The sequence below is a fragment of the Zonotrichia leucophrys genome, chromosome 7, assembly GCF_028769735.1.
Source record: "Zonotrichia leucophrys gambelii isolate GWCS_2022_RI chromosome 7, RI_Zleu_2.0, whole genome shotgun sequence".
Lineage (NCBI taxonomy): Eukaryota > Metazoa > Chordata > Aves > Passeriformes > Passerellidae > Zonotrichia > Zonotrichia leucophrys.
In genome coordinates, this window is record NC_088177.1 from 30,724,198 (window position 1) to 30,796,286 (window position 72,089).

Sequence of the window (72,089 nt, forward strand, 5' to 3'; positions counted from 1 at the left end):
GTGATTTGACAGAAAGAAGGTCTCTCAGTCCCTTGGCCCAAGGGAGTCCCTTGCTCCCAAAGCAAGGAATTCTTTTAATTGTAGCCAGCACTGATAGAATTGGCTGCTCTTCAAGTCATTGGTACTTTAACTCTCCAGCTGTGCCAGTTACAGTCCAGTGTGACTTCAGGCATGCTGTCTAGCTCTGTGCCATCATTATACATGGTCAGCAATATCATATTCCCTAGTGGGCATTAAAATATGGCCTTAAATATGAATTCAGATGTGTTCACCTCACACCCTAATGTCTCATCTCTTAAGAGCAAAGCTTTGTGAGCTTCTAACATGTGAGTAAGAAAGAAGCCACCAGAGATGTAAGTGGAATAAGCTGGGTCTCAGGACTGGAAAGAGAGGATCAGAGATCTTCATTCAAGCCAGACACAAAGCCTTCTGAAGAAAGTATAGGGGTGTGTGGAAGCTGCAGGACAAGCCAGTAGACTGGGTGGGGTGGAGGACAGCTGGGAAAGGGATGATGAAGTAAAAATGGATAAAGATGCTGGGTGGATCAAAGTCTAAACAAGGATTTATGAGAGGCATACAAGAAATCTGTATGGTAAATACCATGAGCAGTGACACAATTCAACCATATTCTGAAGGTCTTAGAGTGGAGGATTAGACATATTTCCCAGGAGAAGATTGTCTGCCCTGCTCCTTTACCTCTGAATTTCTCAAGAGCACTACATTTGTTCCTGCACCAGATCCTCCATCTTCACTTTATTTTGCAGCTTTTTGCCTTTCAGTGCTTTTAGCTTTCTTACCTTGCTGCATGCTCCTACTGATGCCAAGATGGCTTAGCACTAATTCCTCAGTTCACTCTAGGCAGGTTCTCTCCCTCTTGTTCATTATTTGTTTGCTCAAAATCATCTGGCTGAGGGCCAAATGTCCTGAATTCCAAAAGGTCCTTTTTGTGTGTTACTTTTCTCTCCTTGGGAGATTAAATGATGCTGTGGGCTCTCCATCCTGGAACATATCAGTGTCGGAAGTGGAGAGAGATCTCTGTCATGTCCAAATCTCCATCATAGTCAGATGATTCTCCTGTTACTGAACAGCAGTACCTAGATTGACATTGATAAAGAAAGCAAATCACAAGAGACTTTGAATACCTTGGGTACACTTTAGCCATCTCTGGTAAACACAAAGTTCCTGCAACTTCAGGGTGCAAGGATTTCACTCTGCTAGTGCTTCTGCAATATCTCTTCACACCATCCCTTGTCCTCAGCAGGCTTGGAAGGCACAAGTTGTCTAATTGAAATGAAAGCAATTAATGGAGACATTTTTACTGCACTTATTAAAGGGAGCAGGAGGCTTTGATATAGCCCAATATCCACTAGATGATGCAATTAATTTATTTTGGCTGGCCAGTGCTCTTGCCTGGGTCTGTGTGCTATTAGAGGGTGGTGCAATGGTTGTTCTTCCCACTGCTTACAGGCCCTAGGGTCAGGTTCTGCTCCACCAATAATATGACTCATCTCTGCATACAACAATTCCTCAAGTGATACCAAAGTGACCGCAACATCAGTCAGCTTCCAACCCTCTGAATCCAGTAATGATGGCTACTTCCCCAGAATCCTCTTTAGAGCAGCTCACACACTTGTTCCTAACCACAGAATGAAAGTCAGCAGGGAACATGTTAGTTTGCACAAAATAACATGTGAGAAAGGCCCTAGGGTGGTTATCATTTACATTTCTGTCCTCATTAATATGCCATTTTAATAATGAATTAAGTTGAATGCCCTTGCAGAAAGACATACTTGTCCTAATGCAAAGGATACCAGTGTGGCAGGAGGCAACCCACTCAACTTTGGCCACACAATATAATTAAGCACCTCAGAATTTAAGGCAGACAAATGGTCATCTGGCAACCCTGATTCCAGTTGCCATTTGGGTAGCTCAGAGTGCAGCTATCAGCTATAAAAAGAATCAAAGCTAGCCTTAGATAAAGAGATAGGAAAAAAATTGATGATAAACCCTTCTGCTCCCCATGCTTCCATTCTTTCTTTGCTAGTTTCTCTTAAACAAGTGTCTTTTAAGTCAAATGTGCAAGAGAGCTAATTACAGAAGGTGGATATGTTAAGACAACCACACTTCATCTTGGAAGCCTGGAAGAATTAAAACAACACTCTCTGTTGATTTTCCACAAAGTTATTAAGAAATAAGGAGACCTCAGCCAACCCCACCCCAGGTAACGTGGTGCTGCTGTGGGGTCATCCCCACTGTGTTCTCTTGGTTAATGGGTGCTAGGGAAGGAAAAACAATGGGATGGAGAATTTGCATCCTCTGCGTTGAAGAAAGAAAGCTCTTTGGAGCAAGTCGTGCAACTTGACTTTTTAATTAAATCCTTATGGTCTGCATAATTAGAACTACTAGTTATACAGTAGTTTCAAAAGTTTTTAGGAAAGCCAGATTCCTTATGGCAAGGCAAATGGACCTTAAAAAGAAGTTCTGCTTTCAGAGGGTCATAAAAAAACTCAGAGCTAAAGAAACAGGGGTTTATTTTATAACATATCCTGTATCCATGTTATTTCTCTTCTCTGTTGGAAGATAATGCATAAAGATCTGTGAGTACATCCTAATACTTTCCCTCCAGTTTGACACTTGTTATGAACTCCTGTGTCAGGATATAAATGTATCACTTACAGGAATTAGGAACAACACTCCTCTTTCCCTTTAGGTAAAATCCTGGACCTGATTTGCTCATGAAGGCTGATGTTGTCCCCAGGGAATAAAATCTCAACCATGATACTAGAAAGAAATCTTGACAGTTCTTGGAAATCATTCCTCTTTCCTGGAGGTTTGGAACAAGATTTCCTGATGACCAGAGTGACAGATCAACTTGCAAGAGCACCTTTATGATTTCCTTGGATTTGACATTATTTTACAGTGATGAATTTAGTGTCTGCCTGTCCCACATAGAACAAGCAGTGAGAGCCAGTTAGGCAGATGAATGTGTTCTGACAATATTGTCTGTAGGATAGAGGCATATTTTTGCCAGGAAACATTCAGTACTTTTAAATATTTGATATTTTTAGTTTTTTTTTTTTTTCATTTACAAGAATTTGTTAATATTTATTCCACATGGCTGACAGATCTGAAAAAGCCACAAGATTCATGAAGATTCATTGACTTCATATACTATGGGCACTTTAAGGTCTTGGCCATGTTGCATTCAGGAGCAACTCTCCTGGGAATTACCATCTATTTATTTCACTGGAAACGGAACTGAAATCCTACCAAAATTACAGCATATTTGACCAAAAAAAAGGATGTCCAGGAATGTTTCCTGCTGAATAGGTACACGTGAATCCCTTTGCAGCAGCAGTGTATTGTATTTTGGACTCTGGAAATCAGTGCCACGTTTGCTGCAAACACACAAAACGTTTTGCAGTACCCCTGTTGTGTTTCAGAACTGATGCTAGAGAAAAGGGGGGACAGATATATTGCTACTTTGTTACAATGCTAGGTGAATCAGAGGAAAATCCCTATACACAAGAAAAAAAAAAAAAATCCCACCACTGACCTGAGACAGAAGGTTTTATTTCTGAATTGGCTCAAAATATTTTGAGTCAGATGAGTTCAATGCAATAATGAGTTACTTTCCAGTTACAGTGCAGGGTTACAGTCCAGGACATTTTCTCAGTAGATGGGACAGTCTTTGTTATCCTATAATGCAATGCAGATGTTTCTCTCTTTGCCCTGTTCAAGGATGATTATCTATATGGATTTTCAGAGTTTTCACACAATCCAGACATTTAGCCTGCAAAGAAAAAACTTCCAAACTACATGTCCCAGAAGGCTGTAACACAAGTGAAAAGCTCAAAAGTGACCTGAAATAGAGCATTTTGGGGTCATTTTGACACACCACAAGAAAACATTTTGATTTCAGGAATGGTGAAATATTTTGTTTTGCTTGAAAATGTCAGGCAAAATGCTGTAACTTTGCCAGAAAAAGAAAAAAGTTTTTGGGGTTTTTTTATTTTCCCAAAATTTCCACCCAGAGAAAAAGTCTTGACATTTCAGCTCTTTGTTCCAAAGTGGGATGAAAACAAACATTGAAATGTCAGGATTTGCTGCAGGATGAATTTTGCCAAATTTTTGGTGTAATGCCTTGGCCCCAGAATTTACATCTTACTTTGAAGTATGGGTGGATGCTCAGAGGGTGGAAGGGATTTTGTAAAAGAGTATCATATGTTCATCAGAACCTAGACACCTTGGTGTTCCTGTGATGTTTTAGACCATTTAAAGATTGCAGTTAACAGGTAGTAGATGCAAATAAACTGGAAGATAGCACAAATCAGCATAGAAAATCTTGTCTATTTACTTGGATTTCACTCCTTCTATAAGTGAGGAAACTGCCTTATGTCTGTATCTGATTTAAGCTTGATTAATGAAAATCAGGAACAATGGGCAGATCTTGTCTTGAAGTGATTGGGAGTGATGCCTGAGGGAGGAAGGAGGAAGAAAAGAAAAGCCAAGTCAACCTTGGATGGCTTGGCCCAATGCGAGCTTTGGAGATATCTCAGCAAGTATGGCAAATGTGTCATATGCCCTATTGGGTGTAAGTATTTAAACAGCATAATCTGGACTACAGTCACAATTCACTCTGTACAAATATCCTTGGAGGGATTTGGTTCTACCAGCATTGAACAATACATTAGTGGGAATCAGCTACAACAAGATTATGTGTGGATACTGCTTTATGGGGAATAGACTCATTGACAGAAGTATTTATACCTTTACTGCCTTCATGGATTTCTTAGAACACCACCCTTTACATAGCCAAACACAAACTGCAGACTAAAAATATAAAGAAATATAGAAGAATTGGAAAAGGCTTTCTGCTGTCTCTGGATAATCCAATCATTCCAGCAGCAGAACATCAATACCTATTTTGGAATGCCACCCATGAACACCTAGAGGTGGTAGTACATGTCACAGCCCCAAAGGCAGGCTGTGTTTAGGTGCAGAAAAGCACAAGGTTGGTGCACAAAAGAGAATTTTTCAGTCAGCCCAGTACCCTATCTACAAGACACCAAGGTAAATATTAGTTCAGGACTCCAGGAAATGTAACACATATAGAGAAACTCTTCCCTTTTCCTCTGGACATCCAGTCATCAGCACGGGGAAGCTCTGATCTGATTATCACACTTGGAAGCCACCAAGTCTGTGATAATCACCACTTGGAAGCTTCATCCTGAAGCAGATTCCTTCAGGATTATCCTCAGGATAACTCCTTCAGGAATTATCCTCACCCTTTTGGCCACAGGAATTGCTGGACTTTGCACACCTCCTGGCAGCCACTGTCCCTCCCAACCCACACAAAGGTGGGACACTGCATATACTCATCTCTACAATCTGGAACTGGCCAAGAGACACTCACTTGACCTTCCCTAAATTAAGAAATCCCTTTGTACCATCAGATAAATAAAGTTGTTTTGTCTTTCCATTGTACAGGATTCTTTAAATCAGCAAGTTCATGGCCCAGTGCCTTGGAGAGATGTTGAATTTTTGCTGAACAAGAAGGGAAAACTCTCACCTCCTATTCTAAATTTATGATGTTAGTAGGTTAACAGATCTGAAAAGATCTGAACAACGTAATAAAGGAGTTTCTAATATGTACAATCAAAAATGGTCAGAGGGATACAGACATTGCAGGCAGTCCAGAAAGATGGAATGAGGTATTTTCAAAATCCCAAGTGGATGTTTTTCACAAAATCTCTAACAGTGGGCTGCCAGAGGAGATCACTTTGAGTGCACAGGGAACATGCAATTATTTGAGTAATTTGTGAAGGGTATATTTCACAGTGCAATGAAGATGCTAGACAAGGTATGAGTGCTAAAAAATCATGTAAAGGCTGCTAGAAATACCTCTATTATTTATTTCACAATCTCATCTCTGGGATGAACTGAGTTAAATGCAGTACCTTTGCAGTATGAAAAGCATTTTTTTCCACAAAAAGGATTTTGTATTCATGTAACGCACAAATTTTTGCCATGAGACACTGGTTTCCTCAAGGAATAGGTGATTTATCTCAGCTGGGCATGGAAAAAGGCCAACATTCCTTCACCTCCACAATACTGTGCTTTGTCACCAAAAGATACCAGCAACTCAGACCAAAAGGTTGTTCTGGCTTCAGGTGTGTTGTAAAGAAAGAAACAAGGAGAGTTTTCTAGCTAAAAGATCATGAGCCCATTTGCACTCAAGGAAAAAGATGAAGGTGAGTGGGACTTTCAGAAACAGAGGAACCTGTCTTTTCCTTAACCTTGAGCTCATTGGGAAGCTGACCTTTTAAAGACGGTCCCTCAACTAAATCTATTTAACAGTATGTGGTCTGGACGACTATTTTATAAAAGCTATCACATTTCTCAGGAACGGCCTGACAAGCAAACTCTCTGTCATGAGACATTCTACAAGTTTTTATTACTTAGCATGAATGCCACTCTCACTCTGGGACAAAACCACGGCCTTTTCAGGCTCCTCAGCCCCTGAAGAGAGAAACTGGCCACAGTGCCTGTTCTGCTCTGAGTCCCTGGGCTGCCTGCAGATGCCTCCGTGGGCAGGCCGGCTCCTGTCCCACCCCGCTGGCAGAGCCAGACCTACCTGCAGGGATGCTCTCCAGCTGTGCAAGAGGCCATGGCCAAAGCCTGAGCATGCACGCAGGAGGCAAGCACAGTCTTGAGGCCACTGTTAGCAGATAGTAAGGACATGTCCAGAAAACCAAATTAAAAATTTAAGGAATGACAGCTCTGAAGAAATTGACCCAAGGTAGGAGGCCATCTCAGTATGGAAACCAAAAATAACATATGCTACTGAGCCTGTAAGGTCCCTTTCCAGTAGGCTAAGAAAAATACTCAGTGAAACATGGCTGAGTCACTACCTTGCATATGAAGAGAATCTGTCTTATATCCAAGATGTCAGTCCTTTGCCTAATCAAAAAAACCAGTTACATTCCCCTTTCCCATCTGGAACACAAATGACTTCCAAGGATGCAAATGATTTTCATATCTCATTACTAAGGCAACAATTAGAAGTCTGGGTCAGACTTTACCCTTTTCTTTTCCTAAGAGCTGTCGATTCTGACTCTGAAGGAGTTTGCATCTTCTAACACTTGTTGCTTCAACTCAGCACAATGCTGCCCAACACCCTTCATGACATTTTGCATCTCCCAGCGAGCCTTGTGCAGCTCCACTGCCAGACTGCACTGCAAGGTGCAAGCATCATCAGAACAAACCTGTCACTGCAATGGCTCAGGATCCATGGCATTGGGAGAGATGGATTCCAAACTGATGCTGATGAAGAGCAAACAACCAATTTTCCACTAAAAAAGCAAACACTGGGCAATTCGACGTCAGCAGAACTAACCAGCCTGAGGAGAAAGAAAACAACAAAAGGAAGAAAAAGAAAAAAAAGTCCGTGCAGTTCCCACTGCTTTTTTTTTTTTTTTTTTTTTTTTTTAGCTAGAATAACTGAATGTTCCCAGCCTCCTCACAAGGGAAATTATTTTATGTGCTAAGGTTAGAGGAGAGATTTGGAATCTGCCTCAGTGAATGGAGTCATGAAAGGCAGCATGGAAAAAATAAAGGATAACAGTGATGGAAGAACAGTGATAATAAAACATATCTTAAAAAGAAAAACAGAGAATTAACTAAAGGTGTTGGGAACTTAAATGTTTTCAAAGGGGAACTGTTGTCCCTTTTTGCCTTAAGTGAACCACAAGGCTGTTTTGATGGACAGTGGACAAGGTGCTGTATTCAAACTCAACTGGGCTCAGGGTTCTACTCCTGACTCAAATACCGAGTTACACTGTGTAACCCAAGGCAAGTTCCTCCCCTTTCCTGGAGCTCATCTTTCCTCCTACTGTTTGCCTGCCTTCTCCAGTGTACCCGTGACCTCTGGGGCAGGTAAGAAGACAATGTTCCAAAGCTGAGAACATTCTGGGAGTGTCTTACTTGAACAGAAGTCCTCTCAGCAGCCAGAAGACCTGCTGGAGAAAACACTTCTGATTCCCTGGCCTCATCAATGTTTTGCCAGGAAGCAGCTGAGCTCTTGGCAGCTCTGATGCTCCAGGCATCCTCAGTGGCACCAGGAAATGTCTTTGAAGTAGGGGATTTTCCTGAATGGAAAGGATTCCCCACATTTTCCCAATCCAACATCCATGACAGTAGCTCTGGAATTCCCAGAATTCAGAGCAGTTGGCTGATATTATTTTCCTTTGTTTTCCCATTTTTTCTTCAGAAAACAGACAAAATTCTTTGCATTCCTCCTGTCCTACCCTCTAAAAAACAAAAATAAAAGAAAATCAAACAGCAGAGTTGACTACATGCAAAATTATGATTGCCCTTTTCCTACAAAATTATAAAATAAACCCATTTTTTAATACATTGGAATTGATCAGGAAGTCATTCCTGCTAGGAGCTATGGAACAGAATCCTTATATTTCTCCCTAACCTTCCAGATATGAGCAAAGGAGTGTCTGGGTCAGAGCACAAGTTCAGCTGTGTTGGCATCCTTAACCAGCAGATTTCAAGGAACATTAAGGACACCACAAACATGTTTTGAACCTTCCTTAGAGCACCCTTCCTGACTCAAGTCCTCTGTGGCTCTTGCTGAGTCAGAGAGGGTGTTTCAGAAAAGGTTTGTTCTTCCAAAAATTTTCTTCCTAAATTCTTTCTAGTAAGGCTTTGAAGCCAGGTAAGCAACCTGTGGCAGTGAAGTTGGCTTAGCTAAGCATGGTGAAGAAATATCTATTTTCATTAGTGCTGAATAACCTGGCTTCACTGGCACTGCCCTTGAAGGCTGACTGTAGGATTCTAGACTCCATTTACTGTCTATAAAGATAGATATGTAGCCTGAGGGAGCAATTAATCTCATCCTGGGCTGCGTGTCTCAGACACAGGTGAAAGGCTGAAGACACCTATTTCTGTTGCCACCTTTCACCTCCTCCCTCCTCCCTGTAAAAGCAGGGTGTCTAGCTCAGCTTTTAGAAAACTAAATTTAATATTCAGGATGAGGTGAATTTCCCCTACAAGTACCAAGTATCTGTGACAGACATCACAGGATCACAGGTAACAGCACAGACCAAGAAATGTACCATGTTTTTACAACTGTGCTGTTACTCTTCTGGCTGATGGAAGAGATATCTGTGGAAAACAAGTGGTGTAGTCAGCAGTCTCAAGATGCAGCTCAGGAAATCCCTGAACTACCAGCTGTGGTATCTGAGAGGAGATCCCAAGGAACAGATCACTCAGATAGACTTTCTCACTCTCCTTTCCTTCCACTCTCTGAGACAGGAGGCAGGACCAGGGATTGAAGGTTGTTTGAACATCTGACTCTCTGATAGTTACCTTTTCATTTCTTCCTGTAACAGCTCACCTAGAGGCTAATGGGATATAAATATGTATTAATAATTATAGGCATGGAGAAGCAGAATTGTTCACCCACGTGAGAAATGTCCCTTTGGAGTCCTTACCACTATCAGACACTGAAGTCAGAGAATTGCATAGAAACAAATGTCTCAATCCCCACTTCAACATTTAAATCACTTCATCATCCTATATTCCCTTCACACAGGGAAGGAACAGAGACTTTCAACTTCTCTGCTCTTGGCCACCATGGGTCCTTCATCTCTCAGGTCAATAAATGTTGCACCATGCTAGGAGTACTGCACATGGGAGTCTTCACAGTGCAGGCATGTCCAGCAGCAGTTGATACATGGATTTGCATCTTAATAACATCTTGAATAACCAGCTCTTGGTTCAAAGAGGTTCAGCCATACATACAGCATAATACACAGCTTTTCTCCCTCTCTCCTGCTTTACTGTATCTAAATGCTATGTTCTCTTAGGAGTCCAGTTTTTGGAAGTCACCTGGTCACTGACACTGGTGAAACACTCTGAACATTTAATAAATTAAAAAGACTTAATGAAACAGAAATATTCATTACAAATAAAACCAATTTTCTACATTAAAATTCTCCCAATTGATGCACTTTTTACAACACTCTAGAGGTGGGGTTTGGAACTCGCAGCCAGCAACAAGAGGATTACATACCAGGGTCCAAAATCAACTAGAGGCTTTCTCTCAGAATTATCTCCTTTCCCTTCTCCTCAGGAGCTGCTTAAACTACCACTGCACTGCTTTAGAAAGACTCAGTCCTTGGATGAACCTCAAATTCACTCTTTTGGACTCTCCCCCCTCTCCATAGCTAACCAAGACTTCATTTCATAAGCACACAGCCCTTAATTTGATTTCCATCCCTGGGGATTTACATCTTTGATGTGATTCTGTTAACGTCAAAGACATTATGGCAAGGACTCATCTGGGATCTTGTGTACAGCTGTTGTGTTCCAGGCTGGAGGAATTCACATTCCTCCACCACACCCAAATCTGCCCTGGGTTATCAATACTCTGATAAGCAACTCAACTGACTTTAGACTGGTTAAGGAATTTATCTACTCATATTTTCTTCCTTCATTTTTCCTGGGCTCCCTCGCCTTTGATTTTTCACTTTTCAGGCCATGACATTCCTGCTGATTCCTAGATCTCTGGATTCCTACCTCCTCCTTCTGTTGTTGCTAACACACAGCTCTGTCTGGAGCCAGATTTAATTAGACCACAAGAAAAATGAACCACAATGAAGTTACATCAAGGGTGTGATTTCAAGACACAAGAGCACAAGAGCCAGGAAACATAGAACGCTGAAAAAAAAACCAAACCAAACCAAACCCAGAAAAGAAGAGGAAAAATTTACAACAAACTTTGTCCTAACCCTGTAGTGTCCCACCTCCAGCACAGCTATTATGTTCAAACACAGTTTACACAATAAGCAGTTGATGAGGAAAAGCCTTGGAAGGAGAAGGAAAGGCCTGGAGAGGATCTGCCAGAGCACTTTGGCCCTATAGCTTTATTGTGTGTGGGTTTGATGCTGTGCCAAGCTTTATGACACTTGCATCAAGGCTGGTCTCTGCAGCAATGCATCATTGAAGCTAAATCACCTACCCATCATGGAATGTACAATGATTTCAGTGTGCTTTGGTTGAGAACATGTTATCATTAACTTCCTTTTCTTAATATCCCGAATACCTTTCCAGATCACAGCATTCAGTGCTCCAGGAGCTTCTTTGCTGCCATGATTGTATGTCATTGTGTAAATTCAGCAATGAATACAATAAGACCTGGTCTATCCCAAGGCCTCCAGGCACTGATGTAATAGGAATAATAAAGCACAATCATAAGGAAGAAAATGGCATGTAGCTCTGCCGTGTGGAGCATGGAAATGGATGTGGGTGACTGACACTGATGTAATTCACTCCTACCAAATGGAGGCAAACAGCCCAGAAAAAGGCTCCTCCTGCACAGCACCAGCAGATTTATGCCAGTTTCAATAAATCCCTTCCTTGGTGGAAGGAACCATCCTAATTATTGTAACATGGTGGAGTTTGAGGCTGTGCCCTCTTAGGTTGGGGGTTTAATTTTTCCCTTCCATTGATTACTTGTAAAAAATATTTTATTTTACCTAAAGGAAAACAAATAGAGGAAAGAACATTGTCTGATAATTTGTATGCTGGGTAACACATTAGTGGAGATCTGTTCCTAGATCTATTTCTCCCCTCTTCATCCCTTGCCTTCCCCCTTCATGAATTAAAAGAGAGTAGAAAAGTTTACAAGCTCTGCACCTCTGTTGGGAATTCTAAGCTTAAAAGGATGTAGCTGGTTTGGAATACTAAATACTCAAGTGTTCAGTTAGAAATTGTGCTGTGCAAAATGCAGAGCACTAGTTAACTTTCTATTGATTTATAATGGAGCTTTTCACTTTGGTTCTCAGATTGAATTGGATCTCTGTGCCCGTGAATTACTCCACTGAGAGCTAGAACATGCAGTCATTGATCATGTCTCATTTCATCTAGGACAGAGGGTTTCTCCCACTTGGGAAAGTGCTGTTAACCCAAACCTCAGGCTCATAGTTTCCCAGGACAAGCAGTTCTGTAGCTGGAAGGACATTTGGTTGGAGCTTCAGTATTGTGATTTGGTAAGATGAAAACTGGAGATAGGGAACTTCTCTCTGTAATGAACTTTATAGTGGACTTTCCTGGTTAATTACATCACAGGTGATTTAAATGGCAGGCTGATTAAAGTCAGAGGGGAACAGAGAGGTGAGGCTAGGCAACTGCAGAATCTGTAAAAGCAGGCAAGGTTAGAAAGCAAGCTTTCCTTTCAGCTGGGCTCATCTGGCAGCTGGCTGCAGTTAGCAGGAGATGAGAGAAGCTTTGTTAGTGGTGTATACCACCTACTTTTAGATACAGCTCAGTGGGGAACTTTCTTTGTTGGGTATGGGAGGGACTTGGCTTCAGCTAGTCCTCTGCTCACAGATGGAGTCAGGCTCTTCAAAGCACAAATTTAGACTCCATATTATCTCCCCTTGGGCATTTCTGAATGGCTCACCGGTGTACTTAGTTGAATAGAGAACAGTTATCAAGCCAACCACAGGATTTTGCAAACCACCTCAGCATCGTTGTAGGTATCTCAGTTGGACACACCTACTCTTTCTGCAGGTATAAGGGAGGAAAATGCTAAAAAAAATTAAGTGAACTCCTGTGGCTCTACTTGCTGTCCTGGGCAGTGAATCAAGGAAAAACCCTTGAATCACATAATGGTTTGGGTTAGAAGGGACCTTAAAGATCATCTAGTTCCAACCCCCCAGCCACTGAGGCTGAGCAATATGCTACTAATATGCCTCCTCTCATGTTTTGAAAGACAGAGACTGGAAAAAGATGGCAATATGATCTGATCTGGAAGATCTGTTTGTGAGGAGAAACTGAAAAAAAAAAGTGGGAAATTGAATGTGCTGCTTGTTCCTTGACTCTGTTGACAGATGTACACACACAAGCAGCTTTTACAGCAATCAGAAGTAAGTGATGAGTTTTCTGCCATTAGATATTTTTTGCCAAGCACAACAAGCTTTGGAGAAAGCATGAATCTTTCAGCAAGTAACAGAAACATTTACAGTTAGGAATATGCATCGGGGAAAAATGAGATATTATGGAAGAGATGACCTCTGAGATAAATCACACTGAGAATCAAGGAAGCAAGCTGCTTTTTCTGCTTCTTTCCCTGACCTCGTGGAGGGCTCTGCATAAGACTTTTTCCTTCTGAACTTGTTTCCTATTTGGTTCTAACTTTCAAGAAGAAAGAAGGACTTTCAAGAAGGAAGAACCTTCTCCATTGGACCATGTGTGTCCAATGCTCACAACAAGTGACCTTTTGATTTGAAAGTCTCTGAAAGTCCCCCAAAATAAAAGACAACTCTTGTATTCTCCCTATTCCTTTGGACTGGAAATAAATTTCTTTCCTAGATGAGTTGTGGGTGTCTTCCTCTGAAGCATCTACTCTGGCTAGTGACCCTTCTGTCTCCTTCAGTACATACAAGACTAAGCCCATCCTCAGAGAAAGTAAAAGAACTGCAGACCTGGGAAAACCACATAGGTTGAGGAGCAGAAGAAACTTGAGGAGGAAGGGTCTCTGCAAGACCTCCCCCTTACACCGTTCCAGGAGAGTTCCTGACACACAGTGTGAGCTGCCTGCTGTGCTGCAGCTGAAGGCTGGCAGAGGAGGAGGCAGGAAGCAGATCACTGGGAACTTCCACTCCTTGGGCCTCCTGGGGCCACTGCTCATGGACCTCTCTCCCTGAACACCTTGCATCTGCCAGGAGAGCCAGTTTGTCAGATCCAAATCTTGATCTGTTAGCCACTAAGACACCCAGGTTTCTGTGCACCTCTGTGAGACACCAGATTATTACCTATTAGGGTAAGTGATATCTTTTTCTGTCCTGCTTTCCTAAGCAGTTGTCTTCAAGCAGAGAAAATTTGTCCGGGCAGAGGAGAAATTCCAGAAGCAACAGTGGGCAGAAAAAACAAGAAAGTTTCAAGAGTGGTGGTTCTAAAGACATGTCAGCAACAGGGATTAAGGGCACAGCTGAGCCTGTGGGCTCATTGATCATGCACACTGCCAGCAAAAGGCCCAGGAAAAGACAGCTCAAACTCAGGCTTATTGGCCTAGTGTGTGTCCTTGCGGCCCTATCCTGAGCAGTCCAAGCAGTGTGCTACTGCTGTATGTGGCAGGAGATGGGCAGAGCCCTTGTGCGGCCTGCAAGGGGCACAGAGCAGCCAAGTCAAACACGGTGACAATGCCCCAGCAGTGGCAGAGCAGGCCTGCATTTGCAGGCTGACTCTCCTGCTGCTTCTGGAAATGGTGCCTCAGCAGAAGCAACTGGGAGAGGTTCTGTAAATGAGGGATTGGGCTGCTTTCCGTTTCCCATACTACACATTTTTGGTGGCCTTAAAATACCTTTTGAAAGTGCAGGATATGCAGTCAGAACATTTTTCTGCTTCTGGAAATGTTGTTCCTGCAATGAGCTGCCCTCATTCTCCACTTTCTTCTCCCCTCTGAGATGGAAATGCACGAGTAAGCGTATGTATTATTTGCAGACTTGCACAGAGGCCAGATCTTCTCGTGGTTGAATTACTAGCCAGCCACTCATCCTGCCTCAAAGAAATGCTTTTTCTCGTGAAACTTTCCAAGCTGGTTTAATCCACCTTGGGTGGCAAACTCCATGAGCTCTTCGCCTGCTGGCACACACTTTGCATTCACCAGAGCTTAAATTAGCTCTGGGTAATTCCAGCAATGTCTCAGTCTGTGGAAAGGATTCTCCAGCTGAATGCATCAGGCTGCATGCTCTCCTCCCTCTACCTGGGTAGTCTCTTAAGTTCAAGGAAGCAAAGGGCCAAGAAGGAAAGAGGGAATGAGCCATTTATTTGGAAAAATTAGCCTATCCTCTCTCTCCAAGGCAGGAGACTGAGTGGTTTGAATAGGAGATGCCTCAACAGCCATTTCACAGAAGGCCATCACAGCTGGGGATTCTTGGCAGGATCAAATGGATCTGTCCTCTTTCCTTCTAGACAGGGGAGTCTCTACTTTTCTATGTTTCCCCCCATCTCCAAAGGGTGACCTACACTTATGGTCTTGCTCTGGGATGGTTTGCAGCAATATCCTGCTTTCCATCTATAGGGACAGGGATACTCTTGTGACAGGATTCACCAGAGGGTGCTATTACACATAGCCTTTTACATTTTTTCCTATCCTGGAATTATAATGTAGCCTTTTAAGGGGACACTGAAATGTTGCCAGTTCTAATATGTCAGCTCCTTTTCTGAGTGGGAAGCTGCAAAAAGTAACAGGTTTTTCCTCGTCTTCCCCTCTGTTTCTTTGAGGGGTTTAATTTTGGGGGGTTTATTTCATTTTGGCTTTTTTTTTTTTTTCCTTTTCTCCAACTGTCAACAGGAAATTATTCTTGTTGCAGTTTTTCTCCTGGTAAGAAGGAGTTTTCTGACTGCTTCTGTTCTGCTGTGAAAGCATAATTAATTGGTTTTACACTCCTAACCTGCCTGCTTTGGGCTGGGTTTCTCCTGTGGTAGAAAGCATCTACATTTGTTATGGGTCCATAGACAGAACGATGTCCCAGCTTCCCTTCACCACCACCATGAAGACCCCTGAAGTCTTACTTGAGCCCAGAGGATCAGCTTCATTCCTCTCTGGAAGGGAGGGAATTAGAGACAGGCTGCAAGAACTGTCCTTTCTGCAATATAGGGACTAGCAGTCCAAAGCAGGACACATTTATCTGTCCTGCCTTCCCTGAGAAGAAGAGGATGGCAGGGATCAGGCCAAGGGACTGCTGTTCCTGGGCAATTTGACAGCCACAGAACATGTTGCAAACAGCTTTCAGGCTTGCAACAGAGACCTGTTTGTTTCCCCTGTTTAATTTGGGAGCCATGCATCCAAGCAAACTTTGTACGTCTCCATGTATAAGCCTATACTACAGCCTATTGATTTCCTTCACCCTTGGCAAGAATATCATGGAGGATTTTGGCTTTGCCTGTAATCTCTTGACTGGATGAGACTAGAAATTTAAATGAGAGTTTAGCTTGCTGACTGTCAGCACTGCCCACGTGATGGCTGCTCCTTTGGCTCTGGTCTGGAGCTGTCTGTTTGGATTAGAAAACTTGGGCAGAGGGCAGGAAGGGCTGGTTCCCATCTGTGCTCTGCCCCTGCAGACACTGCAGATGAAACTGGTTCCAGGGACTTGGCTCTGCAAACCGGATCCAGAACATGAGCTCCTCCCCAAGAGGCTGCTCAGGTACAGGCTCTGTTATTTTTGACATATGTCTGGTTTTAATCGTGAAGCAAGGCCTGGATGCAGTCTCCTGGCACACCAACAGTGTGTTGCCTTGTGGTCCAAGTACAAGATACTGAATCCATTTCTGCCTCTCCCTGTGCAAGAAGCACTCGGAGGAAATATGAGTTTATGGTGAGAAGTTAACATCTCATTTCTGGGGTGGTCTTTTTATCTCCATATGGTTTTAGTGGGAGCCTGCATGGGTGACCACCCATGCAGTAGAAGGTTTGGTGATCCAGTCTACAGCTTCTGCAGAGAGCAATTTTTTGATCACACAACTTTGCTTGCAATGTGGTTTCCTCTAAGATTTTCAAGTCATAAGTTCTGTGAGTCATCTTGGATTTTCCTGCCTTGACTAAAACTAACTGTAACAAATGCAAATATAGTCAAATAATACATTTGTGTAAAGGTAAGAAGTCTTCTCTTAGTGAGTAAATATGAAGGCACCAATAATTTCCAGTCCATGGCCACTTTGCTAATCAGAACAGCTTTTTCCAAATTACTTTATAGCTTGAAAGCCAACAGAAAAAACAGCCCTGAGCCATTGGTAAGAGAAGGTAAGCAATAAACTTAGTAGTGGTGGGATGTGTATCAGTTTCTATGTGACTTTATTTTATTTCTTAGAAAAATAATGAGTCTAAAGGCAAGATTCCGCATAGCATCCCACCAGACAGATACCTTTCCAGCTTACTCCATCTGGGAAGTGATGGTCTCTTTGAGTATTGACATATATTCTCTTCTCCATTTTGATTTGCCTCCAAAAGTAATTCTGAGTTAATCCTTTCTGCATTTGTGAATTTGAAATAATCTTTCTATTTGTGCCAAGCGTTTACAAGAAATGTCAACTTCTCCATTGATTGCAGAGTGCTTAAGGTCACTGAAACAGTTTCCAGGATGCTAGCCGTGTTTTACTGAATGGAGAACTAGTGCTCCAGCAGTCAGTGCTTGAGGACCTGAATCACCACTGCCAGAGAGAGGTGGGGAAGGAAGAAGTTTTCCTCTTCCATGTGATTCATCTTATGATGCTCTCAGGCACTGAAGTAAAATCCTGACAATAACACATCCGTCCAGGAAATGGGTTAGAAAAGGCCCATTTCACTGCTTTCAGTGAAATTCATTTAATCCCCATTTGCCTACACTCTGACCCTGTAAATGTATTTAGGAAGTTGGGGAATTATATTCTTGAAGGGATTACAGTGTTTTATTTTAACAATATTGAAGTAAGCACCTTTGTCTATAACCGCCTAAGGAGTTTGAAAGGTTTCATTCAGTGGTGCCTATTGTGTGCTACACAGACAATTGAACTGGCCTCAGAGAGGCAAACTATCTTAATTTGTTCCATTGATACCCACATGGGGTAGGAAGAAACACAAGTAAAACCTAGATACTCCAACTGTTTTGGGGGAGGAGAAGTGAGTTTTCTAGAAGTTCTCCTTGAGATGTGACAATGATTAAATTTACTGTCCCTAAGAACTACTTTATCGGAAGGCCTAAAGCTGGTATCAGTTCTAATAATTTCTGCTTTAAGTCAGAATAACCAGCATGGATTTACCATACACAAACCAGGTTCAACCACCCTGATTGCCCTTTGTGATGAAATGACTGTGTGAACAAGGGGAGAACAGTGGACATAGCATTGACTTATTAAGGCTTTGGAGACAGTCTGACACAGCATTCATGTCATGAAGCTCATGAAATATGAGCTAGTTGGTCAAGCTGTTAGGATAAAAAAATATCTGGAGTGCTGAGTTCAAAGAAGAACATTCAATGACTTGGTGTCCTCTCGTTTTGTCTGGTAACTAAAGGAGCATCCCTGGAATCTGAACTGTGGTCAATATTTTCATCTGCATGCTTATACAGAATGTATCCCCATCATATTTGCACATGAAACTGAATTAGGATGAATGGTTGATGTTTCATAGCCGAGAAATTTTAGGTAAGAAGGAGAAATCTGAGGGCTGAACTGGCAGAAACCTTACAAGACTAAGGAAGGAGAAAGCAGAGTAACCCCACACACTGATACTCTCTGGAAAGCAGCTGCCTGAGCAGCAGCCTTCCCCAAAAGGACTTTGAGGGTTGGGATATGTACTAGGGTGAAGATGTGCCAGCAGTGCGCTCTCACCCCAAGTAAGGCCAATTGCCTGCTCAGCTACATTAGGAGGAAGGTGGCTTGAAGGAAGCTGGGGATAATTATGCATTGCTACAAGGCTGTAGCAGGCTACAGTAGTTTTCTCTTCAACATTCTCTGCTTCAGCCCACCTTATATGCTCAGTCATCTATCACCTGATACCAATATCACTTTGTTCATCTAGGGACTTAAGGCAGAAAGATCAAAGCTCCCTTGGGTTCCACTCTGTAGGTTCCAGTTACACCTATGGTTGAAGTGGAGACGTATTTACACCTTGATTTGCTTCTGGGAGTTCCCTCGTCTTCCTCTCTCACTCCTTCCCCGCACCTCCAAGCTTGCAGTTGACCTCAGTTGAATATCAAAAGACATCAGAAATATGAGACAGCTGTCCAGATGCTCAGAGAAATGACCTGAGAAGAAAGAGTCAGGTGATGCATCCCAGGAAATGGATCCTGTCCTAAGCGGAAAATGCATTCATCATTTAGATAACTTCTGCCACAGAAAAGCCATCTGGATAAACAAGGACAGAGTTACACAACCATTGTTCAGATCCTCATTCCTTCCTGGCCAGTTGTAAAAAGGCAGATGTGTAACACAGGGTTTTGTCTGCAGGTAGACAGAGAAGGAGACTATGAGGGAAGGCTGGGATTTCTGAGGCCAGTAGCAAAAAGAGGATTCAAAAACTTTGATTCTTTCACAAGACTTATAACTGGAAGTTGGTCAGTGGTGGACTCAGACCAACACAGTTATGTTACCAGGAGACATAAAACAAAGAGAAAAGGGGAAATGGGATTCTCAGAAGTCCATTTGTGGACTTCCACTTTCTCCAGCTTTGTCATGGCTAAACAAGCCAACATGAGGTGTTACTGCAGGACCCACCTCCTAACTACAGCTCAACCCTGCTGCTGCTCAGCTAAGAGCTGCTTTTGACCTGCTGAAATTATTGGCTGACCACCTTACATTACCTCTCCTCACACATCAGCCCCGTGTCCCCACATCTCTCCTGGCTGTCCCTTAACCTGCACCTCAGCCCTCCAGCAGGAGCTCCTTCATGTCTCTCCCATGGGGAAGAAAGAAGTCTGAGGTGTTTGTTGGCTCAAGGAAGCAAAGGAAGAATTTGATGGAAGAGTGAGAAACTGAAGTTCAGTAGAAATAATTGGAGCATTGTGATGATTTTCCACAAAGCCAGCATGGAGGAGGAATAAATTCTCACGTAAGATTCACAGGCTGGCTAGAGTCTGCATTTTCTGCAGTGTTCCCATTTATAACCCCAAGTAACAGCAGAAACATTAACCAAAGAAAGCCAAATGTTACCTGTCTCCAGTGGAGGAGCAGATCTCTGAAAAAAAGTCATGTTCAGTGCTGATTTCTCAGTTTGGAAAGGGTAAACACTGACATCTGACTCACATTCTCAAGAAGTGTATGAATCCTTTACACTGACCCCAAAAGTCAAGTAAGGCCCAAATACTGTATGAATATCACACCCCACTGCTCAAGAGGAAAGGCTGTAGGACAGGCTAAGAAGCCATAGCAAGCCACATGAATTCACAGATTGGCCCTCATAAATAGTGGGATATTGTCCGGAAGAAAGGCTGTTATGAGAGCAGGCTTGGAAGCTGGCTAGAATATGGCAAATCTATCGAGCAGCTGAGATAACAAGAACACACGCAGGAGAGTTAAGGGCAGAAGGAAATGGGTGTACAGTGTGTGTCATAAATTACAAAAAGAGAGTAAGCAGGGTGTGCATGGGAGACTGAATGCCATGAGCAAAGGTCAAAACCAGACACTAAAATGAAGAGGTACATGTGTGATGCAGCAGAAGCTGTAACTTAACCGACTTATGGGAAAATCCACAAAGAGATGGGAAAGGAAATATTTTTTTATTTACTTTTTTCCCCTCTTTTGCCAAATACTGCGGGTCATTAGCTGGGACAAGCTCTGTGGATAACAGAAAGGACTCTCCAGAGACCAAATTCTTAAATCCCTGCTCTGAGCCTGCCAGCTAAAGCTGAGATATCTCAGACAGTCACAGCATCTACAGAAATCAGAATTCCCTATAGGACAGGTCTGGGATGCCTGACTACGGTGCCTGCTTCTGTGAGAGTGGGTGGTTATAAAAATTAAGGCAGCAGGGTGCAAGTGAGATGAGATACTGGAGCTGGCCTAAGTGATCCACCCATTCCCTTCCAGTGTAAAGGGAGATGTTCTAGGTTATCCCACACTCTTAATTTCCTCCCACTTTCCCCAGGAGAGCTGAGCATTTCTGGAAAGAGATTTCAAGTCCTGCTCTTGGCTCCTCTACATTCACACTGCAAAAGCTGGGGGTCTTGACTCAGGGATGTCACTCCTGTGTCAGTACCATCCCTGCAGGTTCCTCATGCTCTGTCAAGTGGGAGAGCTGTGCTATATTTAGAGCAGTATCTTACACCACAGAAGATGTAGGCTACAGTCTTTATTTTTACTGTTCAAATCCTCTGTGTCCTGTGACATGGTTCCTCATCAATAAAGAGTGAAAAATATCACTCCCTTGTTCTGGAGAAGATGTACAGCAAGTACTATGGATGTCCCAATTGAACTGTGGAAACCACGGAGTACTTCAGCTGTGAAATATTTGTGTGTGCCACGTTCACACACAAAATACATTCATACAATGTTACTTGCACAAGGGATGTGAGAATCAGCCTTTCTATAGTTGGGTAAACCTCAGGATTCTGGTGTTCCCTGACTGAACGTCTGGCATTTAAAAGCATATATCCATATTTTAAAAAGAAAAGCCAGAGTTATGTTCCCAACCTTCCTGGCAGAAGAAAGAAAGTTGTGAACAATGATTGTGTATGACTGCTCCTCAAACTGGAAAGAAAATAAAAAGAAGCTTCAAATCTTTTTTTTCTTCCCCTTAAACACTTTGTCCTGCGATTTACTGTTTTGGTGGCTATTATACTCTATGGGTTTTGTGCTTTTCCAAAGTTTTTCCCTGAAGCACGATCTCTGTTTCAGAACTGCAAACAACAGAAAAAAACAGCAGGTTTTCAGTAGGCATTGTGATGGATGTAGCTGCTGGATGAATCTAGCCCACTCCCCTCCTCACTGCCACCCTGCTTGATGTATTTAAAATCTCCAAAGATCTTCCTTTAAGATACCAGGGCTTCCCATTGTGCTGGCTTTTATTGGATTTCAGGTGCCATTCAGTCAGCCCCCTCAGCTGCTTAAATTCTTGAAATGCTAGGATCATATTTCACCTGATCTGGCACTGAACCATGCTCGCTATCTCACCCCAAAATTAATTAAACCATAAATTTTCGGAATAAACATGAAGCATCCACTATCACTGAAACAGTCTGGGCTTTGTTGAGCAAACTGCTGCAAGAACAAAGCTGCCTCTTTCTCTTTCTTCCCACCCTGCACTTCTCTTCTCTTGATGTGTATCAGCAAATACAGTAAATACAGCACTCTCCCTCCCTCTTACAGAGAGATAATTCTTGTTCTGCCGTTGTCACCATTTCATAGACTCAGGAGAAACTGCAGCAGCTCACAGGGTGAAACCTTACAGGAGAGCAATAACTCTACTAAGAAGAGAAGGTTCAAAATGAATCCACGTATTTTCCTCATTTCAGGCAGCCCTTCAAAATGCTACTTAGATTTGCCCTTTACCTCAGTTTCCCATCTGTATAGTGAGTTTTTCTGTCTGACACTGATGCTGGGCAGTTAAAATTCATTAACGAAGCAGAGATAATTAATTACTAATTCACCCAAGGAGATTATTTAGGTATGTACAAAATTGTTAGTGATAATCTTGTAGCTGCCTCAGAACTAATAGTCTCTACCTCTGAATCCTCCCTTCCTATAATTGTGAAGCTGAACTATTATAATAATTTTTGAAACTAACACTTGCCATTACAAAACACATACTATTCAAAACTACCAATCAGAAAATAACTAAAACAGGGATTTCCATTTCCTAGTCTGAACTTTTAATTAGTCTGGAGGCTGCAGAATCTCTGTCCAATCTGAAGAAAGCCTTATCCCTGAAACACATTTAATTTTATTTTCAGGACAGCCTGATCATTTCAGAGAGGGTTTAGGACCAAGAGCTCTGCCACTTCCCCAGCATGACTCAGGCAAAACCTTTACCCTTATCCTCAGATCTTGTAATCCTGTCAAAGCCCATGAAGAATACTGGATGGCTGCTTGGGTGGGAGACCTGGGGAGCATTGCCTGGTTGCTATAGGCAATGGAACCAAAGGTGGCATTTTTATTCCTTGAAGCAACTGTCAGCCAACACCCTTGCCTGGTATTCAAGGCTGTTGTCGGTTGATAGATATAAATCTGAGCTCCTGACCAGCTCTGGTCTTTAGAAATTCTCTGGTAATTTGATTGCAGCTCTGGTGCAAATGTCAGTGTCCTGGCTCTGCTCCAGCTCTGCTGATTTACACCCTTCTGACTCAAACTCTCGGTTCTGTTCCAGTAGGATGCTGTGTTCTTCTTCAGTTCTTCAGCTTCTGTCTAGAGCAGGTAAACACTGTTTCTCTTTAGCCAAAATAAAGTGAGTCTTGCATCCATTCTAGGGTGTTTTTGATGAATGGAACCATGGAAAGGTGAATGTGGTGCTTGTTCCTGCTGGGTCCTCACTTCTTTCATGCCAGGCAAACTCTGAATTCCTGTGCTGCAGAATCTTGACAGTGGACTGAGATCCCCAGGGTATGGAGCCTCAGGTGCTGCTGCCAGGATGCTCCAGCCAGCCAAGGATTCTCAAGCACTCTCAAGTGCAGAACCAGGTGTCAGGATCAAAGCAGCCTCTGATGGGCTCAGATATGGTTATCATCTGCAGCCTTGGTTCTGCTCCCTCCTCAGGCTTGAGTATCCCAGCTCTGGTAGCAAATGAGGAATGTGATGTCTCTGTGAAAAACACAGGATAAATCTCCTCTCTAAAGAAGCTTGCTTTCTGTTTCTGTTCTCAAGCTGAGACCTAAAAAATAAGACCAGAGAAGGGAACACAGAAGAGTTTTTACATACTATTCCTTGAAACTTTGGAATTAGTGATTAATGCAAAGTCTGGGTTTTCCTTGAAGGATCCTAGAGTCTGTTGTCTACTGCTTTTTTTCACCTGTTGCCATGGACAGACTGGTGAATAACTGAGCACTGTGAAACAAGAGAGCAGGCTCTTGGTTCCTAAGGCATTAATCAGCCCTAGTTCAGACAAGAGCATTTCCCTTCACTTCAGTTTTCCCTCCCTGACGCAGCTCCTGCCAGGATGTCCCGCTGCCTGCTGGAATTAATGTGGCTTAAATATCCCTCAGGATTCTTCTTGAGGTCAGGAACTCAGCCTCTGGATCCTCTTCAGTTCTCTTTTCTAGCCCCTGAAACTGGATGTTGCCAAGTGAATTTTGCTTGCCCATCCCATTCTTCATATTTTCCAAAGTCACCTCTCACTGGCAAGGAAAGACTTGGAGAGGAGAGACAGAGGGGAGAGTCCAGGCCTGGATTGCCTCTTTCCCTCTGTAATTTCAGTCTCCCTCTCTCATCCCTGAGATCATTTTCTCAGTGCACTATGCTGTGCTACATCTCAAGCTGTTGGCACTCCCCAGGCCAGTGTGTTGAGTTGTCTCCAGGTTTTTCTTGCCCTTTATAAACAATGATTTTGTATTTATTTATTTCAAGATTTTTTAATTATTTAGGGAGGAACACTTAAAACCAAGGAACTCTTCCTCTGTTTCTTTTTTTTCCTTTTTAATTTTTTTTTTCTCAATCTGCTTTCCCCTTACTGCTTTTTGTCCTATTCTCATCCCAAACTTAGAACTATCTTCCGAGGAGACACATCCCAAACTAAACTGTATTGCATTTCCCTGCTTTCCACTGCTAATAAATTTGTCTATATAGCTCACAAGCTTTATCAGGAAAATGGCCCTCAAGAGAATAACTCTTTACTTGCATTTCTCCTCACTGAAATCCACTCCAGCTCTGGCAGATCCGGAACTATCTGGTGAGCATGGGAGGTTTTTTCCATCCTCATTCATGAGGGTTTTTATTGCTTCCTTCCTTTCCTCATCGTATTGTGCCCAGTGAGTTTTAAAGGCAGATCATCTTCTCATTGTTCATCAGAAAAACACTTGGCTTGTACTTGTGCTGTTAATCAGGTTATTCTTGGTCTGACTGAAGCCTTCTTTGGGGTTCTCCTACTCATGCTTGCTTTGCCTTGTGCATGGTTTTACCAAGCTGAATATATGAGACCTCCAGGAGATCTCATCTTCATGTATCCACCCTACCACCCACCCTGGCCCTTTCCAAATGAAGACTTTAACCTTCTCCAATGGTTAAAAACCTATATAGGAAAAAAGTTGAGCATTAGATGAACCCTCCAGGCTAATTAACCTTCTGTTGAGATACATACAGGACAGCTGGATGGGGTGGGTAATGAGTGTATCCTGCAAGAGGCTGTGGCTTGTACCAGTTCTTGTCATGGGGCTGTCTTGTGTGCCTGAACACTCCTTTTTGACGCTTCTGTCCAGCTACTGGCCAGGCTTCCTGCAAGGAAGTGTTGCTCTCTTCTCTCATTCACAGAGCACTCTGTAATCATGCATCACCCCTTTCCCAAACTTATGCCACAGAGCTGTGTACCATTGACCAGATGTGTGCGGTCTTAATATGACTCTTCTACCCTCAAACTGCTGAAATACCTACGCTGGCACTGAGTAATTCAACAGGTTGTTTCTAACACTGTAGGATGAACAGCTGATCTTAAGACAGACAGTTTCTTTGAGCAAGAAATTAAAGTGTTACTACATTTTGCATTTCCCTAGAGACACAGGGGAAATGATAGAGTTTCTCTGCTGATTCATCAGCAGATGAATACAGTTTTGGGTGTTATGTTTATTTTCCCAAAGTGTTTTTTTTCTTTCCCAGACTCTCCCAGGTCCCAAGGTCGGAGCTGATGTCTGCACTCCAAGTGCATCCTGTTTGCAATAGAATCATTTAATTGCCATTTAAGAGAACTTATGCAACTGACCTTTAACATGACAGAGTCTCCTGTTGCACTTTATTTCTTACGCTGACATACGAAAACAAAGGAAAAAAAACTTATTTTGGCTAATGTGAAAGTCTTTCCACCAGGAAGATTAAAAAGGCAGGTGGGGTAAAGAGCTGATGGAGTTCAGAGTGGTTGGTAGCTACACAAAGTCTTGATTTGGATGCTGCTTGTTTCCAGGGAAAACTATAGTACTAAATGTTCTGCAGTGAGGGAGAGGAATTTTTATACAATGGGGGAAATGAATGAAGTTATGAGCAAATGTATTTTATTTCTAGATCACTGCAGAACAGTTCCATAAATCTCCTTCTGCAATCTCAGAACTCAGACTGTTTTCTATCTGTATTCCTTTCAACCCAATTTTTATGAATAATGACCTGGCAACATGTGGCTGACAGACTGGCAGGGGATTGGCTATGATGCCAACCCAGACCCAGAGTTACAGCATGTTACAACCCTTTCCTGCCTGGTCAGCCACAGTTTTCAAAAGTAAAGAATATCTGAAAAGGAATAACAAATACAATACATCACACTCTCCAAATAAACAATGGATTAGATGACATGAGGAGGAGAGCTCTAAACACCTGACACTCATGCTCTTCTTTGTGAATTGACTCTGAAATTCATTTCATTTTGCCATGAGGCAAATAGCAATATACAAAATCTTATATGGAATAAAATCTTAGCTTGAAATTTTCAGCAGTAATTAGGTAATATTCCATGTTACTGCATCTTTTCCGTGTCACAGACACAGGAGCTGCTGAAGCCCCTGTGCTGTGCTGAGGACATTGTGTCTTCATGTCTATCCTCTGAAGTTTGAAGATACCAACTGCAAATAGGAGCCAGAGCTAATGGGTGGGGTACAGAACAAATGGGGTAAATGGAGTTCAGCTATTCTTCATAAGTGTACAAGGCAGAGAGATAACTCCCTAGGCAGAGAAAAAAACAAACCAGCAAACAAACCTGAAAAAAACTCAGTTTTCCTTCCTTCTGTACATCTACTGAATGATATGAAGTACAAGACACTGATACCAGTGTCCCTTGCCATGACCTGGATCCCCTATAATTACTTAGGTTATTTTTCCCTAAAACTGGCCTCCCCTCAGACATTTTTGTTTCACAACACAGAGGCCTTATCTCTCTATATGTAAGTGCATATACACTCTGGGGGGAAAGAAGCACACCTCTTATTAATTAAAAAAACAACAGACTTTCTGCTGAGAGTGCTAAAGTCCATAACAGGAATTTATGCAGTGATATTTAGTTCATTTGTGATGTGGCTTCTTACCCCTGACAGCAGGAGCCATGGTCCATTCATCATCGGTCCCAAACAAACAATGTGTATTTTTAGCTTCTTCTTTCAGGGAAGATAAAAAATAGTCTAAGTTAGCATGACATGACTTAGGTGGGGACACTTTTATGTTTTTTAATTTGTTTAGATAATTGGGTCACAGGAAAGCACTCCTGTGAGAACCACTCTCATTCCCAGAGATCCAGAGAGGTGAAGGGGTGGGAGAGAGTTGAGATTATTGCTAAAATAAAACATCCTGTGCAAAAGAGCCATTGTCTACGTAGCGCTAATCTTAAGGTAGTTTAGAAAGATGACAAAAAAGTTCAGCCTTAGCTCTGCCCTTTTTCATCATGTGATTGTATCTTAAAATAAATAGCTGAAGAGTCTGGCTTCATCTTAATATACATATGTAAGTATAGTGTGCTCTAAATTTGTTACCTCTAGAGTTCACGTAGCAATTCCCCACCATGCATTTGTGCATGGTCCAAATGGTCAACATTTCACCACTACTATTTAGATTTAATTTTTATTGTATTTATTTTTACTTTTTCCAAATTTCAACTTTTTATTTGGTTCTCACGGTTTGATATAATTCCTTTTAATCTGTAATCTAATTACATGTACTGTGTTTCCACGCACAGTTTGTGCTTTTTGAGCTAGGAGCTTTAGACTCTTGAAGCCAAGGAGAAATTAATAAAAGAAGCTCACCAGTCATTTTGTAATTACACATGATTTAATTAGGAATCAATTCACTTATTGAAAAAAAACCCTTTTCTATTGTTTTTCGAACCTGGTGGTGGGAGCTCTCTGTGTGTGACAGCAACCTCAAATAATTAGCCTGGTACCAAGTGAAGGCTGTTTAACCTCCTCCACCCCAAACATCTGACTGGATGTACAGAGAGGATGTTTGAGCAGTGATTTCTGCCATGACATGTTGCAAAAACAGCTTCTGAAAAACAATGTGAAGGCAAATGCGTTTGAGTTTGAGCAACATTCCCCCGCATCCTGTCCAGAACAAGCACTTCTGCAGTGGGGTCCCTCTGCCCTGATCCATACGCTGCAGTGTTACAGGACCAGGGACATGATCCAGTTACCAACTCTGCTTGTGGCAGCACATGAGAATGTTTATGGATTTGTATTGTTCTCCTGCTTTGGAAAAATGCCATTTAAGAAATGCAACCTCCCACTTCCCCTGCCTTTTACGCATATGATATGAGAGGTTTGAGTGAAATGCCCATCCAGATCCTGGACAGCCATCACATCTAACTAGGCAACACATGGGGAGGCTCTTCCTGGTGTCAGAGCTCAGCTTCAGAGGGCTCCCCTCCTTCCACTACTTGTGTCATGCGCATGAGACAAACAGCTCCATTTGCTGTTTCTCTCCCATCTGTTCAAGGTTATCCTTCCCAGCTTCTTTCGTCTTCGCCTCCTCATCCCCGTTCTGCTGCCACACATCTGGCTTTGAGCATGGACCCACTTCTTGGATCTGATCCCTGGCAGCTGTCTGCTGCCAGTGCTTTCCCACAGAGGATAGGGACGGGATCCAAAAGGCAAGGGGAAATGGAGGACAAGCTGGGAACATCCACAGCAGGTGAAGGTTAAGACAACCAAATCTTCTATAGGAATAATGTCCTTATTTCTTCTTTCCACTCAGCTCTGTGAGCGTCTAACTCTTCATCATGTCTTTCCTATCTTCTTCTTTATTATTTCTGAAAATGTAGACTGCCTCCTCTGCCTCCTTTACCTCTGAATAAGCTCCTTCTGGATACACACTTACACAGCAGGTTGTGCTACCCACATGGATCACTGGGAGCACATCCCAACAGACACAGCAGAAAAGGTGCAGAGGGGAAAAATGGCACATCTTGCTCGAACCGTTAGGATTGAGACATTTCTTTCATTTGTCTGGTTGCAGATACCAACAAGATGCAGCTTGAGAGTTCAGTCCATGCAGCTCCCCTTCCATGCCTAAGCAGGATTTTTTCAGGGGTTATGTAGTGTAAACAGCAGTGACTGAGGGCTGAAAAAGAGGGAACAGGGAGCTGTAAGTGTTATGCAGTAACAACAGTCACCTTCAATCTCTGGGGCTGTTAGAAGAAACCTCTCAATGTCGTTAAGGAACCTGGATTTCCTTCAAAAGCGTCCTATGGCAAAGATTTTCTTTTGTGCTGGAGTTAGAGGGAAAGGCAAGAGAAAGCAGGTTTGATCAAAACCCACCTGAAAACTTGGGAGTCTTTCTGATGCCTCCCACAGCTCTGGATCTGGTCTTCTTTTTGTCCATTTGTGGGCTTAGTCTCATGATAAATCCCAGAGCCAGAGAGTTCTGAGTAGAGATAGATTATCATCTTCTTTTCAGAAGCCAAAGTATGGGATATATGGATATGCTTATTTTGCAGATGCCAATATCTAATATATTCATTGTGTTCAATGTACACAGTGGTCTGAAGCTGCTGCTAAAAGAGAACAGACATTTTATCTGGCTTATTATCAGCCTACATGCATTGGAGAAAGATCCTAGGCTTTTAGTTCATCCCTGCTCTCTGTTTTATTTCAGCACATTGTCCTATTAATGATCAAGCACTATTTGAACTGCATTTTATTGAGTTGCCTGAAGGCCCTCTGGCATCAGCAAAGTAAATATACTTGTGGTGATATTATTATTATTAGATTCATGCTAATAAAAGGTTAAGAACCCAGCAGAAGGTCTTTAATCAGTCTATGCTGTGAAGCCAGACCCAAAGCTTTTTACTGGTTTTATTTTTTTTCCTCTAGCCACATAGGGTTCTGTCCATGTGAGTGGAGAAAAAAAAAATCATCAGCTGAGTGATTAATTTACATGGCTTTGTTTCTTTGATGAATTTTACTCCTTTTCTCTGCTGCATAATTGGTTTGGAATTTCCTTCCCCTTACTCAGAATTTCACAGAATGAACCGCTAACATCCAGTAATAAACCCTTCACTCCACCAGTAACTTGCAGCAACCCATTGAAGTAAGATCCCAGTTCTTGGTTAGTGCAAGCTGAAGAAGATGGTCTGATGGATCAAAGTAAAACCAGGGCCAGCCAGAAACCAACATCATGTTGAAAACACGTGTGGGTAGTGACAAAGGAAATTCCCCAGGGTAATTAATGAATCTACTCAATGCTTTGTTTGTCTGTAAAAACACAACAAATGCTTCCCTACTTCACTGGGGCATTATGAGGATAACTTCCAGTAAAATGTAGGAAGCCAAGCACTCCTAGGAGGGTGGTGACACATGAACTCCTTTGTAGAACAGCTCCATCCACTCCCTGTTTCTCACCACCTCCTCTGTGCCTTGGTGGATTCAAATGTAACCATTTCCTTTGCAAATGAACCTCAAAAGAGTAACTCTGAAATGAGGCCGTCAAGAGAAACTTCAGCACCTACAGCATTCGTAGGGTCATGTTCCCCCTTTCAGTCACTGCCAAACTGGGTCTGCAACCCTTGTTCTGGTGCAGTCACAACTCCTCCAGGGCTGGTGCATGTTTGCCTCCTTTTTGGATCTATCACTCAACACCTTTGCTGTTGTTCTGCTCAAGACCCTCTATAGCAATAGCAAAGACTTCCACTTTTCCTAGCTATTCTTCTGCTCCAGGAAACACATTCTTGGCTGGTCCTGCACTTCAGACACGCTTGCAGACACACACAGCCTGCCTTTTATAAATCAAATCCTCTGGGTTTGTTTTCCTCTCATACTGTCTCCATTTTATTTTTGTCTTTTTTTTTTTTTTCATTTTTCAATTATTATTATTACTTTGTTTGCAAGGCTGTATGCTGGGGAAACTGATCTCTCCCACTGCTCACTTAAGGAGAATTAATTTTACTTCTCATTGATTTTCAGTCTCCCACCTTGATTTTGTAACTTCTGTAAGAAAAACTTAATTCTGTGCTTCTGAGCAGTTCAATGCTCCCTAAAACTGTCCTGATCTTGACACTAAGCTTGAATATCCCTCTGCAATTTATTGCTGTTTTAAACCTGATGGTTGTGCTGAAATTGTTCTCAGCTCAATAGGTTGTCTTTTTTACTGGCAGTCCCAAGGCACAGTGCTGGCACAGCTGTTGGCAGGTATTTCCCCTGGCTCCCTATGGACTCTCTTCATCCTCCTATCTCTGCCCTGAAATTACTCCCCAGTGGCCTCTTGGTAAATTCAGGTAGGGAGTGGTGTGTTGATGATTCACACTTCTGTCTCCTATCAGGGTTCAGTGGATGCTCTACAGGGAGGCCTGAAACCTCTGCAGTGTGGATGTGACTGGTTCAAGACTTTAACTCAGGCATTAAAGTGTTTCTGCAGGGTTTTGCTGCAAAACCCAGTGCACTGTAGAGGATGGTGTGCCTCCAAAGGTGTGAATGCTGCGTGGAGTAGAACTTCAGGTGAACCATATCCCTGAGATCGGAGGAGCCTGTGTAACAGGCCTCTTGAAGGATATTTTCAAGGGCATAGTGATTGTATTTATACTCAGGTGTAGAAGAGATCCTGAGGTCAAATATGCAGTTTGTCCACATTACTTGTCTGTGGGAAGACCTTGGAGCTAATCTTGGTGCAATCTAGCTGATACTCCCAGTACAGCAGTGTGAACACCTTCAGCTTATCCCCTACAGAAATCTGGAGCTGCAGCCAAATTATCTGGCAAGAAACTAGGCAGTAATAACAGTCACTCCTAAAGACAGCCAGTCCTTGCTGCTGCAGGACCTGGGGGGAATTGCATTCTTACTGTGCAGCTGATCTAATTCCTGCCCCAGAACTGAGCAGCACAAAGTCATTCCTCTCCCTAGGTCAGACCATTCTGACTTCCCTGCACCCTGACAGGCCATGAGCTCTGCAAAGTTGCATTTGCATCCACAAGTACAAAGCCACAAAATTAGAGCAGGCATGCAGGAGCTGGAACAGATTAATGGATCTGAAGTTTGGTCTCTTCAGAAGAAACTCCAGAAAGTATGGCTCCTGGGAAAGGGCATAAGGAATATCATCTGAGTGCTGAAGGGAATAACTGGATGATTATTCAATTTCCAGTCAATTTGCTGTCTGTCTGGGTGAAACAAAAGAAAAGTTTAACAGTAAAAGGAATTTGCAAGGCTCTGTTGATTTTCCTTTCCTTTCCTTTCCTTTCCTTTCCTTTCCTTTCCTTTCCTTTCCTTTCCTTTCCTTTCCTTTCCTTTCCTTTCCTTTCCTTTCCTTTCCTTTCCTTTCCTTTCCTTTCCTTTCCTTTCCTTTCCTTTCCTTTCCTTTCCTTTCCTTTCCTTTCCTTTCCTTTCCTTTCCTTTCCTTTCCTTTCCTTTCCTTTCCTTTCCTTTCCTTTCCTTTCCTTTCCTTTCCTTTCCTTTCCTTTCCTTTCCTTTCCTTTCCTTTCCTTTCCCTTCCCTTTCGAAGCTCACCTTATTTTTTTAAATGGGCATTAGTGAAAAGGTGAGTCTAGGTGAACAATTAATATGATGTTGAAGAAGAAAGAAAAGTCTCCATTTCGCTCTCCCCACCTCAGCCTCTCTTTCCACCTTCATATTTTTTGACCTAGGACTTTTCTAAGATGTCCTTTCATACCCTGTCCCCTATTCATTTAGAAAGCCAGAGATATTCTAGAATTGTTGCTTTAATTTTTTTTTTCCAAATTATACTTTAAATATATTTTATTTCTATTTCTTGAGAATATTTAGATATTCTATAGCAAGGGGAAAAAATCCTCTAATTGTTATGTTCCCTCTCATAGACTAGAAAAACTCAGTAATTCCCACTTTTATACTTGCAATTTTGTGGTTGAACCAGCATGCAAATTTTAAGACAACTCCCTGCCTTGATTTCACCAAGTGTTTAGTGAATCTCTTGCAGTGCTTAATTATCTTCATGCTAAAAGTCAGATTTGCAGCTCATTTTCAAGTCTATCTTCTGACTTCACCTTGCAGCCACTGGATCTCCTGCCTTTGCTGACCAGCTTAGAAAAATCTCCCCCACACACACATTCTCCCAGTGTGTGTTTTAAGGTGGCTGTAGGATCTGGAATGCATTAGGCATGTTCCAAAGATAGCAGACAAGGCTGGTTCTTACAACCCAGAGGAGAAGAGAAGGAAAATGAATAAAAATGGAAATGTACAAAAAAAAAAAATGAAGTAGAATAAGCCTTTCACTTTATTGCAGATCTTCTGCTAGCTGTGCTCTGCCTTTCCAGGCAGAACATAGGATGAAGGAGAGAATATCCAGAATTTGCCTCATCTCCAGTAAGTGAGGGGTTAAATTCAGTTCTGTGTCTCTGCTACCTATTAAACTCAATCTGTCTACCCTATTTAGAAACTGAATTTATTCCTTGGAGCTGAGGTAACTTGGAAGACTGAATCAGGTCTCGAGGTAATCCTGGAGTGCCTAAATGCTTTGTAAAATAGGAGTAGAACTTTGAATAAAGTGCTGGTAAAATACTGCCTCTTGGCCATTGCTGCCTCCCTCTGCAGCTGTGGTTTGATGTGACAAAGGGAAGTAGGAGCATTCGAGTGGAGGTGGAAGACAGAGGGAAATTTTATGACCTGGTCTGTTTCTCCTGCACCAGAAGGTCATCACAGACTGAGCAGCACCTTTCTTTCCACATGTGAAATCCTTGTTACACTTTGGCTTGTCTGCCATTGCTCCATCTCAACTAAAATCAGCAATGTGCTCCTTTGTGGAGTGGAAGGCCAGCATGAGACTCTTGGAGGAAATAAAAGACATGTACTGTTAGGTGTCTGAAAAACACCCAGGACAATCAGTTCACCTAAAATGTGTATCTACATACATATCCTTTCTTCTCAAAAACCTCATCTTTTAGCTGTCATTAGTTAATCAGCAGCTGGGCTGTCAGACATGGAAGGAAATGGCAGCTGAATGTACACCGATGGCACTGGGTCCAATTAGCTGGGAACAACTGGCAAAACTCAGGTCACGGGACAAGATGAACAAAGAAGGGATATTACAGATGAGGCAAGACTTGCCTTGGCAAAGCTGCTTGGCTTCCTTCAATGGGGCTGAACAGTGCTGAGACTGCCCATGGATATGACAGCTTCAGGCAGGGAGACAGGAAAGTGGTCACTGCACACTGGAAGCAGTCTGCTTTCACCATTCCCAGTGCCAGGTGCTGTCCTTGCTGTAGGGAGGCACAGCTCCACATCCAACACACAGTGCAGCTCAGAGAAAGCTCAGAGCAGTGACTCTCCTCCTGCCTCCCCAGTCTCGCCTGGATCAGGGCCACTACCTTGTTGTGGTGGTGGGCCTGGATTTGTTTTGACTCTAGCCTGCTGTTGCTAGCATGCCTGGAGACTTACTGACCATTTCCTATTGAACTCAAAGTTTCCCAATTAAGCTGGAGAGCAGGTAAACAGGAGGAAGAAATCTTTAACAGAGAGCCTTGTCAAAGCTGTGCTGGATCATCCAGTGAGCACTGGAGAACTTGGCAGGAGAAGAGTCACAGAGCTGGATCAGGGCTGTTCATTTTTTGCTAACTGCTCCTGACATTTCTCTTCTCACACAGCATTCAAAGGTTTTGCCAGAGGTTCCTCTACGCAGGTTCATGTCTCACTCTTTGACTGTTCATTGACACAAGCCTTGAAAGGGAAAAAAAATTAACTTAATTGCTCTAGGGTGGAGGGGGAGAGAAAAGAATAATATTAAAAACATAACTACAACCCACAGGATCTACAGGAGATGTGGAATAGGGAAGGGTGTGCTTGAGCAAATGCTAGGATGTCATTTGGCCAGACATTTATACCTCCAAGGTCACCCAAGAGTTTTGACTGAATAATAAATTTTTTTGTATCTTGTCCTGAAACCTAGGAGGACTAGGAAACAGCAGGGGTGGAGGAGTAATAGAGAGGGAGGGAGAAGGGGGGTTGTGGGAAAGCAACTCAGTCCTTACTGCTCTAAACCCTGTGGAGCCTGATCACACAAATATTTGCAGATCCTGGCAGTAGTCTGTGTAACACAGAGTATGTGACCATTTTAAGACTGATCCCACATTTATTTTTCTTTAATTGCTGGATGTTGCAGCCTGTTGTCCCAGCTCCTGCAGTGGCGAGAAATAAGAAGCTGGAATCATGAGTGTTGCACTCTATGTCCCCAAAGATTTTGCTGCTGACTTCTAAGCTTGGAAGAGAAGATGGTCTAGGGAAGGAGAAGGAATTGTAAGGGGAAAACTTCCCACTTTCCCAGTGGGATTATGAGAAATTGTTCAGTAAGAGACTGGAATTCTGATACTGGTATCTTAAAGAGAAAGATCTAGATTCTTCCAAAAGTAAAGTCTACATTCTTCCAAAATATTCTTGCTCTTAAAAATTAAAACACCACCCTCTCAAAAAAATACTGTCTAACACTGTATGTGAGGAGAAAGTGGTATCAGGGCACACTTGTGTGCTGCCACCACCAATCTGCCTCATAAAGATAGGCAGTAATTCCTAAGACATAAATTAGAGTAATTCATCTTCCCTTTGACATGATAAATACCCCAGATTCAGAGTCTTTTTTTAACTCTCTGATAGTACAGTATCTCCTGCAAAGTGTCAAATACAGTTTGCTTCTCTAATCAAGGAGGAAAAAGCTGTTTGATTAAACTTGGTCTGCTGAATCCAAGCTGAAAACACAAATGAATCATGCTAACTCATAGCAACAGAACAAAAGCCTGCAGGGAGTGCAGAGGTTAAACCCAGGCTGCAGCACTGAGTAGAACTGCAGTGACTTTATCATTTCTGCAGATCTGTCCTATGTCAGCTGCCTACTGCAACACTCCAGCTCACACTTCCCACCAAAGAAATATGTGGTTTCTATTCAGTGGTCCTGTAGTACAGACTGCAATAAGGACATGTGGTGCCACAGAAAGCTTGGGTAAAAAATTGCTAGCTCTACTATGTGCCTTTAGTGTTGTACAATAGCTTTTAGTGCAGAAAAGAATATTTGTGTTTCTAAGGAAAAAGGAAGAGACAGATAAGGGGCTTGGGATGTCAAAGATCCTTGTTGTAAATGAAAGCAATTCAGTAAATGAAAGCAAACAGTAAACAGTTTACTTTTGTGGAAAAGAGGGCAGAAATGAATGAGGGCTTTTTCCTCTTAATGGAATTGATGCTTTCTCTATAAATACAGTCTCTAAAATATATTACTATTTACAAATTTATCGTTTGATATATTTAATTTACATTTCTTTCTGAGATCACATGAATCATGCAATCAAGAGCTGGAATTACCATCAAGAAGTTTCCCGAAAGACAATGCCTTTGTTTTTATCACCACTGCATTAAAGGCAGATAGATCACATCAGCAAAGGGAGTTACACTGAGGTTTGTGTCAGTAGATTCTGATGATTAGCACAGGCCAGCTGCTGCCTGCGAGACCTGCTGCTGTCCATGTGTAAGACGCTGCCTGAGGTGTAATATCTCAGCTAACTCTGAAATCTGAACCTATGGACTTGAATCAAACTCCAGTGGAAGGCTTTGTAGGTGTGATCCAAATCTGTTCTAGTCTTTAGAAAGTTTCCAAAGCTGAATGGAGTCAGACAGCAGAATTGTTTGTGTAGGTCCAGGGTGTAGTGACAGTGAAGAATTTTGCTTAAGGGTAAAACCTTAATGTTGCCTCAGCTAGTAGGAAGAGCTAGTGCTCCCAGATTGAGCCTGATGACCTTGAACCAGACTCTAATGCCTTCAGATTGTCCCATTTTTCCTGGGAAATGGATACAGACCTGGGCAGTGTCTTCAATTCTTTGTGGCTCCTTGGAAAATGGCCATAATCCCACCTTGACTCCAAAGAGAAGCCTTCTGAATTGAAAAGAAATTGTGCATTTCTGTTACATTTGTGTAAACTGTAGCTGCTCAGCTGCTGTCTGAGTAAAAATCAGCTGGCTACTCACCGCAGTCAGGTGTTAGTACAAAACTTGAGGTACATGGGCCCAAAATGAGTTCCAGAGGCTGGGGACCCAGCTGTAGTAGTAATCAACAGCTGTACAATACCAGGTAGCAGAGGGATTGAATAAGAGTAAGGATAAATATTGCCTGCTGCTCCCACTCAAACTGGTCATCAGAAGCAACAATTACTCAGAGGAACATGAGGATAGTCCCACAGACTTCAAATAATTCTGTGGTTTGATCTTTTTACATGCAAACACCGCCAACTATGGGAAACCTTCCGGAACTAATGACAGCTTCAAGAGAAATTCTATTCTGTGGTGTGTAGGACCAGATTTTCTCCTGGTCTTCCACAGCAAACGGGGATATAAAATGGCACATTCAAATCAGAAGGCAGTGGGGAATTTTAGAAAGCAGGCTAGTAACATGAGTAACACAGTTCCAAGTCTGAGTTAGCATCAGCAACCACTTCCTTAGAAGGTGGGTGTCCTCACTGGAGAGTCTAAAGAAGCCTGAATCTTCAGAAGTAATCATAGCTTTAATACTTACATTACAAATACTTTGCAAGGAACCACCTTCCTTGGGCACTGCTGGGTAATTATTTGCTCCTAATGACTGTTCTTGTGAAAGAAAATAGAATGAGTGAGGAATTCCTTTCCTTCATGCTCTTCATCAGCCTGTCAGCTTTGGACCTCTACTGACTCCTTGTCCTGCTGGAAAAACTGAGACTCATTTAAACTGTCCAGTTCAATAACATCAGAATTAGATGGTGGATTTGGAAGAGAAGCTGTCATTTGCTGGACCCTTACAAGTACAGGCACTATCTGAAGGTGTCCTTTAAAATCTCTTAAAAAATAATACTTCTCTTAGTTTGAACTCCAGGCCACTGCAGAGTACTCCCCTAGCTTTCTCTCTCTGCTTCATTCTGGAGTCTGGTTCATCTACCACATGCAGTTTTTGCACAGCCTGAACTTGCTTGCTAGAGGTCAAACACTGATGCTTTTATTTCTGCCTCACCCCTCCCGACTGAAGAAAGAATAAATATTTGCTTAAAATTAAGCCCATTTTGGTCTGGAACTTCAGCAACAAAACAGTTTGGACACTCTGCAAAAGAGGAAAGCATCCAGCATGCTTTGCCTTCCCCCTCCCCATCACCCTGGGATTCCAAAAAGACACAAAGTATTTTGCACAATATTTGAAAATAAATATTGCTCATCTTTGAGCTGATAGTTTGGAGCCCAGACTGGCTCAGGATTTATAATGGAAAGAGTGATGCAAGCTTAACGCTATGTGATCCATGTGTTGCTACCATCCAACAACCAACTCCTGTCCAGTCTCCTTCTTGCATGAACAGTCTTTTTCTTCTAAAATATCCCAAGGTTCCAAGACACTGTTCTGATTAACTCCTTCCTGAAGAGGTTGGACCCCAACTGTGGTCAGTTATTCTGCCTGGAATAGTAACAGATAATATTTTATTATAATTTTTCTTTAGATTCCCTCTCCTCAGAAAGAACTTGCCTTTTTTCCTAGTGCAAACACATTACTTGAGATCTAGCTAAGACTGGGAAAAGGATCCAGGGAGACAAATTATGGTGTACCGTTATTAATTTGGAGGTGGAGGAAGACAGAGAAAAGTCATCCATCACTCCCAGCCCTTTCTAAAGAGAGCCATCATGACTTGCCCACAGGCCTAATAATCTTCATCACTTTGAAAGGAAAACATCCCACAAGGAAAAGTCAGGGAAGCTGGAGCTATTGAACAAGCTGATCTATAAAGATAATTCGTTCCATGTTTCTTCAGTCCTGACTTGCTCAATGGTTTGACTCATGAGAGCAGGATAATGCCAAGGTGTTATGGAATGGAAGTGCAGCTCCCTGCAGATAGGGACTTGGCTGGAGCTTGAGCAATTACCTAAGATGAGCATCCTGCAACTGAACACAAAGCTTCCCACAGAATCCTGCTCCAGTGATCAGATCCATCTGAGGCTCTCCCTGCCCCTGGCCTGTGGCCTCACAATAGACCATGTGAGTACACGTGAACCACATGAGGAGAGAGACAACAGGGTGAGAAATGCCCCAGTGCAAGCCTCTCCTTGCCCCCCTCTCTACTCTACACCATCCCACCTTGAGATGAACCAGTGGTTTTTCTACAGCAAAGCTGACTGTGAAGGCTGGGGAGAATAAAGGGAAGGAGGGGAAAGACAAGCCCAGTTCCAGGGAGCAGGTGCAGCCTGGTGTCATGCTCAGCCAGGCACACAACAGTGTCGACGTATGTATGTATGTATGTATACATGTGTGTGTGTGTGTGTATGTATGTATGTATTGCCTTTTATAAATAGCTACCAGCAGATGTTCAGCCAGCAAGTGGCTGTGCTGGTTGAAGCCATTACAGCTTGCAGATGCTCGGCACAGCCCTCCAGCCAAAGATTACCTCTCCTGGAGCTCTGCTGGCAGTCAGCTCTATGTGGATTAGCTCATAGCACCTGGGTCAGCTGCTTGAGCAGTGCCGGCTGACTCTGCCCCGGGGCAGATTAGGGACTGCTCACATCATCCTTTTGGTTGGTAGCAACCAGGGCCTGACATGGTCCAGGTCACACAACAAGGTCTGGAGGAGGTTGTCTTGCCTTGGTCTGACCCCCATGTGCCTTTGGAAAGGCATGTCCAATTTTCATGTGCTCAGAAAGAAGGTTGTGTGACAAAAAGCTAGAACAGGTGGCCAGGAGATTTTGTTTCAGAGCTCCTCTAACATTATTTCTTCCCTCTTCTTTTTTACTCTGGCTGGTAATTCTTGTGCCCTGTTTTTTGACTTGTGCAGATTCTAACACAATGGAAGACCACCTGTATATCTATTCCTGACTAAAACGTCCAGCTAAAAGGAAGGTGAGCAGGCACTTTTGCAGGGAGGTCATTTGGAGTTAACCTTTATCTTGTGCATGTAGAACATGTCACACCTGGACCAAACCTTATTCAGCACCTTTAACAGCTTCCATGGTATAGCAGAGAAGAGCAGCTTGGCCATACTCCCCCGTTTCTTTTCTGTGTTTTACACATCCAGCATTCACGCACATGTAAAGAAGCAGCAGAGCAGTGATGTGAACATATGCTGTGCTGGCACGTGTATGGTAAGATACACAGATGTGGGGAAACATATGCTGATTTACATAAACCTTGCAAAGTGCCAGAGCACAGGGAGAACCCCTTCCAAAAATTAAACTGACAAGCTAGGAAAACTGCAAGCTGGGAGGTATCTTATGTTTTCTCTCTCTTTTTGTTTTTTGGCCTTTTGAGCCTACAGCAAAGTTGGTATCATTTACCCTCTGGCTGGACTCAGATAACAACAATACAACTCCTGATTCCCAGCCTCAGCAGTACCATTTTTGCTTTTTTAAAACCTGGAATCCAAATTTAATTAGCACAAAAATTAAAATGAAAATAAACCTGGAGACAACTGAACTCTGGGTCACAAAAGCAGAAATCTAATTGACATCTGAGGAGGATGAGGAGTTAAATGATGCAATTAGCTTCCTGCTGATTCCTCCATTCACCTAGGAGAGGGGGGGTTGATTTACAAGTATGATATCAGTATGGATGCTCAGGCCAAAGCAAAATATAAACTTGCAGACACATAGGAGAGAGATCCTGATGAAGTCCCTGGGAGAGAGCTTGGGAGCTGTAGCCAAGGCTCACAAAGAAGTGAGCTCCTGACATGCATCCAAGAGTTTCAAGCATATTGACTTGCCCAGTGCTGTATTTGCAAGCTGGAGCTCTTCTATGAGATATCAGCTGCTACCTCAAAGCCTTGAGAAAACCTCAAGTGACTCAAACTGTCCTTGAAGATGAATATATGTGTAGAATAATTGCTCCACTTTGACACATGAATCAGCATTTTGTCAAGGCATGTGACAGAGGAAGGACTGGGCTGCTAAGAAAAGTAGAAAGAAATGTTTTTTAATAGATCCCATGAGCCAGCACATGTTGGCTCACTTACACGGCTTCTCTCCCTGTGGGGGACTCCGCATAGTCACACCTCTGCTTGACCCACGGACTAAAGGAACAGGAAATACCATTGTGTCAGATACAGACAGGTGGATTTTCCTGCCATGAGCATTGTCCACTGGCTCACAGATGCTCCCCTGCTGTCACAGCTGCATGAAGCACGAGGCTGCCTGGGGCACCCTTGTGTGCACACAGGATCCCTCCTGCTCAGTGTGTCTTCCACACACAGGATAGATACTCCACCAGAAAGAAAACAACTGCACAGATATTCTGCTGCAAGTTTGTGATCTCCTGATGATCCTTGCTCGTGAAAGCTCTTCCATTGCTGGAAATCTAATAAATAAATAGAAATCCAGGATTACTATGAAACCACCTTCTAAAGGACATCAAGTTAGCATTCCCATCTTCATGGGAAACCTTTCAAAAAGGGAGAAGAACTGGGATTAGCAGTCCAGGGAAGTGAGGAGGAAGAAACAAAGCAATGAGCAGCAGAGCACCTGTCCTCAATGCATTTCCCAGGGACCTGCATCCATTGCACTATTTAAGCATGAGCCCCTTGGAGGAGAAAAGGTGTCCAGGCTGTGGACACATATTCTTGATGTTGAACCACCCAGCAGTAGAGCTGCTTGAGTAAAAGTTCTCCAAACTTCTTTGATTAAAACAAAAATGAGGTCTTTTGTTCCAACAAAAAATGAAGACCTTGTTATTTAAGTAGTTTTCTAATCCAGCTCCTTGTGGCTGAAATGAGTATGGGAACATGCAATGGGAGAAGCTGTTAGCAGGAGAGGTGTGACAAGTACAAGGGGAAGAGATTTCTCCCATCAGCACAGCTGCTGGCAGAGGGGACATCTGTCTGTACCATTAGTCTCTATTGGGATTGTCAGTGGGATGCTGTGGGGAGAAAGCAGTGCACTCTGAAAACCAGAAACTAGCACATTATCTAATGTGGCTTCTAGTGTAGCACTATACACGGCATAGTTTTTAGCCTGAAATTCTCTCAGAAAGCATATTTATCTCTCCTTCAGAAGAAGAGAACACAAAAGAATTTGGGACTTATGGTTGAATTGAGGACAAGCTTTCAATATAGTCCTAACTTCATGGAGTCTCAGATTTTGGCCCTGGAGGGCCATCTGCCCTCCCGGAACTGGATTTAAAGTAGATTTCAGCACATTTAAAACACTGCCCCCTGCCCCCTGCCTCAACCCTCCCGGTGACAGCTGCAGGAGAGGGGATCTGTCTGTGCCATGGCACGTAGCATTGACGTGGCTGTCCCGGCCCAGCCTGCCAGCTCAGAAGGAGAACTGGGTTTGTGGTGAAGATGGGCATCTGCTGACTCTCTGCACGAGTGCTGGAGCCTGGCCCTGGGGGATCCGCCAGTGTCTTCCTCTGTAGTTGTTCTCTGAGAATGAAATGAAGCTGCTGGAGCTATCAGCCTAGTTCCTTTCATGAGCAATAAATTCACAGTGAAAGCAGCAGAAACAAAGCTCTCCTAAATCTGTTCTACTTTTCAACCTAAAAAAAAAAGAGAGAAAAAGAAAGAGGAGGGTTAGCTTAAGGATTTCTTCTGGATCTTCTCTGTAAGGATAGGAAAATGCTCTGAAATCATGCTTCCTAGAGATGCAGAGCTTGGAGTCCACAGAAAGGTTGCAGACCCCAAAGAATAGCAGATTATACAATCAAACGAGCTGTTAATGGCAGTCATTCACGTTTCTTTTAGCTGGAAGTTCCTCACAGTTCAGGACCTTCAGGGGTTTGCCTCAAATCACCCTCCTTGCCTCTATATGGGAGAGGAGGCTGAAGTACTGAATTCATGCTGGAACTGTACACAGCTGCTTTGTAGAGTTTTTTACAAACAGTAAATCGGTTGCTCCAGATCTGGAGCCAGCACAGGTTTCCTGAAGTCCAGATCACGACATAACTCTCAGCTTCTCCCCTATCTGATGTGAGTGCACAAGTCCAGCTGCAATCATGCAGTGCTGTGCCCCGGACACTTCTGTTCCGAAGGAACAATGGGGTTTTACACTGTCAGGCACATGAATCCAGCCAATCCAGCTACTTCGAGACCAGGCAGTCTGTCCCCCTGGTATTGCCTGTTGCTCTGTGAACTTACTGCCTTAATTAGGACTTGTTCAGAGATCTCTGGCTTGCCTCTCGTTGCTGGGTGGAGACATGCCGTGAGCAAGGGCTTTTTTTGGGTTTGAGTTTTTCCCCTCTTTCGTTCCAGCAAAATTACAACAATGACTGTTTCATGTTGTTCCATGGGGCTTCCCTTTGTAAAGAAAACTCATCGGCTTTGCTAATATAATCACTCAGTGATGCCATGTCAAAATGTGATTAAATGAATAACCACAGTCTTTTCAACACATCTCTCTGTGCAAACAGATGTTTAGAAAGAATGCAATATGTTGCAGGGGAAAAAAAGTCAGCAAGCAATAATGTCTAAACAGTTGGGGCCTGGAGTATCATGCTATGGGTATGGCCATTGCAGCCGATGGGGATAAATGGAGATAAAATTTCTTCCTGAAAATTCCAAGTTGTCAGCATCATTAACTCTCAGATCCTGGCCAATTTCCATCTCACGGCCACCTCCCCACCCCTCCTACAGTAGTGACGTCCCTTTCAGTTTGTGGGTTATTTTACGGGTGTTCCAGCCAAGGCACTGATTATTAGAAATATCCAAGAGGCCTTGTCAGAGGTGAACTATTTTACTGCCGTCACGATTCATGCTCCTCTTAGGAGAAATCCACAGAAGCATGTCTGGAAATCATGACCCTGTAGTTGCTGTAGAGGCACCAGGCTTCAGAGCTTCTCAGTGTTGCTGGCAAAATAGCCATCATGAGCCACTCCATAGGAAGGACTGGAATATTTATTACAGGAATTTCATCTTTTCTGTACAAAGGATTTAAGACACAGGACCAACAAAAGAGAAAAAAAAGAGGACATTAACTACAATTCAGTCCATCTAACGCAGCTAGTTCTGTGGCCTTGATGTCAGAAGTATATGAGCATTTCGGAATGTTCGTAGGATATTTCTCCTCTTAGTACTCATTGCTGGTAATTGCCCATTTTACAGAGGACAGTTAAAGTACAGCTCTCATATTTTGGTGTTTCTTCCTACCCTAATTTTAGATATCTACAAGGGACATATGAAGTCCAAGATATCAGAGGTATCCAAGATACTAGGTATCCAAACTTGTTTGGAAGGACTGGAGAGAAATCAATATTAGAATGTGATTCCCTTGTCTAACCATAGGTGTTTAACCTTTTCCCTGGACATTCCCCCATTGGCCCCGTCACGATTTTTACATCTTCTTGTTAATGTATCCTCCTGTTCAAGGAGCTGATATTTCCTAAATGAGATGTGGGACTCCTTTGCTATAGCACTTGCTGCTCCTAGTATAAAAACAAATGGATGCTGTGTTAAGGACATAAGTATCCTTTGGGATGCCTGGCATTCTAGACATATAAAATAATGGTGAGGATGATTACTAATGAACCAGAGGAAGTTCTAGGAAAGAAAGTAATGACAAAAGGGTGTTTGCTTATTCCCAGCTGAGCTCCCACAGGGTCAAAGTATCACACCCATTAATCCCTGGTGTGTTCACTTGTCTCTACATTAGTGTAGAAAAAAGATAAGGTGGTGCCAATATTTCCATTATGCTGCTTCATTTGCAGTTTTGAAAGTCAGCCATAAACAAAAGCACCCTGGAAGACTTTTTGGCAGATGGCATCCTGACTCGTGAGTGACTCCAGTTGATTTTGATTTCCATTTATATTTTCTGACATTTTTTTTCTTCAAAAGAAAACAAGAAAATTGCTTCAGATAAACACAAAACCCAAGGCACTATGACACAAAAGCATTACTATGGGCTACAAGACCTCTTAGCAGGAGAGAAAAATAATGATGTGCAAATATCTGAAGATCATCCAAGAAGAAAGATCAGTCATTCAGGGAGGTCCAGGGTGGAGGGGGGGTAACACAAGACACAGAGATTTAAGAGCAGTGGGTTAAGGCTAAGCAAAGGAAAAATTAGCTTGAGGAAAACTTTCCTAAAAGCGGACTAGCCTCCCAAGGCAGGAGATGGAAACCTGATTGTTTGAGTCACGCAGCCCTGCGCTGGCCCTGTGTCTGAAGGACTGCTGTGGTGAGCTGTTCTGCATGGGCAGGGAGAAGCCCGCGTACCTTGGAGATTTCTGTTCCCCACTTGGATGACTCACTTCAAAGTGCAGGATGAATTTTAAGCTGATGGGTTAAACTGAGCAGTGCTGGCCAGGATACATGTCTCTGCTAGAAGGGGAAGACTTCATTGCTTAGATAGTGCTAAAGTTTCACCTGCTCCAAAAGCATACCAGAAATCATCAGTTAAGCCATCTTCACCCGTCAGCACAAAAGAAGCACAGAATACATTATCTTCCCTTCCTACAATCCTGGCAGCTGATGAATGTTTATGGTGTAGAAGAGATTGTTTGTTTGAAGACATAAATTTTATAGGAATGGAGGAGAAGAAGATGGTTCAATGCCTGGGAAGTCTGGGGGTGCAACTTTTAACAGTCCCATACAGAACTGTAAGCATTTCAAAAAGCTTCTCCATTCAGGAAACTGAGTCACACCTGCAGCTCTCCTTTTCTCTCTCCTTGTAGTTGCCATTTTTGTTGTTCTAGAGAGGAATTTTCTCCAGCTTAGGTGAATCCTATCTACCCTTAAGCTGGTAGCTCACAGAACTTCTCTTGTCTATTTGGTCCAAGCCTGATTCTACTCCTCCCCTGAGACATTTTCCTGGTGCAAAGCAGAGCCTCCTTTTCTTTGAAGGCTCTGCTATAACTCAGCCAATATGAAAATGGATGCCAGTACAGGACCCTCACTTTCACCTTTCCTTTTCACTAACAGTTTTTTGGAGGGCATCTCTCCAGCTGCTGCCTTCCTCCTCTGCTGCTGGTAACCAATGGAAACAATTGCTCATGCTTGCACTGAGTGGACGCTCTTATTAATTCCAGCTCTAAACACAGAAATTGCACATTCTTTAGGAAAATGGGCCTGATTCCAATCACTCATCTCAGTTACCCCTTTGGGGTCTGAACGAGATCAGGGTCCACTTACATTGAAACGTGCTCTGCTTTACACCAGAGCTTAGGACCCTGCTAAGGCACTGAACACCTTGTTAGGCCAGTGGGCATCTCCAGAGAATATGGCATGGGTAGGGAAGGCAGGGGAGTCAGGGCAGGGCTGTTGTAGGGCAGGCTGGAAGGCTGAGCTCTCAAACACCCTATCCTTGAACAGAAACCAAAGTGGGAATCTGGGGTATTCCACATGCAGGACTGAGTTCAAGGGTGACATGGCTCAGAGAGGTTTATCCAGGCCTTCTCTGAAATCTGACACAAACTTGGCCTGTTTGTTTCCATGAGGAGAGCATCTGCACGCCTTTTTGCAAATCTCCCAGCAACAATGATATAAATAAAACCCTAGACTACAGGGCTGTCCCAACAACTTGTCCTGCCCTTTCTTACAAGGGGGGCTTATTCCATGAAAGACTACAACCTACACTAAATTTTTCTGTGTCTATTTTTTCTTTTTCTTCTTTTTTTTTTTTTTTTTTTATTCTTGGAAAGGAATCAGGAAAAGCTCTACCAAGGTAATGATTAATGCAAGGAATCACATCCTCACATATTGAATAAATAAATATAAGCTAATATAAATAGAAAAAAACTCTCGGAATTTGTCAGTCCATGGTCTTATTATCTTGAGCTCCAAAGCCAAAGTTGCAGACTATGGTTTACAGATGCTTTTCCCCTCTTTCCCTCTCTGCCTCCTCTTCCTTTTTCTTTTTTTGCTTGCTTTTTTATTTCCCTACCGATTCCACCCTACCTCCCCTCTCAAGGCAGCTCAAAGGAGGTTGTGGCTCCCTTGCTAGGAATTGTTCCTCTGACACAAACTTTGCTTCCCTTTTCAAATGAGTTTGGCAAATGTTAGTGAAAAGGTTGCTAGTAAATATTCTTTGAAAACATTTATAGGTTTCTGAGGGTGCATGAAAACTGTTCAGGCTGTAGTTCACAGAACTTCTGCCCCAACAGAGACTTAGGAAATTCTTCACTTTTTTTGTCCCAACTATTGCTCTGTTCACATGAGGCTTGAAAAGTTCTACACACAAAAAGAGAAAAGAAAAAGGAGAGCAAAAATAATCTAAAAGGGACACATATTTTTGTCCCTTTTTTGTAACTGGTGATCTGAGCTTAGAGGAAGTTACAGCCAGTCTTCCTAGTTTTTTAGGTCCTTAGCTCTTAGGGTCAAGGAGATGAGAGATTTTGTTTGAGATCCTTGATAAATGGTTTCAAGGAGACCTTTCTACATGGTATATTTTGTTTTGGCTTTTTTGTTTGTTTTTTTTATTATTATTATTTGTAGCCTCAAATCACACCTTTAATTTGTTTGAAGTATATTTTCTTTAATTTTCAAATGGCACCAATCCTTCTTGTGTGAATCTGGGACTACTCAGAGTCTTCACTGAGATCTCAAAACTGAAGATAAGTGGGGGTATTTTTCAGTCCATGGCTGTTCTCTGGGTCAGACCTTCAGATTTCGATCAGTGCTGTAGAAGCAGAAGTCTCTGTGGCAGCCATCAGTACTGGAAAAAATTAATTTTCAATTCCCAGCTCTATAGTCTTTCTCATTTACTCCATGGGCACTAGGAAGGGAGAAGCTGGTGAACTTGTTCCTGCTTTAGGAATTTATGAGGTTGAATTTGTGCAGCAAAATCTGTGTTTTTTCATTATCAGAAAATTTTCCTCTTGATAACATTAATTCTCCATAATTACTCATAAAAATATAAAAATATTTCCCACAAACAACTATTGTTCAGCAAAGAAATATTAACCAAAAGCTCTTCTATATCAGATGTTTTCATTGCATTCCTTTCCCTTCCTTGCTCCTTTGTGAGTTGCACTTTGGTAAGAAAGACCTTTGGTTGTCAGTCCCTCCAGGATCCCACATGAAATGAGCATGATAGGTGTCATCTCCCTGCCCAGCTCCCTCCTTTCTGGGCCAATGGTCAGGGTCACAGAAAACTCCCAGGGCACTTGGCAATCTCCCGTCATACATCTCATCTGGGAAGACATGAGAACCACTGGCCAAAGCTGCAAAAAACTTTGAGCCCATTTCAAGATTTGAAGGGGAAGCAAAACAAAAACAAAAACAAAACAAAACAAAAAAAACTTCTGTGCTAATTCCCAATGTTTCTGCTGACTCAGCATCCAGACAACTGGAAATTTCTCCTTGACTTGGAGCAATGTGTCCAAACAGAAAGCCTGGACCTGGCCACATTTCTGTGTTTAAAAAAGTTTGTAACCAGACCTCCACTTTACTGTTGGCCTGAAGCCAGTACTCACAAAGTGGAATGAAACCTCTCTTTGATTATTTAGTGCAGCCCAGAAACTAGAGCAAAGCTGATCACAGCCATGGATTTGGATCGGAATATTAGGGGACAAAGAGTACACCCCAGACTGCGCAATAATGCCAAGGGGCAACAAATAACATTGCAGAGTTATAATTATCCACATTCCCAAGGTTCTGCTTCAACCAGGGACTTCTCTTGCTGCTCCTCACAAATCAATCAGGGTGTCCAAGCAAGACATGAGTCTCCCCAAATTCTGGTGTGAATGCTGTGGATTCAGCAGAACTGTGCTCAGACTTCAAGCTCCAGGAGATTTCCATGTCAGTAGTTTTGCTAATTCAGTCCTTTTTCTACACTTTCCTCACAGCCCTCTCCCATAAGTACTTCATCTGCTGGAGCTGGCCACATAATCAATTTACCATCCCCGGGCTTGGCTGACTTTGATAAAGAGGATTTAGGGGGTTAATTTGAGCCCTCATATTTCTGAGGGGACGCTATACTTAGGAAACTTTCTGTGGTGCACTTCAGCATGGATTAGTTGTTCTACTTCCCATAAAACCTTATGTCTGCCAGCTTGCCTAGGATTAGAACTAAAATGGAGTGTGTAGATCCCATTGCCACAAATAGAGCTTGTGCACTAGGGCTGCTTTGCTTGGGATATGAGCCAAAGTTATAAATATTGAGGGCCTGATTTTTCAGTCCATCACAGTTGCGGTGTGGTGTGTGCATATATATATATATATATATATATATATATATATATATACACGTATGTGTGTACATATATATACATACATAGATACGTGCTTATGTGTGTGACACTTCACACCCATGGCCACTCTGAATGCATTCAAGCAAACTTTTCATGCTGTCCTTGGAAACTTCATATGACAGGACACGATCATACTACTGTTAGTGATGTTTTGGAACACAAAGTAAATTAGAATTTTTGTCCTCAGTGAGACAGGTTAGGTGTTTTTAACTCTCAAAGGACACATGTCTCTGTGGTGGCTTTGTGTGACATTCAAAAGGAAAGATCATCCAGAGACCTGCACCAAAATGGAGGCTCTTCTATTTTACAGTTTCAGGTTATATTTCTAACACTGCATAACTGTGCTGTCTGCTTTCCCTGGGAGTGGCTGTTCCTTGGGAATACAGAAGGAAAATGTCAGAGTCAGACTAGTCAGCTTGTTATGTGATGCCTGTTGCCTCTTCCTCTGGCTTGTTTGTAGACTTTGATTAAATCTTGAAAGAAGCGTGGCTGTTCCTGGTACTAACTGCCAACCTCCTCTCTAAATGAGCAAAATTAATTCTCCATGTTGGTTATGTTGCCACTCATGAAAGATGGTGAATGGGCTGTTTGCCAGCAAAGGTCAACAGGCAGGGAAGGCTGCTGGTGCAAACACTCAGCAGCACGTCTAGGAGAAGTGAGGTAAAGAGCCATCAGGGCTTTGTGGTGCTGCTGGCCATGGGCTGACCATAATCTGGATACCTCAGCTGGAAAATGGTCCTGAGGAAATCACTGTGGAAGGCAGGAAAGGGAGAACTAGCAGAGAGAAGTTCAAAACCTCTATTTCTGACACTCTCCAAAACTGGTGGCTACTCCTAATGGTTGCAGGAGCTACACAGACACGTGGGTGCTGCTGAGAAGCTTAGAATTAGAATTACATCCCCATCTCTCTGAATCTCCACTGTCCTGAACAAGATCATGATGCAAAAGCACCTTCGCCCTCCTGTTTTTGCAGGCTTGAAAGAAATGAAATGGAGACAACACATGTGAAGGAGCATCCAAAGAGGAAACCTCAAAAGCTGCTACAGGCAGAGGCAGAAAATCTTCTCCTTGTCCAGCTCAATCTTGCCTTCTCTTGCAGACTGTGGTAGTTCAAAAGCCCTGCTGCTGCAGAATCCCAGGCACAGGTGGAAGGGCACTAAGATAATTTTTTTTTTCCTTTATAAATCTATGGTGGTAACATCTAAAAATCCCAGCCCAATTTCTGAAGGTCCCTATAAGGGTATTCTGTAGATGGGTCAAAGGAAAAACAGCTATGATACTAAAAGTTTTTTGAATTTGAAAGAATATCCCATGCATCTGTATTAAATCTGCCCACTTCTTGCTGTGTGGGTCATCCTCATGCCAAGTTTTCCTTGTAATTCAGGAGCAAAAAATATACTCCAGGCTTGGTGCCATGCAGTGAAAACACATGTCTTGTCTGTACATAATTGTGCAGAAACTGGAGCCTTTTATTTTTCATGAGAACAGGCCCATGACAATCAAATCCTGTCTTTCTGAGACACTTATCTGGCATCTTGTCACATAGTTTCTGTGGATTTCATATGTCTGATTTAACTATCCCCAAACTCCTGCAAGGCTGGGAGGTACTGCTGGCTTTTTGAACTGATGAATTCTTCCCTATATATATATATGCACATATATATATATATTAATTTCCTTCAAAAATACTTACCAATTTCAACTAACATCACTCATATTGAATTTCTTAGGTTAAGAACTAAATTGGTCTGACATCTCAAAAAATTATTCATGTTTTTGTTTTGAAACATTACATATATGTATCTATATTTAATTTTTTATAAATAGAGATAATACTTTTCTCCCCACCTTTTTGAGCCATGAATATTAAACAAAAAGGCTTTTTTTTGGACTAGTTGGAGCATTTATATTTGACTTCCCAATAAAACAAACAGCTTTTTGTTATTGATGCTTTACTGGATATGTTTCAGATGAACCCCAGTCTACATATTTTTACTGTATCTTGGCTTTTAAATCAAAACATTTTTTCATCCTGTTATCACCTATTATATCAACTAAGCTTGTGGCATAGGTGATTTAAATTCCTTGCTGAAGGTCACACAGGGCACTGGTGACAGAGAGCTGCACAGAGTTCCCTCAGTCCTGGGGTGCTGCAGAAGGGAGCATGAACTGGGACTTACCTTCATTTCAAAGCTTTCTCCAAAGATCTTTTCACTCTGCAAGGCAAGTGAAATTCTTTTCGGAACCTACCCAAAGAAACTGGACTATCATAATTGGTGCCAAGGATTTTTTTTTTTCTTTCTTTTTTCTTTTCTGGGAAATTATCTTTCACACATACTTTCCCTCCCTCTCCCCTCCCCCATATATTTTCAGTTTCTGCTTTTTTTCAGTGCATATCTGGAAGATTTCTCATTTGAAAAGCAGATTTTCTCTTCTGTTAGGAATGGGTAGTGGTCTGGCAGGCTTGGCCTTGCCATCTGCCCTGTCAGTGGAAGCTCTTGTGCTCCAGCTTAAGCCACACCTTCTGCCACCCTCTCCTTCCTTTAGTGTCGAATCTGGGGGCTGTTACTGCACATAAAGCAGGCAGGCCTAGCTGCAGGTCTGTTATGATGGATTCATGGTGGGGTATTGGAATTAAATCCCAAACCCATAGAAGTCAGGAACCTAAGTGCTCCCCAAGAACCCACATTCCTTGCTGCGACTGGACCCAGTGCAGCTGCTGATGGCAGGAGACCCTGCCTCCACATCGTGGCTGCTCTGCTTCAGTGGCCTGAGCAACCAATTCCCTGCTGAATTTTCCCATCCTGTGGAGGGAAATTAAATTCTTTGTCAGGGCTGGGAAATCCCCAGAATGGCCTAAAAGCATGTTCTTCAGAACGCCGCTGACACTGTGCAGCAAAGCGCTCTGTTCATGCCCGTGCGTGCACACGCACAGAGCGCTCTGCTGCTCAGTCCTCCTGGGGGGAGCCCTGAGAATTTATTTCACAGTAATTCTCATGCTGGTGGTTACAAAATGGCTCTCCCAGACCCTCTCAGGCATCAGATCCTCTTTCTGGGATAATGCCAGCACCCCCCAAAAGCAGCAAGAGATACTAATGTCCTTGGTCAAAAACCTTCCCTCTGAATTCTTCCACCCAGTTTGCTCATTGCAGCTCCCAGCTGGACATACCAAGTCAGCTGGGAGGGCCAGTTAACATAACTCACCTCCTCTCCCAGGTATTTGAGGAAAGATTTGCATACTTTGGTCAGAAGGTGGTGATTCCATAATAGTCTGCCCTCTTGACTTAACAGGCCACCCCCACCAGGGACTCCAGGGGTCTGGATGACATAGGGATTTGGGAAAATTCATGGATGACCCTGGCTTCTCAGCAGGGTGGAGCTGGGTTGCAGGGTGACCTGATGCTGATCCCCTCAGGTGGGCTCCCTGGCTTTGCTTCCAGCTCTCAGGAAGGGCTGAAAGCTGCTCTGCTCCTCTGTCAAACACTGCACACAGCCATAACGCAGCTCCTGCTTGCAAACCCTGCTGCCTCCCTCCCCATTCCTCTCCTGGTGCACCAGGAAGGTGCAAGCACAAGACGTGGGTGCTGACTGCAGTCAGTGCTGTTTGCCTGCCCAGTTTGTGAGCTGGTCTGAGGGAGGTGTCTGAGGAACACTAAATCACCAGGCTGGGCTAACAAACAGGTGGGATCCATGTGGGCCTTCAAGCCACATGACAGTGCTTTGAAGTTTTCTGCAGAAATTTGGGAACCAGGGCCCTGTGCACCACTAGTTTTGACTGGCAAAAGGATTTCAGATGCTCTGACAGTTTCAATAAGAAGTTTCAGGCTTCACAAAATACCATTGCCCATAAATTCTGGCCTTCTCTAATTTCGCACAGCTTTCCCTGTACCAGTCATCTTGCAGAACTCTACTGGTTTTCTTCTGGTTGTATGCCCTGAAAAAAGGGTTTGGGGAAGCAGTCGTGAAGGGGATTGATCTGAGAAGAGGCAGTGCGATGGGGAGCAGGTTGGTGTTTCAGCAGATACATGGGATAAAGCCTCCCTCAGTGAAAGGCAGACTGGGAAGCAATGCTCTGTGCATCCTCAAGGTGAATGGAAGTGCTTTCCCAGCTGTGCTCACCTGGATGTTTCCTAAAGATCCAGTTGAGGAGAGAGCCAAAGTTTAATGAGGAGAGCACACAGGCTGCCAGCTGGGTCAGGAACTGTTCCCATGGTCACACGGAGTTTACAGGACAAAGCAAGAGACACACATTTGCTGCAAATGTCAGAACAGGAAACAAGTTAAACTGGGAAGGAGAGGGGGAGAAAAGAAGTGGCAGGAAAGAGGCTTGGCTTCAGGTTGAGATACCACAACCTCCAAGAGAAAGGTGGTGAACAGGTAGGACCATGTTTTCCTCTCCAGACTGGAGTTGGGAAGAAAGACTTGATGGTGCCTATGAGGCTGATGTTGGGGGTATTTAGGCTTCAAACTGTCTCTGGGGGCAGGTGGAAGGACTTGGTACCTTGCCCAAGCCTGAAGGAGGCTCTTCCGTAAGCACTGGCACAGAATGCTGTTGTTCTTGTGATGGGGATACAGAACCTCAGAGTAGATGGCAGTGTGCTGTTTTGTCCAAGTCATGCAGGAAGTGGACCTTCAATGAGAATTGCCAATTTTTCTAAATGCCTCCTAACGCACTAAAAAGCCCCATTTTAACATGAAGGTTGTGCTGTCCAACCCTGAGCCTGCTCCATCCTGATTCGTGTCACCAAAGATGCTTGTACTGATGCATCTCGGTTTTTTCACTTCCCTCTGGAGTACTGCCTTCCCCGGGGATTTCTCCTGCGTCCGCAGTGAAGTTTCAAGGACTCACCTGCCCTCTGGCCCAGAGGTTTGGACACCTGCCTGCAGTGCTGGGAGGCGCTGGCCGGGATTTCCCCAGCAGCCCACAGCCGTCAGGTGCCCAGACTGCCCACAAGCGAGGAGTGCCCCAGTTCCTCAGGCTCCCTTCAAATCCTCCATGAAGAAGCCAAAGGCTGCCCAGACCAGGTGTTCTACTGGTTCCAGAACCACCAAATCCAACTCCCTGTCGCCTGGGGGAATGCAGAAGCCGTTGCTGCTGCTGGCAGCCAGCTGAAAACTGCTGATGTCCCCAGCCTGTCTGCAGATGTGCCTTCCTCTCACTCCCAGACCTTTCCAGACTGGTGGAGTTTGTTGGGTTTCAGTGTGGTTTACACAGATTATTTGGGAAAGTTTCTCACACCAACTTGCCCCTCAAGTTCCCATACAAAAAAAAAAAAACTTAGAAAAAAAATCCTGGCATGACACTTGCCAGAAAATTTCAGCTAAAGTAAAAGCCAGTAACTGGTGCTTTTTTTTTTTTTTTTTTAAGTGGTTGTTTTAATTTAAAAAAAGATAAATACATTCAAAGGCACCAGTCCAGGCACTGGTTTTAATTTCTGGGAGGAGTAAAAAAGCATCTGAAATCACTACCAGTGTTTTTTCTTCCCTGAGACTTGTAACTTAAAGTGACCAAAAATTATTGCATTTTTTGACAATGAGCAGCACAATATCCTCCAGGTGTTCAGAACAAGAACCTTTCTGGACCATCCTCAACTAAGATCCCTGCTTGCAGCTGGGATTTTGGTGCTAAGAAATATCTAATGAGTAAATTACACCTTCTCCACGCTGCCAGCCACTGCTATTTTGTTATTTTAATATAAGCTTTACACTGAAAGTAGGTAGAAATAAGTTCTGGACAATGACACAGAAATCCTCTTGACAGTCAATATTTGAGCTTTGAAGGAGAAGAGACTCATAAAGAAACTCTTTAGGTCCATCTCTAATATTAAATAGCAGAAACTGCTGACACATAAGGAAGATTTTACACCCCAAACTTTTGGCCCAGAATGTTTTCTTTTTCTGTTTAATTGTAATTTTTCTATTTCACCATTTTAAAGTTGTTTGCAGCTGATACATCTCTGCCAGTAAGTGAGTGCAGACTGAGTCACTGTTTTATATAGATCTGTCCATAAAGTCATGGAACTGACTTCTGAATTTTCTTGCCAAAGAGAAGGAAAGTTCAGGGAAGGGTAGGAGGAGCTGACAAAGGAAAGGGCAGAGGACTCTGCAATCTTCCTGACCCCTTTGCTGAAACTTTGTGCTGAGAGCCTGTTTTTTAAAAGATTGACTGGATGGTTGATTGTGTGGAGATGCTGGGAGGACTGTTCCTGACAGGGCTGTAACAAATGGATGTTTGCAATGGCCATGCTGGGTGAAGCACCAGAATGAAAGTTTCAGTCAGTTTTGCCAGTTTGGGATAGAGAGGACTGGATTCTGTAGGTGTACAGCCAAATGTCTGTCCTTTGCCTGCTTGTTGTGCTCCATTTCCAGACACAGCCCCTGAAGAAACTGCACCATGTCTAAGACGAGCCAGTATCTAACTGCTCTTTAAACCAGGACTCTCAGAAACTGAAGAATTTCCTAGAATTTCACAGCAAGGAATGAAGCAGATGTATTTCTGGGCTTTGTAGCTCTGGCCACCTGCAACTCTTGGGCTTTGCCACTTGTTGGCTCAGAGAGGAGGGGAGCCTGCTAAGGAACACAGCATTCCATCCAAGCTTGGCCCCAAAGTGGGAGGTATCCAGCTCCTACAGTAAAATTTAGGTCCATTTCAGAGGAAGGTTTGTTCAACTGCAATACAGCATATGTTTGGCTGGTTGGGTTGAAGTCCATGGAGGTAAAAAGCAAGGCAGAAATGCCAGTAATTCTGAGTATGCCAGAGATGCATTGTGGCCCCAAGAGTCTAAATGTATGCCTGAACAGACAGTTTTGATAAGGACACATCTCTGCAGGAGTTGCAATGTTACAACATCTTCCAGACATATTTTCTCCTGAGATTTGCAAGACGTGCCTGTGTCATCAAGAGGAGTTTTAGCAGGCTGGTGGGGCATATGGGCAAGACTCCCTTTTGCCCCTCTTCTCTGAATTATTCTGTAGGTTTGGATGAGGGTGTTGTAGTAAGACAACTCAGAACATGATCTCATCTGCTCTGGTCAAACAGCTTCCACTTTCTTGAAGACTGAAGCACTCTTTCAAATTTAATGGATTTAAGGGAAATAACTCTGAAGACTGGGTCTCTGCTGAGACTCTAATCTAGGTAAAAGGACTGCAGGTACAGTTTGGTGAGCTGCAGAGATTGTTTGGGGCTTTTGTGTGGGGTTTGGTTTTGGGGGTTTTTTTGGGGTTTTTTGGGGTTTTTTTTGTTTTTTTTTTTTTTTGTTTTTTTTTTTTGTGAGCTGCCTGGCTGATTACACCTGTGAGGAGGCTGGGAGTGTTCCCTTCTCCCAGCAATGCTGCTCCAGGGCTTCAAAGGCTCTAGATCCTGCCATCTGCCCACCACTGGAAGGGTCTGGTCCCAGCTGGAAGGTGGCACTCACCACCTGCCTTAGGTGGGTACCAGTGTGTGACATTTGTGCTCTAAGGATTGGGAAAGTTGTGGGGCTTGCATGCTGCCAGCCCTTGATGGCTTTCAGGAGGATGCAAGTCGGGATGCACATAGCTGAGCTGGCTTCCCTGAAAGCCACAACACTCAGTGACAGACCTGACACATGCTGTGGGCCTTCTCCTGTCCCCCACTGCTTCTTGTTTGCAAAGTCCTTCACAAGACAGAGGAGGTAGAAATAGACCCAAAACTAAACCTATGTCCCTGTCCTGAAAAGAGAGGGAAGCTTTGCTTTTGTGTTACCAAAGTAACCAAGAAAGCAACCTCCTGACACTGCTGTGTGAGTCCTCAGCTGGTTTTATAGCCTTTTGGCAAGGTCCTTCCAACCGAATGATATTACCAGAGACTGTGAGCAGGAGCCACTCTAATGAGGAAAACTCCTGCTTTCTGCAACTGCTAATGTAATAAGTGGCAATTTTATGGCTAAATCAGAAGACAAAAAACAAGGGGAGAGAGGGAGAAGAAGAAAACCTCTCTATTTTAAAATGCAGCCAAAACCTGCAGGAATCTACTGCTGCCAATTATTTTAACAGCTCCAACCTGTTTCCCCAGCAGAAGGAAAAAAATAAAAATACCCCCTCCAGCCCCTCCTTCCCTGTCCTTTGGGAAGAGAGGGGTTTGGATTAGCTCTTCAGAATGAAAACAAACACATTGAGGCTTTTATAGAGCCAAGCTGTTCCTGCGTCTTGAGAGCAGAGCGAGAAAAGATCTAACAGGTGCTGCATGATTTTATATGGCAGCGTCACGAGAGGTGCTGGTTCTCACTCGTGAAAGGAGGCTTTCTTTGCCCTTAGGCTGGTGCCCTCCTCCATCTCCAGAGCCAGTGGCTTTGGTTTAACAGCCTACAGAGGTTGTTTAAGCTCCAGCCAGTGCCAGGAGTCTAAGCTTGTGTCTGTCACGTTCCTTCCACCCTGCCAAACGTGGGCCTCGGGGTGAGGGACTCCCTTGATGGCTGGTGGGACTCCTGCTCCACCCCAGGCCTCACCATGGGTGCTCCTTGGGGAACATGGGTACACCGTGGTCAGGGCTGGAAAACTGGCTTTCCCAAAAAACTCAATCCTTTTCAACCCCCCAGGCTCAAGTCCTGCAGTCCAGGCCTCCTCCTAGGCCTGGGAGTGAGCAGTTTTCTGTCTTATTACATAGACAGAGCCATGCATCTTGCAGCAGTAAAAAGTTCTTAAATTCCTATGAAGCCTGAGAAACCTTGGGACAACAGCCTTTCTCCACAGTAGATGAGGAAGATCCTGGATAGACAGGGACCAGCCAACAGCAAAGAAGAAAAGTTTTGAAAATCCAGTGACACACAAATGTAAGCACTGACAACATTTCCAGACAGTCCCCAAATGAACCCTGCAGGCCTTGGCCCTGCCTTGCTGCTACAGTAGCCTCCACATCCTTTGGAGGAGATATGTGGCCTGTGATCCCATCCCCATGACAGGCAGCTACCAGGCAGAGGTGATGCAATGGGGATGGAGGAGTTCAGGGCACAACTATTGCAGAGGGTCTGCTGAAATAAACGCTTGAACTGAGCCGCAGTTGGGACTGGCCTTTTATTGTCTTGCTTCTCTTGACGTAAAAATAACCTCCAAATTAGCCCCAGCTGTTAGCAGGTTTCATCATAAAAATTTTGTTTGGTATTTGAGAGGAAGGAAATCAGCCACTTAAAGAACAATATTGCAAATTTTTTCTCCTTTTTACCTCTCCTTCACCCCCCACCCCCACATACACGCTGATGTCTAGACCTGGTTTTCTCCATTGGAGTGGTGAGCTACTGTCAGATAAGACAGCAGACACCATTCCATGAACTTTTTAATTTCTTTTAGGAAGCATTCCCTTCCCCCTTGACACACATTTGCATGCAGACAAGAAGAGGAGCAAATGTGCTGAGGAAAAACTCGAGCTATAAACAAACCTTCAAAGTTTTAGCTGCATTTTTACTTGTCTGGAAATGTGGCAATACCACGCAAGGCGGGCAGTTGTGGTGCAGATCCACCAAGCAGGCTAATAGAGAGCAGATTATCATCTGCATCATATGCAAGCCACTCTGCTGTGCACCCAGATGGATATGGAAAGCCTTTAGCACCTGGCTCTCCAGCAGCCCCAGTCTCCACTTTGGCCACACCATACTTGGGAGGATAGAAAAGCTGTCAGCAAAGACAGGAACATGCCTCTCTGATTAGTCTGGAAATCTGTCATGTTCAGCTTCTCCCTCATGCCTTTTGACACCAGGAAGGGAGGATGGGGAGGCATGGACTATCTGCTGCTGCAACTTTGTGCCCTGCCAAAAAAATAGGGCATTTTGGGAACTATCTCAAAGATTTCAAGAGGAAACAGGAAGCACTATGGGCTCCTATGGACGCCCAAGCCTCAGAGGAACTCAGCTGGAAATTTCATGCCACCAGCCCAAGGAGTCTCACCCTCCTGCCAAAGGGAAACTGTGTTGGATAGTTGCTCCTCTGATCTGTCCTGGTATGCAAGAAATAAGCCATTTTACTTGCTATGCCCCACAACCCAATGAATTTCTGGACAGGAAAGCTTTAAAAGTGAATAGGAAACCCATGTTTTCCTGAGTTGAACCCATGTTTTCCACAAAGCATATTGGTACTCTGCAGTCCAGGAGAAAGGTGGGGAAATTCAGTGAGAGGCAGGAGCTGTTGAGGGCATTCACTGTCCCTTGACAGTGTTTAAAACTTCCCAGCTTCATTCCACATTGCAGTGAAACCTTGCTTCTGAAAACTCAGCACTTCTTTGTGAAATTACATTCTTGGTCTGCAGCCAGCCCAAAAAGACAGTCTCTGAGGTTATCAGCTCAGCTTCAGCCCAGGAATAATCAGGGAGAAGAAAAAAAAACCAAAACACATTACTGCTTGACAGCTGTATTTGACTCTGTGTACAATTGGTTGGTGGGCTAAGGCCACCTGGAGCAAACTAAAGTGTTTTTCTCGTTGGTTTTTTTAATTATTAACTAAAAGTAGTTGGCAGAATTCAAAGCCTGAGAAGAGCCCAAAAGAACCTGCATCACCCCAGAAATCAATTTGAAAGACACATGCATCCCCAGGTACAAGCCACCCTCAGTGCACCCCATTGGTATTGAATGGAAGTCTGGCTGTTAAATGCAGTCAAAGAAAGAATTTTTTTAGAGAATTACAAGAGGCATTTGGGTCACTGAAGTTTGGTTCCCTGCTATTCCTAGTCACTACTGCATATCATCACTTTCACAGCTGGATCTTAGTTGCAGCAACTATAGGTTCTCAAATATCACAGCCATGCTCCCAGGGTAGTACCGAGACAACAAAACCCTGAGGAAGGCCATGTTAATTTGGGGTGTTTGCCTAACCCTACATACAGCTATTTGGAGGAAGTTAAGAGCTTTCCCTAAATTTCCAGTTTCAACTTGACCACCTCCTAGTTTGAATCAAGGTTCTTTACATGATAAAAAAGAAGATATATTTTACTTTTTACTTTTCATCCTCACCTTTCTCCAAATTTCGTGTGAGATCAGCCATGTCTACCAGGACACACTTTCTGCAATATGACCCATAGTGTATGTGTTAAAGGAGAGCTCAAAGGTCACATATAAGATAGCATTTCCCCATCATATCGTCTCAACCATCACTTGTTTAGGAACTTCTTAAACTGGAGGCCGGATTTAGGCCATTGTATTATTTACCAATGGAAGGATTGTTCTCCTGAAAAATATCTGGGTTTTAATCCACCTCTGCCTTTGTTTTCTAAAGTAACCTGTGGCTATGAATCCTACAACATTCATTTAAACATCTGTTTCCACAAATCCAGAAGTTTAGGAAAAAAAAAATACATTTCTTTGGTGGCGCCCAGTGCTTATAGACAATCCAGTGGTTGCACCTCCAGTGGTCCTACTCATCCCCTAATCAGCAAGAGCTTAGGTGAACACAAGCTATGGACTGGCATCCAGAAAGATAATTAATGCTCAGTTCTAGGATCCAGGATTTAGCAGTTTTTTGCATCCAATAAAGAGCAGAAGCAGCTGCAAAACTGAGCTTCAGATGCAAACTTGTGAACTTTCTGAGACCTATGCTACTGGGATTTGAGCAGATCTCAAAGCCCACTTCAGGTTTTCAATGCTGCTTTTCTCCCATTCTGTTCCTACCTGCTTCTGTAACTTTTGCACTTAAGCACAGTATAATAACGAATATAATAATAGGAAGAGAATGGTTTATAAACCCATATGCATTTATATTTTTCTCCAACAAAGAAAAAAAAATAGAAGGCAGTCACCTGCTGAACTCTAAAGCACCTTTTTGTGACATGAGTCAGAAATCTCCAAGCCTAAGGTAGCTGCTAGATCTACAGGAAGATCTGGGAGAACTGAGGAAGGTAGTATTTGGTCACTTTAAATTCCCCATTATAATTTTTTTTCTAGACTATCCTTTTCCTTCTTCTGTTGATGTTCCCTAGACCTGATATATAGTCCATGCAACTCAGCCTGATGAAAATAGGTCAATAGGTTGCAACTCTGGAAAACATCTATGCTCTGAATGGTCACCTTTTGCATTTTTCAGTGTTTTTTTCAACCTTTTCTGGCATCTGGGTGGGATGTGAGTGAGCCCTGGAGAAGACAGCAGCCCCATCCAACAGTTCATGTCAGACAGCCTGAAGTGACAAGCTGATACTGAAAATCCGCATATGGAAGACCTTAATGTGTGGAGATTTATGGAGTTGTCTCTGAAGCAAAGTAAGAAATACATTCCTCTCACCCACCTCCTCTTTTCATCATTTTCCTTCTCGCATGGTCTGATCCAGCCAGGAGACAAGATCTTGGGAGGCAAAATAATTGGGAGAGACTTGGCCCCTGCAGCACTCTCAGCACTTGCCAGGATATTTTCACAGCCTCTTCCTAAATCAGGGAATGATCCATTTCATGGGGCAACTTTGAGACACTTTTTGCTTCCGTGGGAAGTGGTTCACTTGCTTTTTTCTCACCTACGCCTCCAATGAAAAGAAAAACAATTAATGAAGTGTAATAAATGAAAGACAGAGAAGTATGAAACAGATGCAGAAAACTGTAGGAATTGAAGACTTTCAATATAAATCCTGTGGGACTAACTTTCCTGACCTTCCAAGCCAACATTAAACACTCAATTAAAACACTCACACATGCAGGAGCCTCAATGCATGCACCATTTAGACCACAAAGTTGAAGACTGGGGAGCATCAGTGATGGTGACACTGGGCAAACATGGCCAGAAATCCACAGGGATGCATCATTCCTTGGAGAAGCAAGGCCATGGACCCAGAGAGATAAGGTGTTGTGGGCCAGGACCAGTAGCACATTGTCTTTATTGGCTGGAGGATCCTATTACCCAACAGGACCCGTACAACAGGACCACACCACAGGAATGTTTCCCACCTAGGAGCTGCTCAGATGTGTGTGTCCTGGTAAGAAAAAGTTCTTCTTTCTCATTTCTTCCCAAACATACACATTCCACGGGGTCTTGATTAGATGGAGATTAACTTCCATCTTCCGTTTGGGTACCAGGGGTCATCCTCTTCCATTTCTCCAGTAGCTTCTTTCCTTAAAAAAAAACCAACAAAAAAACAAACAAAAGAAAAAGAAAAAAAACCCACCAAACACATATCAACAAGGCAGAACATTTGTTTTGTATATTTTCAGGTCTCTCAGCCTCTAAATTTCTCCTTTTGTTTTTCTGTTTTTTAAGAGCACTTGTATGTAATACTTTGCTTTTGGTGTAGAACAGCTCTGATTCTCTAAGGGCTCTTATGTTGAAGGAGACAACCAAACATTTCAGTTGTAGTGTTTTGCATTTCTGCTCTTATATTCTGCTCTCATGTTTTGCAGTTCCTTTTGGGATTGGGATTATTGACTTTTTATTCATTCAAAATCAAATTAATCCAGGTTGACATTTTCTCCTATATTTACAAAAAAAAGAAAGGAAGCATTTATATCCTGCTATTAAAGAGAAGGACTACTCACATATACATCTTGGAATGCTTTATAATCTGAGCATTTAGTATTTTTTCCTGAAATACGATGTTTTTGTCTTAGCCAACATCCCTGCCTCAAAGTTTTGCTCCTTCAGAAGCCTTGAGCACTTTCAGCCTTGGCTGTTTTTACCCTTGCAGTCTGAACTGAACCCTTTCCACTGATTACCCATAGTGATTAAGGTTAAATTTGAGCTGATTTACACTCCAGGATGTGCCACTGAATAATCCTGAGCTCTTTTAAAGTGTAGTCATCACCTCCATGCAGTACAAGTGGGATATGAAGCTTGCAGACCCTTTGTAGATGTTTTTTAGTTTGCAACAAAGAAATCTGGAACAACTGCAGGGAAACAAACTATGCTGAAGTACAATCCTACCTGTCAGGTTTAACTGTGCAGACATCTATCAACTTCTAATTCTTCTATGTGTTTATCTTCTTTCTCCATCTCCTCACTAGGTTTGTGCTAGTCGGAATTAACCCCACCTGTCTCCAGGGGATGAATGAATTTCCAGCACACTCACTTGGCACGCTTTCCACTTTAAAAGACATTGAGACTTAGTGACAGAACAGTCAACAACACTATTAAAACATATAAAATATCAGTAAAACATCTCCCTCCTAGAAGTTAAACAAGAAAGTTCTCTTCATCTTACTCTATCTGAGGCCACAGTGTGATACCACATTAACCTGGGAAAGTCACTGGTTTACTGCCCTTGAAACTGAATTTCTGACCCATCTGGGCTCAGTTAAAGCCTTAGATATATTTATCTATATTGACATCCTGGGCTGGGGCTAATACCCAACACAACTGGGAAATGAGTTCACTCCTTAGCTTCAGGATTTTGCTGGTCACAGTGAGCCAAGTTGTCAGCACTTTGTGACATTTAATGCATTTTCTTGCACATTAACACCTTTGGATGGGAAAAGTATAGTCAGCTCCATATGCCTGCTGCTGGAAGCAAGAACCTTTCCTGGATGGGTCTTTGATTTTTCATTGATCCTGATGCTGTGAGCTCACGGTATGCAGTGGTGGCAGGTGAGGGCCAAAGGAGGCTGTGGACACTGAGTGAGCAGTGGGATATTTGGATGGGTCTGTCGTGTGGGACTGTAACCTCCTCTTTTCTTCCCCAACCCACCGAGGCAGTGATACTTTCCTATTGTCACTTTTTCAATGGTCCAGTTGCTGCAGGCACAAGGACAGAGGAGAGCTAATTCTGGGTGCTGAGGAATGAAAAGATAAATAAGCACTGGACAACAGTGCCTCTTCTAAGAGGAGACCTATAGGTGACAGGGAAACTTGAGTATGGCAAGAGATAGTGGGATACACTGATGTATCTCCTTTAATTTCTTTATATAGCCTACACCAGGACAGGATCATGGCACAGACTTGGGGGAAAGGGAGGGAACAAGCAGGCATGACTGAATCCATATTTGTGGCTGAGAGGCAGAAGTGGAACCCCAGGCTCCTGATCATGACAGCCCCCCACTGCCTTCCCCTGAATTATTGCCTTGATTAGCATGATGCCTTGCCCCCAGCAACCATGTGGAATTGAGTCTATGGAGAAAAATATATGAGTGTTGAGAATAATTGGTTCTTTGATATTAGATTGTGCAAAGGTCAAAGTTTACTGGGGAGAGCAAGACAGCTGAAAAGTCACATTCCCTGCAGGCGCTGTGGCACTGACCTCTTGTGCCTGCAAAAACTGGAAATCACAGATAATCTGCTGCGATGCCATGGCTTCTTGTGCTGGGGTACTGTGAGATCTCAGGGCAAACACTGTGGTTTCTCAGCTGACAACACTGGAGCTCTTTGTAGCACCAGGTCAGGTTCTGTACAGGGCTAGTTAGATAAGATTTTCATGTTATGTGATCTGTCTTGTTGCGTTATTCTAACAAATTAGACACTGCAAAGCCACTCTACTGTCTGTCTGTCTATCTGTCTGCACCACCATGACATTTTTCTCTTCCCCTGAACTCTGTCAGCTGTGATTTACTTGGTATCCATGAAGGATCTTGCTGTTTATGTTTGTGGACTCTGTGGAAAGCCTGTGGTTTGGTGCCCCTTGTCCATGTCCCCATCAGCCATGACAGAAATTCTTTAAAAGCTGAAGACCTTTTCAAACTGCTGACCCCAATCATCTCACCATGGAGCTTCATCAAAGATGAGATGATTTGCATCCACCATTTCTCTCTTTTTGTAGCACCTGCCATCCTCAGAAAGACTCAAGTTTTCAAGGCAGGGCCTCTTTTCTGGAGGGTGCTACAGGAGAAGTCACAGAAACAAAACTGAGATTTCAGATTCTTGCCCAGAGGACCTTGAATTTACATGAAAAGTGGGCAGCAGAGGTGAGTAGAATCCATCCAGAAGGAGGTGGTGCAAAATATAGTACCTGACATAATGCAGCCAGTAGTTAATAACATTTACCTGAGATCCTTTCTATTTGACAAAATTGACCTCTATTTGAGGTCCTTTACCTTTTGGCAAAAGCCTTATTGCAGGCTGTAGGTAGATTCTGCTTTACTTTGTCACATCTCAGGAAGCTCCTCTTTTACACATTGGGTAGGTCATTTAGCTTTTTAGTTTGTTTGCCCCATTTGTGGTGTGGTGATGGTGAAGTGGAAGATGGATGATGAAGATGCATTGCTTCTGCACCAAAATGACATGGGGAATTAATGTTCAGGCCTTGCAGTCCTACAAAACAGTGGTGAAAATGCAGCCAGGTTTTCTTGTGTGAGAGAGAACCTCTTCAGTACTCCTCCTCTTGTGCAGACCTGTTATGTCCCAAACCCTCTGTGCAATTATTGAAGACCTTTCCTTCACAGGACAGAGAGGCTTAGGGATCATGGATTTCCAATACTGTTTCACAGTGCTTATCCATTGGCTCTGCGTCACTGGCCTCAGATTTAAGATGTTAACCTGCAGTGCCAGCCAGACAGGATCTCAAAGCAGAGAGGGAGATTGAGGAATGTTTTGACAATTCCTAACCTATTCCATCCTATCTAATCCTATCCTATGCTCATTCCTTTATCATGCTGTCTCCCACATGAATCAATGTTTAGGTATACTAGAGAACAGATAATATTCATGGCAAACGGGGCTAAAGCCAAAGTCTCCAGTCAGAAAGTGTCCTTATTTCCTTCACTCATTCCTTGACTCTCCTCTTGCCCTTCTGGAGTGCTAACCCCATTTCTTCTCTTCTTGAGGTGCTGCAGGTTGGTTTCTGTAGTGTTTGCACTGAAGCTGAAATTTTCCAAATAATTGTATAGGGAAAAAGACTGATCTTTGAAAGGGAAATACTTTTCACAAGAAGAGAAACCCTTGGCCTGGAGCGCCAAGCAATGGGGCTCAGGCTTTGACTGCCCTTCTTCCAGTCACCATGGGGTGTTTTGGGGAGGTATCAGGGTTACAACTTCCTGGCAGTAGTTATTTCTCCAGAAAAATAAAAGGATCTGCAGAGGAAAGCAAAGGCATGGTGGCTGTTTGGCTGCTTCCTCAGTGCCATATAGCATCCCCAGGGATGTTGCCTTGCAAGATTTGCTTCCCAAGGCCATAAGTTGGTTGATGGCTGAATGAGACGCCTGGACAAAAAGTGCCATTTCCTCCTGCTGCACTGATCTCTGTTCAGGTCTGCTGGCCACTGGTGTGTTACAGTCAAGACTGTGCAAAAGTTCTTCCAGTGCAGTGAGAAATTTGCTCCAAAAGAGCAGAAACATCTGGTTAGTACCAGGAAGTGGTCTCTGGCTGCATTTGGCATCAAGGGACCATGTAGTTAATACAGTCTTACCTCATCAGTAGGTGTCACTGCAGCAAAAGACAGGGTCCAGTGGAAAGTTTCAGAGGAGAACAGAGAGGGGTACTTCAGCCAACCAACCAGATGCAGTCAGTTCAGTGCTTCCTGACTACAGCCAGAGAACAGCTAAGGATCTGGGTTTATGAATTGCTTGTAATAAGGCTATAGGAAATGAGAGATTAAGGAAATGAGTCATTAAGTGATTACAAAGACATGTGGAGCACACACAGTTGTGGCCGCCAGTAACAGAGCGTTGAGCAACCGTAAATTTCTTCTACGGGGGTTTTGGGAATGTTCCTGCTGAACTTGTATGCAGTAGTGAGTTACGGTTCGGTGGATGTAGCTGAAATGAACCAGTAGCAAGTTTCAGTCACTCTTAGCACAAAACCCACAAAAGAGATTTCTAAGGCTCAAAAATCACCCTTTTGATGCCAGGCCTGGTGACTTGTCCCTGGAGAAATTTTTCAACAGGTGAGAAACAGCCACCCTCTGACACATTAGGATTTAGTTCTGGACTTTAGCATAAATAAGGGAGCTTTAACCAAGCTCAGTTTGAACCTCTTTGTTGGGGCCAAATTCTGAAAGCTGACAATGCAGCCCTATGCTAGAAACAGCTTCTGAATCTATTTCCACTTCACTGTCAACAGAGCCACCAGCAGCAGCTGTTCTTCCTGTCAAGGTGTTTCTCTGATGTGCTGGGAATGGCATTCAGCAATGCTGTCACACATGAAAGTGTGGATAACCAGATCTTGGGTCTGCAGAAAGTGGGGTGGAGAGGGCAGCAGTGAGGCTATGCTTGTTTGGCAGATGCACCACTATCTATTCACAGAAGTCATAAAAATGGACACTCCATGTGTCATGTGGCAGCAAAATCCCCAAGTTTTTAATCCTGTTTTCTGGGAAGCACATTCAAGAAAAAAAAGACCTGAAATACAGAGCAGATCAGCCCTTCTGTCTGTTATCAAACCCTGTCTCCTGCTCTGCACAACATTCTTGCAAGTTCTTCCTCCAAAATATGTTATGCAACAGGTTCAACAATCATGTTGCTAGGCAGTCAAATGCTATGGAAGAAGAAAATGGGGCAGTCAGGCATCTTTGATGCTATCCTAATGGATTTACTAAAGACACACATGAAGACATACATGGTGGCCCAGATACAGAAGAAAATTAAACAATATGAGATAGGTTCCCTGAGTCCTTTCTGAGAATTATTTTCCCAGTATTTTGCCTCCAAAGTGTGCTGATTTTGTACCAGCAGCTCTGCAAGTGCTAGTTTTCAAACTGGCTCAATGTTCGTGTCTTGCTTACTGCTGATTCTTTCTCCAATATATCTAATTCCCCAACCTACTCTCTATACAGGAACATAGCTACAGATGCAGGGAGGAAAGGGAGCATTTGGTCCCCCCTCTACCTGCTAACAGATTGACATGGAATGAGGCCTCTCAAAACAGGTATCCTGGTTAAAAAACCCAAAAAGCCAAGTTTCCACTCCCTTTCTCTCAGTTTTATTTTATATTTACATTCAGTCTCCTCAGATCCTTGCTGGTCTTCGAAGCAAACAGTATTTTGGGTGTACACTACTCTGTTTCACACACAAGTTAATCACAGCTGAGCAAAGAGTGGCTGCACTACTCATGGTCACAGTTCAGTTTCACCCACTCCCCAGACTAACCACTCGGGCTCTGCATGGAGAATGCAAACAAAAATAATTTCCTTATCGGTTTTCTTCCCTTATTTTCCCTTCTCTCATGGAGCTAGCTGTCTTAGGAGGCTGAGACACTTCAGAAATCTCTGTAGTGGGCTGATAGATGGGGGAGGATGGAGCAGAAAATCCACCATTCACACGGGTGCAGCAGGAGCAGTAGCACAAGCATTGGTGTGTACGTAACAGGCTCCATATATGAGAGCTCCTGACCCTGTGACTTTAAATCTGACTAGATAAGAGAGCCAAAGAGTGGGAGGTGAAACAGAAGCCCAGAGAGCTGAAAAGATTTGTCATAGCAGATCTGGGACTGGTGCCCAAGCCTTCTAAGCACAGCTGGGTGATGATATTATGGTTATTATTAATAATAATAATAGTTAGTGTGCCAAAAGCTGTTGTTAGAGTAGGACTAAAAGAGATCACCAAACTGAGCTGAGTGTGGTGAATATTTTTGGCCAAAGAATATATCAGTGTTGACATTTTTCAAAATCTCTCAGGTATTTTCAAAATAAATTTTAAAATTAAAAATAGGCATTGCACTTAAAAGCAAGGGGGGAAAAAAGTTTCTAAATTATCTAAGTAACTAATGAGTGTAAAAGCCTTTCAATTCAGCCCAATGAAACACTTCGTTTAGGTCCAAAATCAACCTTTTCCTTTCATCCAAAACCTCAAAAGATTATCGTGTTGGTTGAGCCTTTTCTTCCTCTCTGATTTTCCATTTTGGTGATCAGACCAAAATACATAGCACTCACCAAGCTCCACTCATAAATCCTAAGGAAAAAAAACGTGTCCCATGGACTACATTAAACTTTATTATGTAGACTTTTCAACAATGAAAATCTCTCTCCCAGGCATTTTAACTACATCACCACAGTAACTATCCTACCATGCTACAACTTCTACTACAATATTTCTTTGTTGCACAGATAACTGTGACCAAGCCCTTGCTAACGTAATTCATGAGAGGGAGCAGCATGATTGAAACAATACTCACGCTTCAGGGTTGACCTCTAAACCTGTCATAAGTCACAAGTGTCAAAATCAAGCAAGGTTATACAGGGGAGGTTATGAAATTTCATCACTTATACAGATGTTGGATTTTCTATGCCGTAATGACAGGCAACTTACTCAATTGTGTATGTTCTGATGAAAAGAACAAATTTACTTAGTTTTGACTGTTTTTCATTTTTAGATGATTCTCACCTTTTCTGCAGCAGCTTGTTTTCTGTACTGTCTTTAGAAAAGCTTTTTTTTTTGTTTGGTTTGTCAGTATTTCTCTGTGTGAGACAATGCATCAACACCTTTCATTCTGAGCAAATTCAGCCAAGAACTGTATTGCAGAGATATTTGCTACCCGATGAAATGTAGAGATGAGTGGAAGTAGCTGTTTCACAGAACAGTGTTTGCAAAAGCTCAGGAAAGGAAAAACAAAAGAAGTGTGCCTGCAGCTGAAGGTGAAAGCAGAAAATCCAAGCAGAAGCGAAATAACTGATCTAACAAGAATGCTCCCCAGGCACTGGACATCTCTTCTTGCAGAAAATGCCAAGTGATCCTAAATGATCAGGAGTAACTGGAGCTGTGGTTATGTCTGGTCAGAAAAGCTCCCTCAGCTCTCTCTGTGGAGCCTCCCCACCTGCCATGGGGATATTTTCTGTTCTCACAAACACATCGAGATCCACAGGCAGGACAGCTCAACACCCTGCTCTGTTTGATGTTGTCTGAAAGAAAATAGTCCCCACTAATGACTAAGCCTCCTGTGTTGCTTCATCCTTGCCATCCAAACACTCATTGTGCTCAGACTCCTAGATCTGCAGAGACAAGAGGTAGGCATGAATTTTTGGATGTATCCAAACACAGGTTAGAAGAACACACCGAGTTCTCTAAGTCCTTGGATTTTCCTTGAGTCACCTAATTACTTCAAGGGTTTGTCAGAAATACCTGGAGTTTCCCAGACAGACTGGCCTTTGAGGAGCTGTACTATGACTCCATCACAAGCCTATTAATTCCACCCTGTATGAAGTCATGTTGTCCAGAGAGTGATAACATGCTGGAGAGATAAACCTGTTCAGCAGAGCCTTGCCTTCAACTTACACACAACAGTGCAGTAATGCTGAAAGCCCTCAGAAAAACACGTGTACGTAGAAGACAGGATTTTCTTTTTCCTGTTTCTTTTTCCTCCAGGGAAAACAAAATGAACTTTAATAAACTTGGGTGTCAGAGCACAGGAGAAAACAATAATCCTAAAAACACAGCATCAGCAGGAGACACACGTATGGCTCAGGAAACCCAGCAGAGGAATGAAAACCAAGAGCTATATCCAGACTGGCCGTGATAGTTGCCCTGGCATACAGGAGCAGCTACTTTATGATAGCAGAAGGAACCAGGGTCTGACAGGCCAGCACTGGAACTCACTAAATATGATCCCAAGCTCATTGATGACTAAAATGCCTACAAAGTTTGCCATCTGAGAGGGACACTGGGGTATATATGAAATGGATGGTCACTCTTACAGGGTGCTAATCTTGAGATGCCAGCAAGTTCTCTGAAGATGGACTATCCTCCGCAGTGTATACCATTCCCATAAGGATGGCATGGCATCACACTGGGGGAGCAGGGGAAGGGAATCAGAACTTACCAGCTTAACTGGAATAAAGTACCACAAAAAGCATGTGATTTCCCATCTCCTGACTGTTTTTCTGGAACAAAAAATTCAATAGACATGTAATAAACTGAAATTTGAAGATCTGTGTTTGTACACAGGAAGTGAAACCTGATATTCAGATTCCTCTTCTGGCTTTACAAATCTGGATGATCTGTACAAGATTTCTGTGCAGAAGGCTGACACTCTAACAAATGCCAGAACTGTTCTGTGCTCTACACAAAGAAATGTCACACAGTAGTCCATAGATTATGTACTAGTCTTCGTTCACCCCTGGCATTGTGTACAGCACATGCCCCATCTCTGGCCTTATTGTCTGGGTCCACCTCTCTCTAGCTAAACATAAGTACTTTCTGAATTTGGTAGCACAGCTAATAATAATGACATTTCAAGATAACTCTAAAACTGCAAATAAAATTAACAAATATGGGTGAGATTTGCAGCCTCTGAAGGATAGCTTTAAGTGAAACACTTTTTTCACTGCCTTTTTTATATCTGTCCCAAAGCTCTCTGTGGGCATTCCAGTGATATTTAACCCTATCTGTACTGAACAGTGGTTATTGCTACTGATGATTATGCTCCCTTGGCTTCAAGAAGCAACATCTAAAATCAGGCGTCAATTATATACATACATGAAATAGCCCTTGGTTTGGAAAAACACCAGGATTCTGTCATGAGGCCTTCCAGGGACAACTAAACACAGCACTAGGTGCCACCCATAAGCCTGGGGAATGCCTGCACTCTTCAGCCTCAGCAACACTCAGTAAAGAAGGGACAGTGTGGGTAAGGAAAGCAAGGAAGAAAAGTAACTCCACCACACCCTTATAATGGCTGCATCAAAAAAGCAGGTTGAAAGACATGTTGAAGGGCAAGTGGAATGTCCCTACCCAAAGACAAAATCAGATCAACTCAACAGATATGCTCAAAATTACCTGGGAATGAAGGCTTCATGCCCTCTTTTAACAAATCCATCCCAGCACTTCACTGTTCTTAGTGCTTAGAACATCTTTCCCTTTTTCCAATCTTTGGATAATTTATCATGGGTATTGACAAGAGGTGATCCCACACCCCACTGTAAGTCTCCTCCTAGTATTGGAAGACCTCTGCAATCCAAATAAATTCCACAAAACCCAGAAATTTTCTTTGAAAGTTACTAACTTTGGTACACCAAAAATAAAAATAAGCAAGTAACCCCATCATGGAAACAAGCAGCTGTGTTTAGAGGCATTCATGCAAGAGGAGATAGGGTGAGTGGCCAGGGGTGTGGAAGAACAAAGAAGCTTCTCTGGCCATTGCCAGTATTAATGAAAGACCAATCCTAGGAGTTTGCTCCAGCAGTTTTAGAAACAATAATAACAGTCCTCCCCCTCCCAACATGCTAAATCTGATCCTTGCTAATGTGAATTAATACCAGGTTTCAGTGCAGCCACTGGGGTAATGTGATACTCTGGAGTGCTGTAATCCTAAACAGAGCATTAGGAGAGCAGCTCACGCCACAGCTGTGGCTCCTTGCAGGTGTTTATTCCCCAAGCAGCCCCTTCAGCAGCAAGTTTCTGACTGCATGAGAGGCATGGGGGAAACTCTGTCATGGCTGGACAATAAGTTTCTCTGGAATAAATGTGCTGGTCCAGTGCTGGTGGTACTAGGAGAGCTGAGAAGGGGGAAAGCTGAAGTGCCATGGTTTTTTGTTTACTATGCACAAAAGGAGAGAGAAGCAGGTGAATGAACGAAATAGATACCTCTGAGTGACCCCCT